The 72,089-nt window shown below is 39.4% G+C and overlaps 3 protein-coding genes across 4 annotated transcripts in view; 2 read left to right on the top strand and 1 right to left on the bottom strand.

Annotated features, from left to right (window-relative positions):
• The first annotated feature begins 18,864 nt into the window (after positions 1-18,864).
• TMEM143 (transmembrane protein 143) lies at positions 18,865-29,323 on the top strand. Of its 2 annotated transcripts, XM_053452061.1 has the most exons (9): positions 18,903-18,948; positions 19,219-19,313; positions 20,582-20,802; positions 24,697-24,804; positions 24,935-25,129; positions 25,500-25,636; positions 27,374-27,653; positions 27,816-28,005; positions 28,692-29,323. In XM_053452061.1, the coding sequence occupies exons 1-9, from the start codon at positions 18,911-18,913 to the stop codon at positions 28,874-28,876; spliced, it is 1,449 nt and encodes a 482-aa protein (XP_053308036.1). In that variant the 5' UTR covers positions 18,903-18,910; the 3' UTR covers positions 28,877-29,323. The 2 variants fall into 2 exon arrangements, with proteins under 2 accessions (XP_053308037.1, XP_053308036.1); XM_053452062.1 differs by lacking the exon at positions 19,219-19,313 and having other exon boundaries at positions 18,865-18,948.
• Positions 29,324-35,108: 5,785 nt separating this feature from the next.
• On the bottom strand, positions 35,109-56,076 carry EMP3 (epithelial membrane protein 3). Its single transcript, XM_053451624.1, has 5 exons — positions 55,919-56,076; positions 40,571-40,656; positions 39,411-39,513; positions 36,184-36,324; positions 35,109-35,640 (listed from the first exon to the last, which is right to left on the bottom strand). The coding sequence occupies exons 2-5, from the start codon at positions 40,646-40,648 to the stop codon at positions 35,471-35,473; spliced, it is 492 nt and encodes a 163-aa protein (XP_053307599.1). The 5' UTR covers positions 40,649-40,656; positions 55,919-56,076; the 3' UTR covers positions 35,109-35,470.
• Positions 56,077-71,615: 15,539 nt separating this feature from the next.
• ODAD1 (outer dynein arm docking complex subunit 1) overlaps positions 71,616-72,089 on the top strand; it is a 21,089-nt gene continuing 20,615 nt past the window's right edge. The window contains exon 1 of the mRNA XM_053452475.1: positions 71,616-71,726. The gene's annotated coding sequence lies outside the window, so the exon portion shown is untranslated. The remainder of the gene's footprint in view (positions 71,727-72,089) is intronic.

The following is a 72,089-nucleotide window of genomic DNA, read 5'->3' as shown; positions in this document are numbered from 1 at the left end:
TAGTTCAGGTGTAGATCAAATAAACAACACAAGGAAACACAGCTGTAATACAATCCTGTATTTGCAGGTTCAGAGTAAATAACACATAACAGTGCAGGTATAGAGCAATTGAATAACACCTAGCCTTACATGTATAGATCAACTAAAAAATCACATGCAAACATGTAAACCCAAGGCATACAGGCATAGGTCATAACTTTCTACCCCTTTATCTCTCTTCTCTCTCTCCCTTTTATTCCTACCTCTCCGTTCTCTTTATCTTGCCCCTTCTCATTATCTCTCCTTTATTCTCCCTATTCTTTTCACAAACATACACACTTACACTAACACACATACACATGCTTACACTAACATACATTTAAAAAAAGAAATGTGCCCACTACAGCTGAAGAAATGTTAAACGAAACGCGTTCTGTGTGGGTTCTCCTTTTTTTTGGCGCCTACTCAGTGGTGAGTGTTCATTTTATTTTATCGTATATTTATTTTTTGATTGTTTAGGTTTGTTTTATTTGATATATGTAACCATTATTTATTTATATCATTTCTGGTATCCCTTAACCCATTGTGGGATGGGAAGTCATTATTGTGTCTTTGCTGAGATATAGTATATTCATCTCTTATTTTTTGTGAATTTTATATTTTTTTTATATATGTTTTATGTATTTATTAAAGATTTGTATATTTTTGATATAATTATAAATTAAATTATTTGTTACTAACATACATTTACTAACACGCCCTCTCACACTACTTACACATACACATTCATGGCCACACAATTACACATTCATGCCAACGCATAGACATCCGTGTTAACACAAACAAATCCTTGCTAACAAACTTACACATGCACATCCTTGCAAACACACAAACACAAATACACATTTATGCTAGCACAAACGCTTACACATTCATGTTCACATACACATTCCTGATAACATACACATTCACGTTAACACACACTTATACATTATCATTCTAACACACATAAACACATTGATATATACATAATTCCACCTATACCCTCACTGACAGCCTTCTCTCCGGATACTTGAACGCTGTGTGAGCGGTACCGCTTTTAACAAGGGGTAACGTAACCTTGTGTCATGTGACCCCACTGCGTATTTAACCCCCCCGCCATTCCAAAATTGTTCACAAAGGGCCAGTCTGACCCACTGTCCAGCCTGCTCCTGGAAGGCGCCCGTGCGGTTGCACACCCCTAAGGCCGGCCCTGGTGTTTCAGCTCCTTTGCTTCACTATACCTTGAAAAAACAAGACTAGTGAGTTTCTTCGGCAAGAAGAGTTTAGCTGGTCTTGTATAGTGAAATTGCTTTAAAGTCTCCTAACCCATTGAATTATGTAACGTACATCCCTTCTTGCTGGAGAAACCTAGCCCTTCGTAAGGTATAATGAAGTGAGAGAGTTAAAACCACAACTCTGTTGCAAACTCTTCTGTTAACTGTCCCTTTAGTGAATAAACCTCAATTATAATAACAAAATAACCAGAGAATATTTATACAGACGGAAACAATACCGTAACAAACTTTCACTTTCAAATAAATATCAATTTCATTAAACTCATCCTGTACCAACATCAGTAGGAGATCCCCTACAAAGGAAGAAAACGCCAGAAACCAACTTCAGTTAAGTGCGCAAATGGCAGGGAAACTCTTCACGTATGGAGACGGTTAATCAGAGGATTATGGAACAGCACTTAATAATTTGCAGGCCCCTAACATATTTTCTGCTGTAAACATTTTTCTATTTCATAGATTCTGCTTTGAACATGCATGATTTCTGTATTTCATTGTTAGCTTAACAGATCTTTCTTTGTGTGGTAAATTTATATACTAGCTAATGTTAAAAATTGCATTATTAGAGGTGCCACACGTTAATGAGATTGAAATATATATATATTATAATTCACAATGCTATCTATGTAAACCACTCTAATAATACAAGGGAATGTGTCACTTATGAAAAAAGCATTTCCTCATTTATTTAATTTCAACTTTTTGCTGTAAACTGTTTTTATATTTCATATTTAACCCTGATAACTATATATTTTAAAGGTTCTGCTTTGAACATTCATGATTTCTCATAGTCTGTATCCCAGTAAACCATTGTTAGTTTTACAGATTTTCCTTTGTGAGACAAAAATGATGCACACCTTTCAATATTTGCCCAATAACTACTAAAATAAATGAAAATCCTAGGCATGGGGGTTGCAACTACAGCTGGGCCCACCACTCTAGGGGGTTCGGCTACCCCTGCAACTTCTTCCACTCAGGCCTGTAGCTTACTTCTTGTACCGCTCAGTGGAAGCAGGAACCCAGCGAATTTATGGAACACTGCATCATTCCTGCTTCCCCTGGGCAATAAAAGAAGTTGCTCGCACAGTGTGTGGGAAACACAAAGGGAGGTTGTTTGGGGCAAAGATAGCACAAGCAGAATGTTTTGGGGGCAAATATGGAGGGGGGTGGCACTCATAGGCCGCCTAAACACCTAAAGTCGACCCTGATCATTACTCACATGTCAATTTTATAGTTACATAAGGTTGAAAAAAGACCTAAGTCCATCAAGTTCAACCCTTCTACCTAACCTTCCTATTCATGATCCAAAAGAAAACCCCTAATTAAGCTACTTCGAGTTCTGGCACCAGGGGGAAAGATTCCTTCTTGACTAAAAAGGCAGTCAGATTTCTCCTTGGATCAAGAAGCTCTAAAATATAAATTCTCTTTATAGCCCTGTATGTTATGCGTTTCCAAAAAATATTCAGACCCCTTTTGAAGGCATCTAATGTATTTGATAACACCACCTCCCTGGGAAGTGAATTATATACCTTTATTGTCCTTACTGTTAAGAATCCCTTCCTTTGCCGTCTATGAAATCTCCGCTCTACCAGTCGCAGAGGGTGACCTCTTGTTCTTTGTACATTTCTGTTAAAGAACAGGTCACCGAAGAGCTCTTTATATTGGCCTTGCATATATTTATATAATGTTATCATATCCCTCTAAAAAACAGTTTTTCTAGCGTATATAATTTTAACTTTTTTAGTCTCTCTTCATAACTAATATCTTCCAATCCCCTTATTAATTTTGTAGCCCTCCTTTGCACTTTTTCTAGTTCCATAATGTCCTTTTTAAGGACCGGTGCCCAGAATTATTTTTTTTGATGTTGGGGTAGAGGGCCTGATTGCATGCTAGGGAGCGTGAGGGTCCAATCAATATAAAAGATGGCCCTGGCCCCCTTTAGAACCGGGCAATGAGGGTGCCACCACTGCTCTCTGTCAAACTGAGAGGCGTTGGCTGGGGAGATCTTGATCCCCCCTCCTTCACCAGCCCTCTCGCCCAACCATCAGGTAGCGCGAGAGCCTGTTGCGTTCTATCCGCACTTAGGTAGTAATCAGCGAGGAAGGGGTCACATTATGTCATGTGACCTCCCTGATGCGGTGGTAGTGCAGCAACACAAAACCTCTGAGATCCAGAGTGGACTGGTAGGAGGCATCACCGCATCAGGAGGAATTTATCATTGACACCCCCCCCATTTTGACTGTGGTATCTTATGTGCCCCCCTATATAGTGTTCTCACTGATTAAAAGTAAGCCTTACACTGTTCCACATGCCTGCCTCCAAGAATTTCCATAGCCGGCAAAGCATTTCCATAGCTGGCACACCTGGCACTTTCGACCCATGTACATGTCCACCTGGCACTTGCCATTGTTTTTGCAGGTGTACTTTACATTATCGATAACGCTCCTCCGGAAGAAGCCTTTACTGCCCTTGCAGCTTAGCACATTGTAGTGGAATCCAGAGGCCTTGTCGGCGCATACGCTGCAGACTTCATTCCCCAGCATCTTCGGTGCATGGCCCTTCTTTCTTTTCCATTCAGGGTCCTCTGCTGTCAAAAATAAGAAAGTCATTATTATTATTTATTTTTTTATATAGCGCCATAAAATTCAGTAGCGCTGTACAATGGGATAAGTTGGATCTGAAGCAGACTCACCTTACAGATGTCTTTACTGCGGCCAATCTGATCGCTTAGACTTAGTATAAAGCATTTGCTTCACCACCGTAAGACTTAGGAATACATTCGACATCTGCCAACCACCCAACAGAGCCCCACTTCCAGCAACAAACACGTTTACCAACACCCTTACTTTTTATTGTTCAGAAAACCCAAAATATAATTTGTGTGGGTGCACTACGTGAAAAATAGGGAAGAGGGAAATTACGGTTGAACAAAGACAATGTTGAAAATACTATTGTCCACAAGTGTAAAAATGCCTTTGTCACTAAGGGGGTTAAAATGGTTCTAATCATCCTTCATTTAACCTCTGTGTAGCTTACCTTTTTTAGGATGTTGCTCATAACACCTGCACAGGTGGGGGTGGATCCAGAGCCTGGCCTCGCGACCGGCCCTCATACTTACACAACCAGACACACACAAGTACAGACACTCAGACTAACACTCTCAATGCTATCACATACATACAAACACTAACACAACTAGATATTCAACACTAACACAGTTACATGTGCACACCAAGACACTAACATCATACACACACATCCACACTAACACAACTACTCAACACTAACATGTGTACACAGACTAGCACACACTAATACACACACACACACTTACAACATGCCCACTTACACAACTAGACATTCAACAAAAACACACACTAATGCATGCACACACACTCACACACACAGACGCTAACAAAACTAGACACAACAATTAGGCACAATAACACACACACGGACATAGACACTCAAACTAACATTAAACTAATACAACCACCCAGACTAACATACACTCATACAAACATACACAGAAACAAAAACACACTTACCCAGATGTACAAATACAAATACCAATATTCCCAGGCACACACACTAACATATCCAGACACACATACACACAAGCTAACTAAATCTGGCCATCCTGTCCCCATGTCCTATTTCGTCCATCTTTGAAGCCAGCCAATTCAAGTCACTACATCATACTAGGCACCCCAGGGTATTTCGAATGCCAGTAATTTCACTTTTTCAATGCACTAATTTTGCAACCAGCCATTGTCAGAATTTGTGGTGGTAGTATTTTTTTGTGCGCACACACAGTGTACTTTAGGTGTGCATTTACAGCTCCTGGTATATGTCACTACCAAACATGTGTCACGTTCTGCCCAGGCTGCAGAGCTGCATATCTGTCTTGCTTTAGTTTCTCTGTTTTGCTTCGATCCATTCCTGGATTTCCTTTTGCTTTGTTCTGATCTTCCATTCCTTGCTTCTGCTTCAGCTCTTTGCTTCAGCTCTGTTTCCTTTATAAGGTGAACTGAAAGACTCTCTACCTCAAATACCTTGCCAGTGCCATTTCTGTCCCCAAACAGTGGGGAGTTATGGATAAGGAGCAAAAATAAAGCCCTCTGTCTTTTTATATGTGTCATTTATACAAACAGTTTACTTTTTAATTGTGTTTTAAAAATTCAAGTTCCCTATTCTTAAATAATAATGGTGCAATGCTATGGGCCTGGCATAATGATGATTTAACGTACAGTGTAAACTTATCATTAAACTAGGCCCTGGTATTGACGCCACAGCACACACAAAACACCAAAAAGCCCTGAGAGCTCCTGGCCTGGTCAACATTGTCACCAATATAAGCGGTATGAGGGGATGAAATTTAGAACTGCATTTTTATTTCTATGGGAAATCTGGTTGTAGGGGCAAGTCCTGTCCTGTGGTTAAAGTTTGGGTTCTCATGATCTTTAGAGTTACCATATTTCTTTAAGATGCCGTCTTTATATAAAAACAGGTTCCCAGTTGTATCTACAAGACATAAATGCTAACACGTCAAACCTGGAATAATCTAGATGTAAAAACTGTATTGAAATGTCATAATCTGCCATGCTTTGGTTTTTGTCCATAAAGAATAGACAAATATAATCATTTACTCTAGATAATTTACTCTAAAAGCCATAAACGACATATCCTATCATCGGTGTAATGGCCCTGAAATCACCATTGCACATAAGTGTTATTATAAGTAAAAGTATGGGGTTAATAGACTAAATATGTGTATAGTGGTAAAATGCAACATTCACCAACATAGGGATTTTGTTAATTGCCCCTATTTTGCCAATATTTCAGCAATTCACAGCTAATTGAATAAACTCTTGTTTCTACTGTTTGGTTTGCAGAAAGCTAACGCTTTATAAAATGCTTGTTGGTGCAATTTGGGTGCAGGGGCAACTCCTGTCTGAGCAATAAGGGTGCAGGGACAAGATCTGTTAGAGCAAAGTGGGTGCGAATGTTATTCAGTTAAGTGTCCTATAAGAACAACATGCATTTTTTTTTAATTTAGATTGAATGGATCCCAAAAAGGACATCCATTCATTTTTCAATGTTAAGGCCCAGAAGGCTGATGCTGCAAAAGAGCAGCAACAAGGAAAAAAAGTCAGCCTGGTCAGTGTTCTTCCTTTGAGGAGGGTGAAGAGTTTGAGAAGGATGACGTTGAATATGAAGATGACGCTGCTGAAATAATATCAGATGATGATGAACATTCATTTCATATTGAAGAAGCAAATACCTGCTCACAAAGCATTATCCAACACAGTGCTTCTGAAGAGGATTTCACTGAAGCTGAACAGAGTGCACAAACATCTTCTACCACTGAAAAACCAAAGTTACAAGGTCCAGATGACATCAGCCAGTGCACTTCAGAAGGTCCAAGACAGCCTATATTGAAAAAATATCCGCAGACAAAAATGGGAGCACGCTTCAGGTCATTCCGATCACAGTGGTTTAAATCATTTGGCTGGAGTATTCGATTTCTCAGGATGCAGCATATTGTTTCCCTTACTGTTTTTTTTCAACCTCAAAATATCTACATGGCCATGTTAAAAAAAGTACAATTTATCAACGTAGGTTACAAAAACTGGAAAAATGCACTTGAAACTGGTAAAGGAATACTACCGCACGAGAAGTCTGCTTCACACAAGGATTCCTATGTCAGATGGGAGGATTTCAAAAAGAATGTAAGCCAGGATGCATCAGTCATGAAGATGACTAAAGCGCATACAAGCGCCACAACGAAAATTGCCCGGCGACAGCACCGGTGCAACACAGATGATATCAATCACGGAAATGTACGTGAAATCTTGTATTTAATTGCTGAAAAAGACAGCATTGTAAGAGAAAAAAATAAGAGTACCAAGAAATGCAAGATATCTACATCCATCTATACAAAACAAACTTTTGTCAATTATGGCTGCTCTTGTTAGAGAAGATATTGCACAGAGCATTAAAGGAAGTCCATTTTCCATTATTGCTGATGAAACAAAAGATCTAAGTAAAATGGAACAACTGTCTGTAGTAGTACGATTCTTTCATGATCAGAAAGTCCATGAACGGTTCTTAAAATTCTACCGAGCAGATAGCCTTGATGCTGAATCCTTAACAGATATATATTCCATGTCCTAGCATCTATAGGCATTAATAACAACGATTGTGTCAGGCAAGGCTATGATGGCGCCTCTGTAATGAGTGGCCGGCTTAATGGCGTGCAAGCACACATTAAAAAAGAGGTGCCTTGTGCACTTTACATTCATTGTATGAGTCACCGCCTCAAACTGTTCATTTTTGGACACGGTCAAGAATGTACAGGCAGCATCTGAATTTTTTGTAAAACTAGAAAAGCTGTATGTGTTTTGCAGTACTTCTGTAGTGCATTCAGTGTTTTGTAATGTGCAACAAGAAATGTCAAGCAAACCAGCTATCCAGCCATTCCAGCTTAAGCCACTAAGTGGCACAAGGTGGACATGCCAACATGCGGCCTGCAATGCTGTACTTAAAACACTTGACCCTCTGTTGGAAACGCTCAATATTTTAGCAGAAGGAAACCATACTGAGAGAGCAGTTGAGGCAAAATCCATTCAGCAGTTCATTGACTTTGGCTTCATTTTGAGAACATACTTAAAAGGACCAGAACTCTCTCTAACCTGCTACAAGACAAAGATCTTGACTTGGCACCAGCTGCCCTCATTGTGCACACTGTCATACAAGAGCTTGAAGAAGTGCGCCATCCAGAAAGTGAACCTGAAGCTTTTCCTCATTCTGCAACAGTAGAAATTGTCTGGGCAGAAACAATTCAGCTGAGCATGAAGTGTGGGATACCAGCACCAGATGATGATTCTACCGAACTGCCTTCCAAGAAGCGAGATCGCCGGCCTCCTTTACTCTTAAGAAATAGCGTAATTTTGGAAACTGTAGGCCATAGACAACAACTGCTGAAAAAAGATGATGATTTCATTAAAATGTTCATGTATGTTCTTGACAGAATAATTTCAGAGCTCAAATCTCGTGTCTCCAAAGATTCTCTGGAGATCATGGAAGGAGTAGAGTCCCTGGACCCCCAATCTGGTACATTTCTTAATATTAAGAAATTGCTACCAATGGCCAGATTCTACACATGCAACATGGAACATTTGGAGATTGAGCTGAAGCAGGCATTGCTAACCCTACAAAGAAAAAAGTCATCGGATGCTATTAAGGTGGACACAATGCTAGAGTTCACCAACTTTCTGGAGCCTTACTCTATTCAATTCCTTGAGCTTTACCGGCTATGTAAAATAGCTTGTGTCTTGCCAGTCAGCAGTGCATCATGTGAAAGAAGTTTTTCTGCGCTAAAATTAATAAAATAATTCCTACGCACAATGAATTGAGGAAAGACTTTCAGATCTTGCCACATGGCAATTGAGTGCAGGCTTGCATCACAAATAGATACGGAGCTTGTAGTTAGCAGGTTTGCATTAATCCATGTAAACTTCCGCTTAAAACTATTAGTGTGAATGGCTAAATTTAAGTACAAATTTGATTGCCGTTCACATTAAAAGGAAAACACTGTATTCTTGTGGTTTGTTATTATGTTGCACTTTATTTTGTAATCTGTACCTGGTTCCTGATTAAATAATTGTGTTATGCTATAATCTGTTTAACCAGGAATACTTGAAAGTTAAATATTTATAGTTAGAAATATTGCACTGGAAGGTGAAACAGCTGAACTTATTTCAAATGAGCTGTTAGAAATTTTAAGAAAATTCCACCCGGAAAATAAAGTTGTGGCCTTCTCTGCCAACAATACAAACACAAACTTGGTGGACTACAGAGGCAAGGGAGAGAAAACGTGCACACTAAAGTTAGAGAAGCCCTCCAATGTCCAGCTCATATAGCCCACAATTGTGTCCGCACTGCCCTAGATATTCAAGAAATTTGAGGAAAGACACTATCCAAAAGAGATACTTGCGAACAACTTTGAACATATAAAAAAGAGTCAAAAACTAAAACAGGGATTTGATTTCTCCTTTCTAACAAAATATAATGATAAAGCATTTGAAATAAAAAAAGAGATCAATAAATGTTGGCCTATCCTAAAACCAGATTCCATGTTATGTATCTATCTTACTGATAAATCAAAAATTATCTACAGGTAATCTGAAAGCCTAAAATTAAATTTAGCTCCAAGCGTCCTACCAGATTTAGACAAAACTAGTGATCACTTTTTATCCAAAAACCCCAGGTTTCCATAGGGGTGGAAAATGTAAAATGTGCAAAGTATGTAGTTTACAACAGAATAAAACCACAGTCTTTAAATGTACAATAACTGGTAAAGTTACAAAATAAAACACTTTATCCACTGCAAACCACATAATGTAATCTACCTGTTAGAATGCAAATGTGGGTTTCAGTACATTGGCCGTACCTCCAGAGAACTTAAAGTGAGGGGTATACGAAATAAGAGCACCAAACACAGTGTTCCTAAAACACTGTAACCACTGTAATGTTTTTTCAGAATTTAAAATTATATGTTTCATACATATAGTAAAAGCGGCCTTAATACTGAACTAGGTATCTTGGCATTCATGGGTTAATGTGATCCATCAATTTTGCACATCAGACTTCTAAGGGAATTTTTAAAAGATATATATATTATACTGTGCTCTCTCTCCAAAATTATTTTTTCCCTAAATTAATTATATATTTGTATTATTATATTTGTATTGTGTGTGTTTTTAATTAATGAACTCTGTAATAGGTGAGAAATTGTATATTGTTCATATTTATATATTTAACAGTTTTATGTATTTATTAATATTGGATTGACATTCATATTTATTTATATTTAACAGTTTCATGTAACATATAACATATATATTGAGTAACATATTAGACTGATACATTAACTATTAATTCAGTTGATTTACATCTAACGTATTAAACAAATGCAGGGTTAATTTTATTCATTTTTATTTATTTATTTAGTTGTTCGCGATATTTGTGTGTTACACTGGATGTATTTATGCTGTGGGCTATTGTGAAAGATGGAATCCATGGATTTGTATTTGCGATGTTTGCATATGGCACTTTGCATAGGGCGGCGCTTCAGCCTTCTCCCCTGTGACGCTGCTTGGATGCGATGCACTGAAGCTGTACGTCATTCAGCTTCAATTTATGGGATCACGTCACACGCAGGGAAGGGGGCGCAAGGCCCGGTGGTTTATAGTTACAGCCCTGTCTGGTGTATCTCTGTACTAGCCTTTTGATGCTGCATCCATCAGAAGGCTTGGAGTCGCCATGGGAAAGTGCTCCTTTCCTAGCCGCACCCACAGGGCTGTCTTGTGGCGTGGACCGAGTGCGCACATCTGTCTGCCGTCTTGTGTTGCATGGGAGACGTGGCACAAATCTGGTTGGAGGTCGCAGCCCGCCCCGAGTATTCGCGCATTTGCATGTTGAGGTGGCCATGGTTCAGAGGTGCCGACGGAGCAGCAAGGGAGCCAAGGTAAGTTGTGACAAAATCAGTAACCATTCACTTCGTTAACGCTGCAAAGTCGCTTATCCCCTTACACTGGAAATCACGTGCTGTACCATTGTGAGTTGGATGCAGAAGGTGGAATTTATTAGGAAAATGGAAGATTGTGTGTGGTCTGCTAGGGGAAGGGGACACAAGATTGGGCTTAAGTAGTTCCACTGGATAGACTTTTTGGTGTCTTAACTATACGCTGTCAATGACTAATATTTAGGCATGCATCATGGGTGGTCAAAGGAGGTTTGGGAGAGGTAGATATTACCATTGACAGCTTATCCTTGTGCTATTAGGTTAGAGATCTTAGATGTCCAATTGCAGATAAAGGATGACTCACTTATGATATGTACTTTCCAGTTCATACATTTTTTATTATTTGTACCGTTGTACCTTGGGTGATTTTTATTGTTTCGCTCCTTTTTATTCTTTTTTGATTCTTTATTCAACTGTACCATTACTATACTTTATTCAACTATACCAACTGTACCAGAACATACAGTTGTAGGGTGGTAGCATATCAGATACAATATCATCTTTGTAAGGTGCATCATATACTTATTTCTTCTGTTTTACTTTGGCAATAGATGTTTGTAACACTTGCAATATAGTTTGTATCTGTACCACAATAAAATAAAATCTGAATGTGAAAGAAAATAGAAGCATAATTTTCTGGACTTAATGGGGATATCCGCACATGTTTCCCCGCAGGGGAACTATTGATGGAAAGTTTTCAAGGTTTCCTCTCTCCTCAACAGTTGAGAATTGTTGCTTGCCAACTGGCCTAGTTTTGGGCATAGAAGGTTGTGACATTAGTAAGTTTTGTACTGTTGAGATTATTCTCCTTTATGTTATAATTAGGCTGTAGTTAATGCTTGTGGGCATCATGGTGGTGCTCATGACTTGTGTTTCATTGGTGTTGGAGTGCTGGATGAGTGCCTGTGGGCAAAAGCAACATACATGTACTTACTCTCCTAGCCAAATGTCATCCTTAAAGAACCCGAGGGAAAATATGCAACTTAATCATTTAACTGCATGTTTAATGTATCAAAATGACTGTACATTTTCCCATTGAATGCTAAGGGGTTTAACCCCTACAAGAAGGATTTGATGCATTAGAAGACTCATTTCTTCAAATTAACAGCCTGCAGGTGCTACCCACTTTATTATACTGATTTGTATTAACTATTACTTTAGTAAATGTATATGCTCCAACTACTTCACAGATTGCATTTTTGCTAACGTTTTAGAAAAGACATACTCTGTTAGACACGTGATGATTTGTGAAGAGTTTAACACGCCTCTTGATTACATGTTGGATACTTAAGCCATACATCGTAGATCACATAAGAGAAAATTAGTTAGCAGGGCCTTAAGCTCTAGTACCTTTTGATGTTTGAAAGAACTGAACTCTGGAAATAAGGAATATACTGTTTGTTTCCAGGCACATAACTCACATTCCAAAATAGACCTTATTCTTATAGACAAGCATGTTGTACACATATCTACTAAGTTATAACCAGTTTCTAGCATTTGATCTAATTTCAGCTGTAGGTTTTTCCTTCTCTTTTTCTCAGTTGATGCAAAACATTTTAGAAGACATGCTTATTTTCCATCCAGTCTTATAGTGTTCTCCGCCTTTCATCCAAGATACTGTCCTACACTAGGAGTAAAACATACAGTGTGGCTAGCTTTTTATTTCTGCACAAGGGTATGGAGCTTTAGTAGCAATAATTTTTTTCAGTTCTAAATAATTAGTAAGGATAACCCAAGCCATTTGTTATTCTTTGCATGAATTATTTAAAAATTTTAGCATCCTAAAGAACTTGTTAAGATTGTGAAATCTTTATGCGTACGTTAGGTAAATTATGAAGAAGTTGAAATAATTCAATGGACCAAGCTAATATGCATTTTTCAGATTGTAGAAAACAGCAATTGCCTCAACACAGAGGCAATGCAAGCATAAAATAAGATATATTTCAGCCCTTTCGATGGTAGAATCTTTTAAAAAGAATTGGTTCTTGGCTTCAGTTGAGTTATGACATTTGGAAAGCTGCATTTATGAGAAGCAGTAAGCCCCAGGACTGCAGATGTTAATATAACATATTCTCTTTTCTCTTCCAGATACGTTTTATGTGAAGTGTATTTTTGTACTTGTTCACTTTATGCTCTTGTTGCCTTTTGTTTACTTGAAAGTAGGGCTGCAACTAACGATTATTTTAATAATCGATTAGTTGGCCGATTATTTTTTCGATTAATCGATTAATCGGATAAAAAAAATGAATGTAAATTTTTCATTTATTTAAAATAATTTACTAAACAAATGATGTTAAATACAAACAGCAGAATAAAAAAACTTTGATAATACATTTCTTGTCTTTATTTCCCAACCAGCCCCCCAATATATGCACATTTGAGCCCAGGCTTGCTACGCTGCCTCCCAGACATGTCATGCTGCCCCCCCACATATGCCACGCTGCCTACCACAGCACTCCACGCTGCCTCCCACATCTGCCACTCCACGCTGCCTCCCACATATGCCACTCCACGCTGCCTCCCACATCTGCCACTCCACGCTGCCTCCCACATCTGCCACTGTGCCTGATACGCCTTATATCCCCACTCCATCCTCCCCAGACATGCCACCCTGCCTCCCAGACATGCCACTTCTCTACCCCCAGATATGCCACTCTACCCCCAGATATGCCTTATACACCCTGATACACCACTCCGTCCTCCCCAGACATGCCACACTGCCCTCCCCACATATGCCTTATATACTGTATATGCCTTATACCCCCAGATATGTCACTTCACTGCCCCCAGGATTTAGATTCCCCTAAATTAACCCTAAACTCCCCATTAACCATAACTGCCCCTAAATTAACCCTTAACACCCCCTTAACCACAGCATCCCCTAAATTAACCCTAAAGACCCCATCAACCACAGCATCCCCTAAATTAACCCTAAACACACCATTAACCACAACTGCCTCAAATTAACCCCAAACACCCCATTAACCACAGCTGCTCCTAAATTAACCCTAAACACCCTATTAACATAACTGCCCCTAAATTAACCCTAAACACCCAATTAACCATAACTGCCCCTAAATTAACCCCCACCTCCCCTAACTTTCAGTAGCCCAAATATATATATATATATTACATACATATATATATATACACACACACACACATACACATTATATATATATATATATATATATATATATACCGTACATATATACATATACTTACAGTTAGATGAGTGTCACAGCCATGTGGTTCTGGCCTGGAGAAGGAAGGGGCGGGGCCAGTTGTCACAGTGATTACAGGGAGGGGGAGTAAGTAGGAGCTGCTGCTGTGAGACGGTGAGTCAGACTAAACGGATTATATAATGAGGGGGATTTTTCAGAAAAAACCCTCATTTTATAGTCGATAATAATCGATTCAACTAATCGATAATGAAATTCGTTGCCAACGAATTTCATTATCGATTATTATCGATTTTATCGATTAGTTGTTGCAGCCCTACTTGAAAGTGGCTTTTGAACATTTCAAAAATCATCTATATGTATACAGTACAGAGCTAGATTTGTCACCCAGCTACAACCAGCTCAAACTTGAGAAGCCATATAAAGAGCATCAAATTAAGAAAGAAGATCACTTTCTCACTCAAAACCAGGATTATATGGTTGTTAAACCTGCCGTGCATGTAAATCAACTAAAATACATATCCTAAAATATATACATTTGGTAATAAGCTCCATGGCACTGATAATTGTTATATTCTTGTTTTATTTTGATTAACCATTCACTTTAACGAGTAATACCTGTGTTTTGTTCTACTATATTGGTGAAACTGATTTTTAGTTGCCATAACTGAAAGTGTTTGTAAAATACATATTTGTCTTTGGCACCCTAACTGGTTCATTTAATACAAGTATTCATCATAGGGCAAAACAATATAAAAAAACACTGAAGTACTTGCAAAAGAGAGTATATTTATATTATGTGGCTTTATGACACGGTAAAAACACATGTAATTATACTCTTATTGTAGTTCTTCTCTGTGCATTTTAATCTTTTGGGGTTAGTGATTATTATTGGTTCATTCACTTATCATTTCCTGTCTTGACTACTGCAACACTCTTCTGGTTGGTATTCCACTGTCTCGACTCTCTCCTCTACAGTCTGTCCTTAATACTGCTGCATCCCCACTCTGTGAAACCCTCCAGTGGCTCCCAATTACCTTTAGAATTAAATTTAAAATCCTGGTACTAACATATAAGGCCCTCCATAACAATGCTCCTCCGTACATTTATGCCCTCATAAGCAAATACTCTCCTACTCGATCCTTACATTCTTCCCATGGGCTAAGCCTCTCCTCCTCACTTATCACCTCTTGCTTTTCCCATCTACAAGATTTCACTCGGGCTGCCCCTTATCTCTGGAATCTACTTCCATCGAAGCATTCACCCTCCCTCCCAACATTCAAGAAACATCTCAAAACTCACTTTTTCAGAGAAGCATACCATCTTAGCTGCTAGAACCCCATTCCCTTAAGATTGTAAGCTTGCGAGCAGGGCTCTCTCCACCTAATGTATCGGTTTGTCTTAGTCTGTCAATTCTCGTCTTGCCTTTGAATATATGTATTGTATTAAGTGCTGCGTAAACTGTTGGCGCTATTCAAATAAAAGATACTTTCTTTCTTTTGATACCATAGTTGGATGATTAGATGAAAAATTCGAATGAGAAATTTAGTAAAAACTAGTGAAAATTAGAAAAAAAAACCCTATTTTTTTTTAAATTTCCTCTCTGAATCCTCACAAAATTGGGTAGTGATGGAAAATCCCCTCCAAGTTTATCTATTCAGGGTTTTTTTTGTACACTGTCAGAGAGAGAACTCTGATCTCTGACAACAGGGGAAGGTCTGCGCGATGGACGCAGACAACCCCCGCTGCTAGCCACACCTCCTTCTGGCTGCAGCGAATCGCGGGGGGGGCAGGAGGATCCAGGTCCCCTGCAGCTGCGTGGGATCTGGATCTCAGTCGTCTCATAGTCAGACCTATTTGAGGTATGATTATAAGACGACCCCGATTATAAGACGAGGGGTATTTTTCTGAAGAAAAACCTCGTCTTATAATCGAGCAAATAATTGTATGCAAAGAGTCAATATTTTTCTTTTTCTGGCCATGGACCCAAAATTGTTTTGTATGCAAAGAGTCAATATTTTTCTTTTTCTGGCCATGGACCCAAAATTGTTTTGTTCCCTAAGCCACTTAGTTATCACTAATGACAAGGTGCTCCATCATGTTGGAAAAGGCATTGTTTGCCAAACTGTTCTTGGATGGTTGGGAAAAGTGGCTCTTGAAGGATGTGTTGGTACAATTCTTTATTCATGGCTAGGAGCAACCCCACACATGAATGGTCTCAGGATGCTTTACTGTTGGCATGACATAGGATTGATGTCAATGCTCACCTTGTTCCCACCGGGTAAGCTTTTTTCCGGATGCCCCAATCGGAAAGGGAACACATCAGAGAAAATGACTTTACCCCAGTCCTCAGCAGTCTAATCCCTGTACCTTTTGCAGAATATCAGTCTGTCCCTGATATTTTTCCGTGAGGGAAGTGGCTTATTTGCTGGCCTTCTTGACACCAGGCCATCCTACAAAAGTCTTCGCCTAATTGTGCGTGCAGATGCACTCGCACCGGTCTGCTGCCATTCCTGAGCAAGCTCTGCACTAGTGGCACCCTGATCCCGCAGCTGATTCAACTTTAGGAGACGCTCCAGGCGCTTGCTGGACTTTCTTGGGCACCCTGACACATTCTTCTCAACAATTTAACCTCTCTCCTTGAAGTTCTTGATGATCTGATAAATGGTTGATTTAGTTGCAATCTTACTAGCAGCAATATCCTTGCCTGTGAAGCCCTTTTTGTGCAAAGCAATGATAACAGCACGTGTTTCCTTGAAGGTAACCATGGTTAACAGAGGAAGAACAATGATTTCAAGCACCAATCTCCTTTTAACCCCTTAACGTCCATTGCCACGTCATTTCATTAACACAAGCATAACGGTGTTGCTGTAATGCCTCGATGTCAAGGCATTCAGCAACGCCGAGATCATCAGGGACCATGTCTGGCCCCTCCCCAGGGCATCCACATCCGCCATACACTGTATGGCGACGGACGCCCGTTTTAAAAGAGTTTAGGAGGCGAGATTTTAGGTGTCGCTGAAATACCTCGATCACAAGGCATTCAGTGACACCGAACACTCACCCCAGGACGCGCTGTGACTGCTCCGGAGAGCGGTCACAACCTCCACTGCGAGTGATTTTTGCAAAATTACTCGCAAGATGGTGCCACATCCTGTAAAAAAAAAAAAAAAAAGTTGGAAAAGTTTGCCAGAGGGTCTCCAGACCCTCTAGAGAACTCTGGCTCCACTTGCCTTTTAACCCACAAGCGCCAAGCCCATGCATGGGTGGTATCACTGTACTCGGGAGATGTTGCTGAACACACATGGGGGGGTGATAAATTTATACCCTAAGTACAATTTGTGTAAAAAAATACAAAAAAAAATTACTACACAAACTTTGGCAAAGGCTGGTGGTAGAATCTCATGTATGGAAAGGGTTAAAATACTAGCATTTAAAATACCTTGGGGTGTCTAGTTTTCAAAAATATATGGTTTGGTGGGGTAAATTGAATTAGCTGGCTGCAAAGATGGCCCTATAAGGATATGGGGGGCAGTAGGACCAGATGTAAAAGTTCCAAGTTAAAAAAATGCGCACTTCCCAAATGTGTTTTACCTCCCAAACAATCCGACAAACCCATACATGGGGGGTATCACTGTACCCGGGAGATGTTGCTGAACACATATTGGGGTGTTGACTGATTGTGATGTATACCAGGAGCTGTAAATCCTTACCTGAAGCACAATTTTAGTGATAAAAAAAACACAAAATAAATTACTACCACAAAGTTTGACAAAGGGTGGTAGTAGAATTAGTGCATGGAAAGGGTTAAAATATCAGCATCTGAAATACCTTGAGGTGTCTAGTTTTTAAAAATATATGGTTTGATGGGGTAAATTGCATTGGCCGGCTTCAAAGATACCCAAAATAGCACATAGGACAGAATGACCAGCTTTGGGGAAAAAAATGGTTTTGAAATAGCAAAACCCTACTTCTACTTATTGCTCCATAGCGTGCAGAAAAAAGCAAAAAAACATAAAAACATTGGGTATTTCTAAACTCAGGACAAACAGTAGAATCTATTTAGTAGGTTTTTTCATTAGCTTTTTTGGATGAGTAAAATATTTTTTGGGTAAAAGTCAGAAAATTTGTGGGGTTTTTTTTAAATTTTTCATCTTATTTTATTATATTTTATGGGAAATTAGATAATATCATCCAAACTATGGTATCCGAAGAAAGCCCTTCTTGTCCTGAAAAAAGCAATATATAAATTTGTGTGGGTTCACTAAATGAGTGAGGAAATGACATCTAAACACGAGCGTCGCAAGTGTTAAAACAGCCTCGGTCCCAATGGTACAAAAGGTAAAACACAGCCTGGTCCTTAAGGGGGCTGTATGGTGTTCATTTTTTTTTATTAGAGGGGGTTTCCTTCTTCAACGAAATGCAGCACTGTAGATTTTTTTTAAATTCTTTAGTTTTTTTTTTTCTATAAAAGTCTTTTTATATGCTGTTGCATTCGTTAAGTTAGCTTGGGACCATACATGTTGGTCCCATCAAGCAAAAATGCCTATGTTTAAAGCTTCCTGTCTTGTTAAAGGCTTAATTCCTTTACTTCTACGTATTTAGCATTTACACAAAATTTGTTAAAACGGTTTATTTTGTCGCCACGGAAGCGCTCCCCAATTTATGCCTACCGGAAACTTTGCAATAACAGACACGTCATCACAGAGAAAGAGAGGCGGGAAGGCTCACGCATGCGCGCACAGTCATCTGAAGCCACCGTTCTTCGCTTCCAACTCGTGACGTAATACTGATGCGACAGTAGTTTCGGCTGACGCACAAAGCGCATGCTCGGGATCTCAATGTCAGCTCTGATCTTCCAGAGGTTAGCGCTTTACTTTGTGTTTATGTTCTGCTTGACGTAGAATTTACGCGGCTGGTTGGCGGCTGTATGCGGATAGGGACCTAGGAATATGTGCATGATAATGCTGTATCCGGGTGGCAAGGTTTGCGTGGAGAATGGCACAGTGCTCTTATTACACGCACACGGGTGATTTCAGCTTATAAACCAGACTTGGACGTAAAACGTGATAAATCAGAGTTGGTTGGAGAGCCAACAGTTCATAAGTCAGGTGATCTTATCTCTGTCACGTAGAACGGGCCCACCGAGGACATTCCTGTGGCCCAGATGTTACACCCTGGAGTTCATGACATTCAGAGATGGTAATTCTTGGCAGATCGCCCAGCAAGGTGCCTATCCAAAGACATCAATAAAATCATATTTTTCCCCATCAAGTGGGTTTGATACAGAACCGAACAAAGCTGTCACTAAACATTTTGTCCCATTTTCCTATTAAAAAAATGACATCTAAACAATTTGTTAATGTTTGTTGCTTTATATATCGCCATCATGTTGTGTATAGTACATGAAAGAGTGATTTGGTCTCATTGGTGGGATTATTAAAGTTTTTTCTGATAAAGTAAAATTATAGCGGCCGTTTTAATTATTTTCTGTATAATTGATGTCACGGCCAGAGGTTTGGGAGCGTGCAAGCATCTGGGTTGTTGACTAACCGCCCTTCCCTGTAATTACGCCACATGATGATTACAAGTGACCGCTTAGCATTTAAATAGCATGAAGAGGCGTACATTTTGTTTGCTTGGGGAGTTTGGTGAGAGCTGTGACATGTTTTTGTCACATACCTCCCAACGTCCCCAGTTTATGCGAGACAGTCCTGATTTTTGGGCACTGTTCATGGTCAACTGTTCAACACAGCAGGAAGAACACATGCTTTATTGGGACTCGGCATGGTTTATGAAGCCATTCTGCCAGGGGTGTGGGGGGTTTGGGTTTGACATACAATAAATAACACAATGGCAAGGGACACAGATAGCAGCCACCAGACAAACACAGGCAATACACATAAAAGTGAAAACACAAATTAACCCCTGCAAGTCAATGTAAAATTGTGGTGCTAATAATCCTCCTTAAATGGGTGCTCAGAAAACATTATATATATATATATATATATATATATATTATTTTTTTTTATACAAAATAAGGAAATTGGGACCAAGTGACTTGCTGTCCCCAAACATTGGAAGGTATATGCCGCCGCTGCGAGTATAGTACACTACATGTAAGCTCTACATTGCAACACAATTTTTTTCCTTTACCATTTGTGTTTAATTATTAAGATTACAAATTATAGAGCCAGAAGCCATTAGTATAATATTTATCTTCCTGTACTGTGTTCGGACTTTCGTCGAGACAAACAGGAAGATAAATATTATACTAATGGCTTCTGGCTCTATAATTTGATTGTATGCAGGTAGGTTGTAGCATTGTATCCATTTCTGAAACTACTTGTCATTATTTAGTATTTATGTATCACTTCTTGTATTTAATAATATGCTGACATCACAATTGGAATGGTCTATTTTATGTATGGTGTAATGTATCTTTTTTTTTTTTTTTTTTTTTTTTGCATTTCTCATCAAATCCTACTGTTTCTTAGGGACATTCGTGGCCTTCATCATGCTGTGTGCAGCCTGGCGATCCCTTCATGTAGGGATGGGATTTGGGAAATCATGTACCCGTACCATGGGGTCACTGGCTACTAAATTAGCAGAGTACAGAAACATGTGGAGACCGAGTAAACCAAAGGACTGGGCTGCACAGTACCAGGAGAGATGTATCCCCTTCTCCAAGGGCCAGCTGGTGGAACATTTGGTTCAGGTGAATGTGACTAGGTCATCATGTTATTCCCATGTATATCAGTAAGTCTTATTCATTAGTTGTATTATTATGTTATACATATGAAGAGTTAACCTTCAGACTTTTTCTCTTTGCAGTGGTGTTTTGCAAACCAGCTCCAGCCATCATACTGTATATATATTTTAATGCATATGACCATAGCGGAGGAAGTCCCCTTACATTTTCATGGTGTTCCCCTTCCAAATGAATAGAGGAATTCTGCAAATTGTGTACATTATGTATCCCCCGCTATTTTCTATGCATAGGGATGTGTTTGGTCGAGCGCATCTCCTTAAGTGTGATATACTTAGGGCCAGTCAGCTCCAGCGCTGGTTCTGAGAACATAGCGGGGGGCCGATGAGAATTCACTTTCTTCGCCCCTGACCCTTTAGTAGTGTGTGTATGCTTACACTGTACAACACTCTCATTTTGTGGCCCCTACCCACTTGCTCCCATTTCCTTGTGGAATATAAACCTCCTCCTTTTTTTTTCTTGCAAACAACTTTCAGTAAATAGGTTTTCCCAGTTATTTTTTTGGTAAATTAAATTTTATTGTATGTTTTCACAGACAACAACAGTACCAAATAGTAACGGAATATGGGGAGAGAGAAAAAAAGCATACAGATACATTATGTGCCTAATCATGTGAAAGTTATCACATGAAAAGAGGGACTTGTTTATTTTTTCTATTTAGATAACTGACTGCTTATTGCACTTTCTCTCAGGGAAAACCCATTAGAATGGGGCACTGGAAATACTTGAAGCAATTGTGATATATCACATCCAGATATTATCTGTCACTCCTGGACACATCCATTGCCTGGGAATACTCCCCTGGAGTAGCTGCTGACTCTTTTAAGGTTAAGCATTCAATATGTTATCCATGATGTGTACAGACACTGGCGGCAAAATATATCACGTGCACGGAGATTTGTTCAGCGGAATGCATCTCCTGCTCAGACAATAGCTGGGGGAGGCAAGAAAATGGATTTAGAAAGGGGACACCATGAAAAGTATTAAAGTACATATAATTGTTAGCGTTTCCCTTTAAATGTTATGGTACAAGGAACTAAATAAAGATCATCAGGGATTCAAGATATTGGCCCCTGAAAGAAAATAAAGGATTTATTGAAAACACATTTCACATCCGACTAATCATTGACTTTTTTTTTTAATAAATCTGTTGTTATTTTGTGGGCTATTGAGTACATTCCAAGTTTTTTTTATGAATGGTCTTTGTGGTTGTGTCTTTTCTAACCATTCCTACCAGGCAATGATTAGATTAGGGCAACCTTGGCTATGGGTGCTACCAAACTTAATCAAAGTTAGGACCCCTAGGCAAAGACTTTTTGACTGTTCAGTGATCTGTGTGGTGATATTATTGCCAAAGAGACATTGTCAAAGTAAACAAAATGCTTAAATTAGGGATGCACCAATATATCTTTGGCCGAAAAGGGCATTATAGGCAAAATGCCGAAATAAAATAAAAACGCCGAAAATAATCGTCCGCGGAAGCACTGCTGCTTACCTGTGCGTTGCTTGCGCACACTGTGTGAGCAGCGTCTCTTGTACCACCCAGGGGAAGCAGGAACCCAGCAGAGTCACGTGAATGCATGTCACATGACTCTGCTCTGTTCCTGCTTGCCCTGGGTGGGACAAGAGAAGTACAGAGGGAAGCAGCAGGGCCCATGCGGAAGTCTGCAGTTCAGGTAAGGGGGTGGGGGGGGTGTATGAACGAGTATGTGTGATTGAGGGAATGAATGAGTATCTGTGAATGATTAGTATCTATGAATGAGTGTCTGAATAATTAGTATCTGTGAATGAATGAGTATATGATTGAGTGTGTGTGGGATAGCATGGAGGGGGAGCATGGCATAGGGAGGCTGTACGTGATGTGCAGACCCCATGCTGCTGGCAGCATCAATACACAAGGGGGGCAGCTAGCCAGGTTTCAGCATGTATTGGCTGCTTGTGCATGATAGGCGTGTCATTGTTATATTAAATATATATGATTACTAACAGCAATCCCACTCCTATCATGCCCAGGCATAGCAAGATTCCAGCATGTACTGGCTGACTTGGTGTGATTGCTGTTAACCCCTTCAATCCCCTATAGACGTACCGGGACGTCCAAAAAACGCCCACAAAGAAACCCCTATGGACGTCCCGGTACGTCCAGCCCTTCGTGCAGCGTCAGGGACAGATCCCTGCCGCTGCACGGGAGACCAGGCTGTCGTTTGACAGCCTGGACTCCCCACTGACAGCAGAAGCCGGCTTTGCCAGCTTTCTGCTGTCCGATCGCCCGTAACAGCTTCCGGCATGAAAGCCGGTAAGCTGTTACCGGTAAACTGCCCGATCGCGCAGTTGTAAACGCGCGATCGGGCATTCCCTTCCGGGTTACGTCACTGCTGACGTAACCCGGAAGGTCATCGGAGGACAGGATATCACCTGCGGGGATATCCTGCCTTCCGATGAGGCACAGAGACGCTGCGATCTCTATGCAGGTCTGTGAGGACCTGCATAGAGATCACAGTGTGATCGGTGCAGGGGATCGCGGGGAGGGGGAGTGAGAGACCATCTCTCTCACTCCCCCTCCCGTCCTGTAACAGAAAAGCAGAAAAAAAAAAAACGTTAGGCATTTAAAAAATAATATTAAATAAATCATTAAAATAATAATATAAATAATACTAAAAAATTATAATGTGAGCTGTGATGTCACTGTGACATCACTGGTATGTTCAGGAGGTCCCTAGGAGGACCTCTAACCATTAATGTGTAAAAAAAAAAAATATAAAAAATATAAAAAATACAAAAAATGTAAAAAAAATTAAAATAAAAAAGATATTTAAAAAAAAATATATAAAAAAAGATAATAAAAAATTCTTAAAAAAACCTTACATCCCATTGCCCTAGCATAACATCTAGCCAGTATAACCCTCCTGCCCCCGTTCACAACCCCCAAACCCGTTAAGCCATAGGCATAAAAATTATACAAAATTGTACACCTTATAGTATGCTCCCTGGTGCTGGGAAAGTCTGGAAAATCTATATAAATTAGGTATTTCTGAAATCAGGACACCTGAATTGATAAACTTGGAGGGGATTTTCCATCACTTTACCTAATTTTGTGAGGATTCAGAGGGAAAATGTAAAAAAAAATTAGTTTATTTTTCTAATCTTCGCTAGTTTTTACTAAATTTCTCATTCTAAATTTTCAGCTAATCATCCAACTATGGTATCAAACGAAAGCTCTATCTCTCCTTGAAAAAACAATATATAGTTTACATGGGTACACTATTCCCAGGAACAGAGAATAATCGCTAAACCGACATACCCCAAAAATGGCAAAATTGCTCTGGGCTTTGAGGTACCAAAAACCCCTGGGATTGAAGGGGTTAATCATATATATTAATAGTTATTGATTTTTTTTTTGTCCAATTTTAGTGTGTTAACCTTAATAAAAGTAAGTAACACACCAAAATTGAACAGAAAAATTAAATAACAATATTAATAAATATACATGATTGTTAACAGCAATCACACTCCTATCATGTCCAGGCAACCAGTATGTTATTGAATTGTTTTGTCCAATTATGTTTTTTTTGTTGTTTTTTTTTTTTCTTTATAGGTGGGGGGTGTTATTTTCGGCTTCAGCCAAGTGAATGCTGAATTTTCGGTTTCTGTCCAGATATTTCATTTCGGTGCATTCCTAGCTTGAATGCAATAATGTAATGTATGCTCTCCTCCTTGCCCCTTTTCCATTTGGTACATCTGCTGTCTTTTTAACATTGGTGGCATCTTATTGGAATCAATGTTATAAACGTATTCTTAAAAAAGGAAAATATGTTGATGCAGAATATATTGTTACATTTTTAGGAGTTTCATTCTTCCACTGAATCTGAGAAGAAATTGTTTATGTCCTTTGTGGATCAGCTGGGGATCTCACTCCTCCAGCATTATCATTCTATCTTGGAGGAGCTTCAGGTAAGATGTTTTTCGGCCTTCATATTTAGTGCAAATTTAGAAATCAGGAAATCAGGCAGATAAGCATCGCCAGAAACATCAACAAAGACTTCCACAGTGTGCTGAATTTTACTTGATTTATCTCTTCAAGGCCCTTTATGATCCCATTAACCCTGACCGTGATGCTTTGTTGGAGTCCAGCCTCACAGACGCAGAGAAACTATTGAGGGAGGAAGAGGTCCTGGAGCAACTGCAGCCTGTGCTGAATCAGGCCAATTTCAACAGTTTGTCTGAGGATACTTTGGCTTATGCCCTTATGGTGCATCACCCACAGGATGGAGTACAGGTACTAGATTTAGGCCTAAAATGCAGGAGGAGGTGTCTCTGATTTTCTTAAAAATAACTTCCTCCTATAAAATAAGCAGATACATCTACTTTTGGTTTCGGGATACTCTGATATGATAACCATTGAACAAGGCTATGGTTTTTAGTCATGGTTATTCTATGTGTGTGTGTGTGTGTGTGTGTGTGTGTGTGTGTATATAAATATATTTATATATTAAAATAGGCCCAAGGACGCCCTTACCTTTATTCGTGGTCTGTCTCTAACTTGTACATCAATAAATATATTGTAGTGTTATTTCTGGGTACTAGTTGAGTATTTCTATGATCAAACATTCCAAAATTTACCTGAACATATATATTTTCTTTCTCAGGTACAAGTGAATCTTGATAAGTATGAATACATCCGATACTGGGCACTTGGACAGAGATTAGGACCCTTGTCCACACAGATGAGTTCCAACCCTCAGAATTCTTTCTTTTCCCGGTCTTCTCGCACCCCTCCAGAAAGGCAAGAGTTATATCTGGGTGCTCTCCGTGTCCAATGTAAATATAGGTTGCAACCATAATTGACATAACATGTACAATTTATGGTCATGAAAGACCTGCAGGTTAACACCCTTTCAACTAGATTTTATGGGCTGTTCAAGAATTCCATAAATTACTAATAAATTACTGGTTTTCAAATTAAGTGTACAGCACCAGTGAGGCGAGCCTGCTTTTGTACATTTATATTAGGAAATGTTGGCTACTGTTGACTGGACGTGTGTTTAAAGGAATTTAAGGATAGATACAGGGGGTGGATTTTAATGACAGTGGGTGCTGAAAGGAGCACCAGAGTTAAGCTGAAAAATGCATCCTAGCACGCAAAGGGTTAAAGGGCACAAAGGAAAATACCTGCCCAGGTTGATTTTACATTGAGCTTGGCAGAGTCCTGTAAATATTGGTGAATACCACATCATCATCGTCATCTTTTTTTTTGTCTTGCTCCCCTGCCCCAGTATACTTACCTCTGTTATAACCAGTAAAGCCAGCAAAACTGAGTTGGCATGGAGTCAGTGTTCCCATCCCTTCATCTCCAGTCCAAAGTGATGTTTTATTTCATTAAACAATATGATGTACCAAGAGTATGGAGAGCTTTTCCACACCTTTCAAATGTATTGGGTGGTGAGGACAATTAAAGGTCAATGGAAATGACTACTGAAAAATAACTGAAGGGTTACACACCCTTCCCCTTTTATTAGAAGATCTGAGGGCACACCCTTACTGTTTTGTCCTTTGAAAATAGGAAACCTTTCCGAAATGGAACCATAGATAATTATTTTCCATCAAAATATAGCCTTTTTTAATATATATTTCTTTTAATGCTAGATCACGAGCATTTGGCTGATTGAGCCAAAGGGAAACGTTTGTGATAAAGGGGAACTCCAGCTACACTATGTGGACAAAAGTATTGGGACACCTGACCATTACAGCAACAGATAATTTGATGACATTGCATTCTAAATACAGAGACGTAAAGATGAAGTTGATCTGTCATATTAATGTCATATTAAGGTCCCTGTTGGTGTAATGGCCAGGTGTCCCAAATACCTTTGTCCATATAGTGTATCATTTGCACTTTGAAATGCAAGTTAAGGCTAAATGTCACATTTAACACATACCCCCAATAAATCTGGACACCAGGGTTGGGAGCATCACACAGGGCATAAAGAGCTAGGGCCAGTCCCAGAAGTGGGAGGGAGCCAAATCCTCCCACCCACCCTACTCAAACAACCACCTTGCGGCAATAGTGTCAGGAGGGGTCATGTAGCAACTGCTAAAGAGGTCTGTGCTGTACGGCGTTTGCATTTTCCCATCCCTAGGCTGGTCAAGTAAGAGCAGAGGATCTCCCCAACCAGCCCATGCTTCCCATTATCCTCAAAAGTGTGACAGTAAGGTAGCTACCTAGGACAGTAACCAAAAATCAGAACTGTCCGATGAGAAACCTTATTTATTGGGGGGGGTTCAACTAACAGATTTTTTTGGGGTACAAATACAAGGAGAGACTAATCAGAATCTCCTCTGTGCTTTTCCACTAATTTCCAGCTCCTTGGCTTGCTGGAGATGCATTATAGCTTCAATATGAATTTCAAAAATTCCAGACCACACTGTCAAGTACCTAATGTGGGTTAGTAGATTACAGATCATTGTCATGTTCTTCCACATCACAAGACATTGCAGTTGAGTTTTTTTCTCCTCTGCCTAGGCACTACTTTAAAAGAGTTTTAGTGGCAGCTCGCCCTAGGAATTCACATATGGTCTTAAAGTGCTTCAAGGACATAGCCCTGGAAGGTTTGGAGCAGCTACTACCTGTACTGAAAGTCCGAACATCCAGCTTTGACCGCACCATGCTCAACACCATGCTTTTGGTCAGTGGATGCATCGTTTTTGTAAATGTCGGAATGGTGGTTCTCACTGACTTGAAGATAGGAACGTCTTTCCTCCTGTTCTTTTTTGCTGGATTTATGGCTTTCCGAACTTGGAAGGTGAGTGCTGTGTTTCCAACTTTGTGGGAACAGTTTGGGGGAAAACCCTTTTCTATTCCAGCATGACTGTGCCCCATTTGTCTGGTGTTACAATTATTTGTCTGGCTCTGAAATACTTCATAGATTTGTCCAACATCGGATGCTTTGTTTTGTTCATACCAGGTTTTTTCCCAGCGGCGGAAAGTACATTCGCTTGAACTTGCCCACATGCTGTATTATAAAAGCACTTCTAACAATTCAGAGCTGCTTGGAGCCCTTACTTTGAGGGCCCAAGAAGAGCATGCAAAGGAGGTGATCCTCGCTCAAAGCTTCTTGAAGCATCTCAACATAACAGACAACGGGGATGGATTAGGTATGTTTAAGTACATATGCAAAGGGCCGCTGTAGCTTGTTTCTAGGAATTTTGGGCCACTTAAGCCCTATAATGTTTTACTTGCATTCCATATGCTAGGAAATCTTAGGACTTGAAGGTCCATTTATGTATTTTTTAATGTATGTATTCCCTTTTGATAACTATATAGGACAGGGTTTAACAGCCCACATTGGGCTTGTACTCTGGAAAGTATGTTTTGGTCCACTAAATCACTAGCTCATTGCCTGTGCTTGCCCCAAGCCTAAATGATACCAGCACCCCATGTACAATGGGTGTTATTTCTGTTTTCACCTCTGTCCTTCATATTTGCACTAGGTTGTGCTTTAGTTCTCTTGCTGTCAATAAACTACCCATTATCAGGTTGGGGGTCATTGGAGTATTTTCAAACACTAGCTTGAGAGCTACTGTACATCATGGCTGTTGTAAACTAAACATACGCTGCATCACATAGATGGTTTTAAGGTCTTCTTCATCGAAGATTCATTGTGATGCAGCATAAGATCATATAGTATAGAAAAAAAGATTTCTAGATCAATAGGAACAGGAAGCACTTTTTGTTGACTCGTGGAAATACTACCAGGACTGTAAGCTTTGCCTGTAAGACAAATTAATTTTCCATTATTTGTTTTCTTTTCATATTCCTTTTCATGGCTTTATCCGTGAAGATGATCAAACGGTGAATCAAATCAAAACAAGTGTGGAAACCTGGCTGCAAACAAAATCAGGCCTGGAGATTACCTTCTCCGCTGAACGAGCTCTCCAAAATTTGAAGACTTTCAATAGGTCATGGATGAAGGAAACAATACCAAAAAGTCATACGGAAGCGCACATGGAAAAGGGTATACTTTAAGGGTTAATGGCACAGGCTTTTACAGTCTTAGGTTCTCCAATATTTATGCCATGAATAGCCGTTGTGTATTGGTGTATTCGCTGGGTGTGCACTTAATTCTTGCGTTGTTATGTTCCCCAAAGCCTATTGCACTCCTTTTTGTATGAGAAACTCATACTACTGTTGTATCCTCTGTATCCCATTAAAGATTGGGAGATGGCTCATGGGTCATATGGTTGGCATATGGGTCATCCTGTCCCTGAGAAGTAGGATGCTGATAATAAATGTATATATGCTGCTATTTGTGAATATGTGAGTAATGCTGCTTGTGCTGTTTTCCGCCACAATGGCTGTGTGGCATTATTTATTTATTTTTGATTGATGACTTGTAAAACCATAATAAAAAGAGAAGCTTGGTATGCATCTGACCGTGATAACAGATGCATATCCAAACAGAATTGGACCTCAGCCTTGGCTTTGTGAGTTCTGCATGGGTCAGACACACCAGAAAGGGGAGAAAAGATGTTGCAAGCATCCAAAACCCTGTAGACAAGAGGGGGGTTGAGTTGACCCTGGCTTCTCTTTCCACCAGCTGGAGTCGAGCGAGGCCAAAGGGTTTTATTCACTATAGGGAATAAATGTTTGAGCTCCTTGACTTCACTACACTTCTGCAGCAGTAGGAGTTTGGCTTGCTGTATGTAATCTATAATTACATCAGTGAGATTTCTTGAAGGTCCGCTCACTTGTAGAATTATACATTATGCAGGGCCAGCTCAGCTCTTCTTGGTGCTCCCATTGTTGGTCTTTTATACCCACAGCTCTCTTGCAAACTAAAACTAAAGGGTCAGCAGCTTAGATGTAATGTAAGGAAGGTTTACTTTACTGAGAGGGAATTTAAACATGTATGGGATAGACATACGACTAACCTGAATCTATGACAATACCAACAACCGATAATGTTTGAGTCTGTACAGGAAAAACGGACAGACTAGATAGGCTGAATGGTTCTTACATGCCTTCAAATTCTAGCTCTAAACTTTCCTTTTACCCAATAAGCCTTTTCCCCCCCCCAAAAAAATTGATGGTTTGAGCTCAAAGTTTGTATTCATAGCACACGCATTATTTTAGAAAAGGCAATAGACGTTTCTGCATCATAATAAATGTGTTGGAAGGTATTTTTGAATAGTAATCTGCCTCCTAGAGCAGTACAGAACTTCTATACAAAATCCATTTCGGCAGTGAACTAGAGATATGACACCTAGAATATGGATTCATTTTCGAATTCGTTTTATTTATGCCAGAAACATTCTAGATCTTTATAAATAATCCAATCTATAAACGCTCCATCTGCCAGAGATTTCATGGCCCAATAACTGTAACTAAACGCTGCCCCAGAAATCCTTCACTGGGTCTACTCTTCTCTTTCAAGCTTTGCAGAACAAATTTCCGACCTGTAATGCCAAAGTGAAAAAAATATTTATTTATTTTTTTTGAAAAGATGAATTTATCAGCCTGTTCAAAGGCAAATTCGCGATGGTGAGTGAGCACTGCAACCAAAAGATTGTAAATCCGGAAGTGTTTTTCATCTCCAGGTTCTGAGGAGCGTGTAAGTAACTTCCAAGAAACCACGTGGATTTATTTACTTGAAATGCCTCGATATCTCGGATTTATAACGTACACCAACGCATTACTATGTAATACAGAAAACTGAAATATTATGTTTATAATGAATCCCAATTCTGGGTATCTCAAGGGGGCATTTAAGTCCCATTAGTTAAATTGGAAGACTATTTTTTGTTTCTCTAATGCATCGACTAGCCTTGCTTTTATTGCGTGCGTCTGTTCCAGTCCTCTGAATTTATTACCAGGCATAATTTTGAGTCGGGAAGACAGTAGTCCATGGTTTTAATGTCCACTTCAAGGCCACGGAAGCATAAATTATAACGTGGACCCAAGACATTACATTTAACATTCTACTATGTAATACAGTGTTCCCTTTGCTTTAGGTACCTAATAACTGCCTACAAACAAAATGATCTTTGATAGATCCAATGAATGCTGTGCTTTAAGTAATTTATATAGCATGCAACCGTATGTAACTACACTATGGATATCTAAATTGTCGTCCATACCCAAATAAAATAAACGGGGTACACATGTCTAAAGCTTTTATTATACATGATGCGTTACCTGTGTTAACTTATACTGATATATGAGAGCTTTATTATCAAACCTGTATTGCACAAAAACAAAAGGTGCGTTAAAAGGACTATGTGACATTGCCGCTGCAGAATAAGCACAAATCACTTATACTTTGTTTTATTATGCAATACTCAACTTGGTTCTTTGGTTCTTGTTCTCTGCAGTGCACATTGCAAAAGAAATATATTTTGCTACGTATCTATATATGAATTAAACATGGATATGGTTTTTGTAGTGTGCTCAGCTGTTATTTCAATAAAATACAATAACCACTATTTGTGCGGTTTAATGTCTTTTATATGAGTTGTTTTTAGCAATTGGTTCAATATATATATGTGTGTGTGTGTGTGCAGCTTTTATAGTCATGTCCAATCCTACCTGTTTTTGAGTGTTTCCATGCCTATTTTCCCCTCCTGCTGTCTCTGCGGTGGAAGGTCCTCTCCTCGTACCTGTGTGTGGTGCTGTGATGTCAGTATTATGGCCTCTGACAGGTGAAGAACACTGATAATCTTATTATCATGGTGTCGGAAATGGGATATTTTTGGGGAAAAAGGGGATTCCAGGTGCCGACACACCTTCGTCTAGGGGTTAATAACTTAAATCCCGGTAGCTCGAATAATCGCAAGAAAATACTTCTTTGATAGGAAAATGGAGGGTTTAATGCTGTAATGAAGCCTATGAAAGGTTAACACACACAGGGTTACATTGGGAATGAAGTTGTGACTGCAACAATGATGGCAAGATTGTAACTAACTGGAGCAAGGATGGAAAGATTGTGACAAAACTAAGGACATACAGGGAGTTCTTATAGGGTGGGATCAAAGGTAAATTTCATTAACATTCCTATTGGTTAACAATATCAAAAGACAATACTATCACACAACATACAATTTACAATCCTATGGATAAACTAATCTCAAAAGACAATACACACAATTTACAATCCTATAGATACAACCCTAGGGATACAACATCAAAAGACAATACTAACACTATCACACATTTACAAACAGACCGTACAGACAATGTAACACATGAATTACAGCTGCCCTTTGATGTGGGCTTCGGGGGGCTACAGTTGCACTTAAATAATTCTCCTGTCCTTTCTGTGAGGATGTAAATTCAACTAGCCAAATGTTGTTTAGTTATGTCAGGTCACTTTAACTCCTTTTATACCCATAATGACTGGAATTTATATTTTTAATATAATTATGTTATAATGCTCCTATGGTGTCTGACATAGTCTGCATGCTACCTCCACACATGGCACCTGTCAAAGGGTGGGATATATTAGGGAGCAAGTGCACATTTCCTCCTCCTCCGTTTCCTCCTAAGGATCTGAGTGACTTTCACAAGGGTCAAATAGTGTTGGCTAGACGACTGGGTCAGAGCATCTCCAAAACTGTAGCTCTTGTGGGCCTGCAGTGGTCAGTACCTTTCAAAAGTGGTCCAAGGAAGGAAAAGCAGTAAGCTGGTGACAAGGATATGGGCAGCCTCATTGATGCACGAAGGCTGGCCTGTGTGGTCAAATCTAACAGATGTGTAACTGTAGCTCAAATTGCTGAAAAAAGTTGATGCTGGTCCTGATATAAAGGTGTCAGGACACACAGTGAATCGCTGTTTGTTGTGTATGGGGCTGCGTAGCTGCAGACCAGTCAGGATGCCCATGATGACCCCTGTCCACTGCTAAAAGCGCCTACAATGGGCACGTCAGCATTAGAACTGGACCACCGAGCAATGGAGGAAGGTGGCCCCGTCTGATGACCATTTTCTTTTACATCATGTGGATGGCAAGGTACACACGCATCGCTTAGCTCGCAACTTACATGACTTAAAGGATCTGCTGCTAACGTCTTGGTGCCAGATACCACAGCACACCGTCAGAGGTCTATTGGAGTCTTGCCTCCACAGGTCAGGGCTGTTTTGTTGGCAAAAGTGGGACCTACATAATGTTATGGCTAATAGGTGTACTTTTGTCACACATATATATATATATATATATATATATATATATATATATATATATATATATATATATATATATTAGTATTGATTGGTATGAGTATAAATAACAGTTCTACAACCTTAAAAAGTAAGAATAATGATTACATAAAGATCAATGGGTTAATAAATTGTGTAAAATACATTATTCAAATTCTAAAAGCCTTACCCAATTACATAAATAGTTATTAGTAGCTCGCAAAGCCATAAATGTCTTGGTTAACCCTCTGAGAAAAACATATGAGAGCTATAAGTGCCATCAGCTTAGCCAGGCCAGTGCCACTAACTCCCCACTCGGCTCTAGGCATAAATGACCTATGGAGGCCGTCCTGACATGGGACACGGGAGATCCGTAATATCCAAGAGGGTGATCAGTCTGCCTAGCATGCAGCACCAGTCAAAAATTAACTAGGGAGGCTGTCCCGACACGATGCAGTCCTTCATAGAGTCATAAGCTGGTAGGGAAGATCAATAATCTCCAAGAGGACGATCAGCCTCCCTGTTATGCGGCAACCTCCCCCCTGGACCTACCATCCTAGGCCTACAACTAGTTTGCCCAGGCCAGAATATATCACTGTCTACAGCCCCAACGGAGAACTCAAGACCATGCCTGGCGACATTATGTGCATTGATTGAACGGCACTTTGTATTTGAGAAACCCTGCTTAAGTCTTTTTAATAACATGTATGAGATTCATTCCATTAATGAAAACACCACATTTTCATTTATCATTATAATCCTTACAAAATATATAGTTTCATTTCAAAGCTCTAGGAGGAAGGCAATACCGTCCCTACCAAGATATAAAAGGCCAATGTATTTTTTGTCCCCTTAAAAACGATATATTTTCTTGTAGGCGTAATAGCTGTTTAACATTTCAAAAAGATCAATTTACCGGCAGCTGGGTTGGGATTTTAAAAAGCTACTCTCTGTCCTCGAAAGTGAATCTACCTTAAAGGCGATATTTTAAGAATGGAGAAGAAGAGGAATGCGATTAAATCCGTTCTTCAGATTTTTATACTTTATAAGGCAGCTTCTTCTTGAGTAACCGTACAGCCAAGCGCAAATGTGATCCTACTTCCAAAAAGTGAAACAAAGCTTTTGTTCATGTAGCCGTAAGGCTTTTTTTAAAAAAATCTTTGATTTGTGCCATAAAATGCAAAAGGATGGGAATAATCTTCTTTTGTGTATTTTATAAGAATAATGTGTATTTTAAAAGAATAATAGGTAACTGTATCATTTCTATACTCCAGTTAAACAGTCATTTTTAAATATTACGGATCTTCCTCCAATATTATGTAGAGGTTCCAACAAGTGCTTTGATAATAAGGCACACTGGAATCGTAGACTGGACTGCTGCTGGTTGGAGCCACCTTATATTCATGAAAATATATTCATTCCGATTGCTTCTTGGTTTATAGCAATTAAAGGGACACTCATTGGCATTAAGCAGAGTCCCCCAAATGCATTTGCCCCCTTTGCCACCCCTCCGGAAAATACAATGAGAGCTCTTTCCTGACACTGACCGTTCTGTGGCAACAAATGACAGAGAACGAAGACGGGGAAGGGCAGCTGCCGCAGCAGGGTTCCAGCTTTTAGGTTTCTAATTTTGGAAGAATGCATATTAAAATACATTTGCATTTTTCTTCAGAAGGGGTGTCAGGGACATTAGTCTTTCCCTTTAACACAGTCCAGGTAAGGATGAGCTGATTAAAATTTAAGTCCATTTAACTGCTGAGACAAAGGTCCAACCCTAGTAAGGCATACCTGCAGAATAGCTTGCATGGCACTGTATAATGAATAATTAAATGAGTGAGATTTCTCCAGTCACCTTACAGAGTTAAGGCAGAAGGTGCTGCTGCAGGTACATTGACCAATCCTCTACTGGTTTTATTGGTTAATCAACCTGATCAACACAACGCAGTTTCCTTGAAATCTGGTCGCTTTGAGACACATGAACCTCATCACTGCTTATCCTTCTTCCAGCACTAGGAATAAACCTGCAACTTTTTAATAAATGAGGAGGTGCAATAATTACTTCACAACGGGAACCTGTAAAAGGGCATTTATTTCTGTTTTTTTAAAGTACAATACGACTCAACATAGACATTGAGAGTGAATCATAAGGAATGTGAATGGTCAAGATTGAAAATGTGTACAAAGGAACACATGAACGCCAATAAAGCATAACATTGTTTTGAGAGTAAGCTGCTTCTTAATACATTTGCTTTTGTTTAAACCAAAGAAAAATGTTTGTCTGATGGACAGAAAGGTAGACGTTTTTTTTTAAAATTCATGTAAACACTTTACAATTAAATATAAAATTCATGTTCACTGTATTAATCTTTGCACTGATGAACACAATGATTTTATTTACTTCTGTAAGTCCCTGACATGTCGACGGGAAAATGCTTACTCCCTTTTTCGCAGATGGATATACATGATACCGCTCACCATGCTAAGAGGAAATGCCACCCAAGCCAACACAAAGCAGTGGCCAAAATATCCTGTTTTATCTCTGTCTGGATGAAACTCTGTCACGTGACTTGCGTAGATCACTGCTCCGGAAAACACAGCAAGGCCTACAGAGTAATGAAATCCCTTTACTACACATGACTGTCAATCTGTACTGCAAATATTATCGGGGCACTCCATGGATTGTACCCGAGTAGAGGTCTGTGCAGCTACCAGGACACCCTCCTCTAACGCTTCATTCGTGGTCTGCGTGCCCTTGCTGTTGCGTACTGGGATATGACATCATATCCTGGATCTCTCCAACAACAGGTAGTGCGCAGGACTAAGGTTAGTAGAGGTCTGTGTAGGTAGCTGCACAGGCTTCATCAGACTATTGTGGCTGCTGAGGGGCTCAAGAGACAGCTGCCCTGGGCCCATAATGCAAGTCTGCACCCAGGGCAGTTGCCTCTTTTGCCCCACATTAAGGACAAACTAATATTATTAGCAGCATTAGCAAAATTATTATTTTTACACGTTAATGTGGATACTGTCGGTTGTTCTTAGGACTGGGTATCTATGGTACATTCTTGTTATTAAGATATTACTTATCATAAAGAATTGCAAAACATTATAGCCACTCATTGGTTAACTTCTAATATATCTCAACTTACTTGCGACAATTTGTAAGACACCAGTTGCATAGAAAAGTCCTCCTCGTTCCATCAAGTACAGCTGGCACATAAAAAGCATGAAGGAGAAGCTGGAGAATAGGACTGCTAGTACCATGAGTGCCTGGACAGCATGGAACCACTCTGAAAACAAAATGGCAGATATAAGGCAAAAGCAGCTGTTGCTCATTCCAATGTTTTTGTATTCAATTAAGGAAAAACATCTCACATTATGAGTTCTAGTCATGATCTGTATTTATACATTTGCCATGAATCCCTGATCATGCCAGTGGTCATGCTGTGGCTTACTTTTGAGCAACATCATGCATTGGATGGAATACAAAGACTCTTCCAAATAGTTGGATTTCGATTAGGAATAGTATCGTGCTAAAAATACCTTATTCTATTTAAAGAGCAGATGTAGCCTGAAAAAAAACCTACATAAATGTTGTATCTGTTATGTTATCACGAAAATGGCTTTTTCCCCCCAATATATTTTTATAGTGGCTTTTCATTCATCTGAATTGTTAATGGAAAGGTTGGAGATGGAGATGTCAGCTCTAACCTATTGCGGCACGTCACGCTTTTCTGCATCCCCTGCCTAATAGTTTTTTCTACTGCATTATCATTTAAATAGAATCGCCCCCCCCTCTTCCCCAACTATGCTTCTACAATGAATGGACACTACAGGTTGAACAGTACATGTTTTTATTTCCATGTTATGCGTTATTGATTTTGTTATGCATTATTAAATGGGGATCTACAAGAAAATTTATGTAGCTTGCTATGCGCTTAAGGTCCAATTCAAGATACTTTAGTCACTTAAATTACTTTACAGTAACAGAGAAACAACCAATCCATTTATTGATTTTCCTTACAAAGCTCAAATGAGGCCCTCTTTTCCATATTACGCCCCTACATTTCAATTACTCTTAGGAGCACCAAAGCTGAGGTAACATGGAGTCATGTGTCCTTGTATTTGTTCTGAATGCATAATTGCATGTATTGCTTTGTGGTTCAACATAAGTTTAACATATGTTGTTGCAGTCATATTATAGAGCTATTACAACATACGTGATATGGACAAAGTAGTGGGACACCTGACCTTTACACCAACAGGTACTTTTATGGCACTGCATTCTAAATACATAGACATTAATATGTAGTTGGTCCCCTCTTTGCAGCTATAGCAGCTTCCACTCTTCTAGGAAGGATTTCCACAAGAGTTTGGAGAGTTTCTGTGGGATTTTTGCCCATTTATCCAGAATTTGTGAAGTCAGGCACTGATGTTGGACGAGAACGCCTGGCTGGCCATCTCCATTCCAGATCATCCCAAATGTGTTCGATGGGTTTGCAGTCAGGGCTCTGTTAAGGCCAGTAAAGTTCTTCCACACCAAACTCATCCAACCATGTTTTGATTGAAGCTATTATAGCTGCAAGGGGGGGGGAGGCAACTTAATTTTAATGTCTATGTATTTAGAATGGGGTGTCATCAAAGTCCCTGGTGGTGTAATGGTCAGGTGTGCCAATATTTTTGTGCATATAGTGTAAGTGCAAATTTCTCACAGAAATAAGATATCATAACATGCCTTTTCCACTTGTAATAAGTAATTACAATATACATTAGCAACAGATGTAATTAGCATCGGCATCAATGGGTCCACTCATGCATCAAGAAGCTTTAAGGAGCCCCTTGGACCTCCTCTCTACACTTCCGAGGCTACAGGGGCCTAAGTTATCTCCCTGCAGTCCAATGCAGAGGCACAAACTAGAAATATTTTAATACATTTAGACTGCAGACAGCCATAATTTGCACCTAGAACATCAATCTGTAAAATATTTAAAAAAAAATATTTAAAAAGTATGAAAAACCTTTATATGCATGTTCCAGACACGTTATACTTTCCAAATGCATTCTGTTCTTTAATATATGGTTAGAAATTTGAATTGGAGCCATAATTTAATCTGATATCAAAAAAGTAAAATACTTTAATTTCCTTTATTATAAAATCATATGAACAGGGCCCTCCTCACCTGTTGTTTCTGTAAGTCAAATTGTTATGTTATATACTATTTGTTATGTCCTGTTTTCCCATTGTACAGCACTGTGGGATATGATAGCGCTATATAAAACAACATATAATAAATTCAAATAATTTTGCGTTCTTAAGTTTTGGGGACGTTTTGGAGATGGCAACTAAAATGTGGCAAAAAGAAATCCAAAATGTCCCTTTTCTTTTTATTTCTATTTTCTTCTTTGAAGATTGGAGACTGTTTCTCTCTCTGATCCCCGCTCTAGCTCATCACACAATGATCAGTAAGCAGGGGTCTGCAGCCACACATTTCTCATTACTATGTGAACAGCCAGCACAGGGGTCATCAGAGACCCTGTGGGGTTTCTACATCTTTTCTAAATGTTTCTGTCAGCATTCATACTGCCAGATGGAAATGCCAGAATGATAATTTGGGCATTCAAGTAGCATAAGTGTAACCAGTGCTCTCACTGAGCACCATTGCATTGGTCTCTCAGCATAGAGGGAAATGTTCCTGGTGGTGAAAAATCATTAGAGTGTACTATTTCCCTAGTAGTCCTCTGGGCCACATATTTTAGAACATAATTGTATGCTCTAATGTTGTTAAGGGGGGGTTGTATTTTAAACTGTGGATCTTTTTGGGCTGGGTACACTTACAGTCTTTTCCTGATAATAGGATTAAGAAACAGGTGGTTGTACTATTTCTGCTTTAAGTATTTTGCTCTTTCCGTCCTAAATTCTCTGTTCATCAAGCCACCTGTTTTTCTGTAGACTGAGATTATAGCATGAACGTAGCTGTGAGAGCTTTTTTATTCCCTTTTTTCGTAGCTGCTCACACGGTGCTGCTGAGACCCTGGTGGCTTTAATGGGCACTCACATCTATATCTAAATGAGAGATAAATGCACCATGACCGTTTTCAGTCAGGTTCTTTCAGGTTCACATAATTAGCTGCTGCCAATGGGATTTTCACTGAACTTTAAAGGGTCCTATGTGCTATGTTCTGATCCAAAACAGTTTATTTTTGTTTAAAAAAGTTTAATTTACATGTTTTATTTCATGTTTTATTATTTCTTAATGCTATGTTGGTTGTTTGTGCAGTTGACTATAGATGACATTCAAAGGGATAATAATTAGGAAGCATCACCCCAACTACGTCTTGGGATAATTAATTTGTTTCAGAACTCAGGAGAACTCACCGTTAGTCGACACTGTAGAACACAGCCATACATTGGTGTTGTTGTCAAGAAGGCAGTCGTACCATAAGTTTACAGTCTCATCTTCAGCGAATACCCACCAGGACTGGAGAGACATAGAATAAGGTACTATATGTTAGCAAACTGGATGCAATACATGTATTCAGTCAAAATTAGTTGATATATTTTTATCTTCTATAATAATTTTTTTGAGGAAAAGGCATGTTGAGTCTAAACGTTTGTCATGTTATTTATGTATATGCAGATTATTTTTAAATAAGAAGAAAGTAAACCAGAATTGATCACGCTGTCTTTAATAAATATATTTAAAATTGAAACCTAAAAACACAAAATGTTTACACCAGGTAAGGACCAGTTGGCCTATCTAGTCCGCTCATTTTTCCAATGTAGAGACACAGACCTTCATCAGTCCTTGGTCTAGTCTAAGGTTCATAATAGCCCTATGCCTGTCCCATGCGCGTTTAAACTCCCTTCTGGCTGAAGAGAGAAGGAAGAGGTTGCATAGCTCTTTGGTGAGTGGGACTGGTTTTTGTTTTCACATCAAAGCACTGACCTTGGGGCTTCAAAATAAAAAAAAGTGAATTTCTCTTATATGAATAGCTTGTAATCCTCGTCCGTCTCATAGAAGTCTTACGTAAAAGGACCTTAAGGACCTCTTCTGCATTTGAAGCTCAATGTAACTATTGACTTAGTCAGGTTACAGCCTCTTGACTTCTCATTACATATATTCACCCAGCTAAGTCGCGCGTTTAGGACTGTGTTTTTTTTTTATTCACTCATTTTGCATACCTTGTATGCCCCATAAAAGGACAGAAAAAAAAGATCCAATAAAGACCTAAACGCCTCCTAAATTACTTGCCGCTTTAAAAGGCCTGGCGGCTGCATGACATAAGTGAAACCCACAAAAAACATTAGGTAGGGGTATAAATAACCAGTTATTAAACAACATTGCCATTTGCTAATAAATAACACTACAGTACATATGCTTATATAAGCTATAAAAGCTATAAAAGGCATTTATTGGACAATGTATAATTCAATGCACTTCCTCTGAGATCTTCTGTAATAACAAGGGTTATAAATTAATTCAACTGGAATGTCTATATTTCTAGTAAAATGAACATCATACATTACATACTTACTTTATCAAGGGTGGCAACAAAGAGGATAATCAAGATGAGGATATGAAAGGCTGTAATACCAAAGAGTAGAAGCCTCATCTTTAGGTCTGTTGGGAAAATAGAGAGATGGGTTAGACTGACATTCTGCGTAGTTATATAGGTTGGTGCTCTGCACCTCCCATGATCCTTTGCCAGCCGGCAATTGGCTTAATACTGTAGTGCAACCACAAATCGACAACTGGTGTGCACTGGACTTAACATGATTTTATAAATTATAGGTCTTGTCAGACTGACTTTGTATATATTTTTCTGAACTGTAAGCCATAATGTGGACCAGGGAGATGTGGTGCACTTTGCAAATCATTTATAAAACAAGCCACAACATATTTTACAAAGGTAAAGCAGGACTAGGGGAAGTAGTTTTACTCAAATATATAATTAGTTGAAAGGCAGAAAATGGAGGGTTGATATCTTATATATTATATGCCATCAATCCATTTTTTTTAACTTTATTTATAAATTATATGGTGCATTTAGATATTTGTGCCATCTCCCCTCTGGCGTAACTACAGGGGCTCGGTGCAACCCATTGTTTCTGTCTCCTCACACAGATCCAGGTCGGAAGGGGCCTTTCTAAACTATTTTGAACTGGCACGGGGAGACAGGAACATATCTATGTCATGTGACGTCATGTGACCCCGTGGTGAACCCGAGGCTGCTCGCACAGTGAGCAAGCTCGCAGGAGCGATGAGAGGTAAGCGGGGGCAGGAGGTAATGAATGTATATGTGTTTGTCTTTATAAATGTATTGTATTGTATTGTATGAATTGTGTGTGTGAGCATGAATGTGTAATTGTGTGTCTGTGTGAGCATGAATGTGTAATGGTGTATGAGCATGGATTTGTGAGAATGTATGCGTTAGTGGGGTGAGATGGAGTATGTGTACGTGTGTGTTAATGAATATGAGTTTATTTTCGCACCAGGGCCCTGTGGTTTCTAGATATGCCCCTGGATGTCCCTGTAGAGGGACTTAGACACTGTGCACGGTGAAGCCAAACAGGCTGATCACCCCCCACTCCAGACTTACTGCACTAGTTGGCATACACCAGAATATGCCACTGAACAGCATATGGTTTTTTTTACAGGTTTTCCGATGCTTACAATGCTGCAACTAGTATGTGAGTACATCAAGTGGTGCTTGCACAGCGTACATCTTAAAAAACGTATTTTTGATGTTTTCATTGGGCTCAAGGCAATTAACAGTGTCCAAGAACACCATATATTCTTTATCCCATGATAGCAGAAAACCAAACATGGAAATCCCCAGTCGTTTGAAGGTGACACGAAGGAGACCACTGAAAGGACAAGGGGGACCGTCACGCAAAATCAGTTTTTGTTCCCACAAAGTTGAATAAGTTAACATTGGCTAACTGAAAAATATCTGCTTCTTTTCTTCTACTAAGATGATATACATAAATAAACTATAATACACAGATATGTAGCTTCTTTAGAGGCCTTCACAGATGTGTTCACCCAGAGACATCCCCACATTTTGATATGGCGGCACAAGGACCTGTGGCACCTGGAAACAGCATGTTATACTAGACAAAGTCCTCCATATTGTTAATGGACCTTCTGTGGAGAGCTTGGATGTCCCTTGTAACTGGCCCATAAAGCAGTGGCATAACATGTAGCCTGATAGGCCAATAGGACAATCTTGTTTTTGGCTAAAATACACCACTTGTCCTTACACCATATAGGATTTTTTTCTAGGGATATATATTATTATTCAGAGTATTGTAGGATATTCCGTTTACACTGTTGATTCACTGGTGTTAAACGCTGATTCCCTTATTTTAGGCCAGCTAGGTCACTGTTCCAAAATCAGAATATCTATCCTACCATCTGACAGTTTATATACACATACACATATATAAAGGCACTTGGGGGCCTTCAGCTTAGCTACGGGTGTTTATTTAATCTTGAACCGTGTATCAATGTTTCAGTCCATGTAAGGAAAGACTCCCAAGAGAAAAACTATTAAACTGATTAAGGTCAGCTCCAGGACCAAAATATTGTCATGGCTTAACTTAGACAGAAGGGTAAAGAATGCCATTATCTCGTTCCCTGTGCACTGCAAATCATGTTATGTTTGTAGTTCACAATTGACGTGAACAACAATTATATTAACACATTGCACGGGGGCGGCAGGAACATAACACTGCAACTATATCATTAATACATTGTTAACAGCTGATCTCTCCTGAATCAGCGAGTAACAAGATATCATTTCTACTGCAAACCTTTTTATAAAATTAGAGTTTTCCATAAGTACCACATTCTAATGCATATATCTAATGTCTATAAGGTGAAATAGATAATAGGTAAAATAGGTTTGCGGGTAAATAAAATACCATTAAAACAATTAAACTGACTGCAAACTATATCTAGATTTTATAAGTTAATGTGGTTATACTACGAGCTGTGAAGCCAATAGTTCATCTTGAGTGTCTGGGGTTGAGATACACTACCATTCAAAATGTTGGGGCCATTTAGTTGTTTTCATGGAAAACAAGGGTATTTCTAGCTGTAACATAATTGAAAAGGGGTTTTCTAACAATCAATTAGCCTTTTAGACTCAAACCTGGATAAGTGAACACAACGTGACATTGGAACACCGGAGTGTTGCTTTTCTTTAAAAAACAAGGACATTTTTTAAGTGACCCCAAACTTTGAAAGGTGGGGTATATTTGCTCTTTGGGGTTCAGGACAAATTTCATATTTTTTTCTCCACTTGTATTTAGGTAAACAGGTCACACTGGCTTTTTTTAAGACAAGTTAAGCATTTCATAGTAAAGAGGACTGTCTTCAAACTAACTTTTTGTGTAAAACTAAAAAAGATGCTTAATTCTACAATACAACACTATACGTATTCCGAATTAACAATTGTAATGCACTATATATAACCAAAGTACATTTCTCCTTCTTTCGATACGAACACAAAAGTTAACAGATTAAACACAGTAACGTGTCAATATACTGAGAGCAGAATACAGAAATGTGCTAAGCCAGGAGTAGAGTTCAATTAATCACATTCATTTTCATGGGCAGAGTATCTGAAACTTGCTATATCTCTCCTGTAACATAATAGATTTTATTACACGCAATATGTAGTGGTCACAGATCGTACTGAAGCTTGAGTGCTACAGTGTATTATAGTTGGCACAACTTAACGCACCATAAATTACTCATTCTTAGTGTGCCAAGTTGCCGACTGCGGGCACCTTTTACTAAGACCTTGTGTTCCTCTTATGAAATTTTTATTACCTATGATTTAAGGGAGACAAATTTTAGTGCAAGTTCCAGTAAGACGAAAAAAAACAACTATATATGGGCAGGTATTTCTGATCTCAGAACTTGCAACTCCCAGAATGCCCAGGCAGAAAAAAGTCATGGTCTACAACTTAGTTCTACTGGAGTTTCAGAAACTGCTTGTTCCTCAGTCCAATGGCACTAGTTATAGATTAGAGATTTTTGGCTAAGGATCACTAACCTGCCAGCATATAAAATCTGGACACCTGGGTGGGAAGCATGGCCACTTGCCCGCTTTACATGAACAGGTATCTACCGACGTTAGCATTTCATGGAGGCAAAGTAGGAGCTGCACTGGAGGTCTTTGATGCAAAAGCACAGACCTCCATTGATTTTTCTTCTTACTTCCCCGGGCCTGTCAGGGGACATCAGGGGATCTCCCCAACCAGCCCTAGCTCCCTGCAGGAGAGTAGACAGCTAGCCAAGACAGAGCCTGAAAATGCAACTGTCCCGTGAAAACCAGGGCTGTTGGGAGGTGTGGGATCAGTTTCTTACTGACTGTGAGACTTGCAGAAATAAATATTTCTCAGAAACAAAGGAAAAGAGATAAAGTTAACGGTGGGCTTAAAACAAACGTTAAATTATGTCAAAATATCAAGACATGGAGTATTAACAGAAACGCATCCTGGCCTAGGCCACAAAACTGGGGAGCAGAACACCATCTTGGATGATAAGACCCCACAGTGTGCTAATGTTCTCCAATCTCCCCAACAGACCAATTTACACGATGGAGCGCAGCCTCCGTAGATTGCATTAAAAGGCGCTCATAGCCTTTAAGACACATAGTATTAAAGGTGCACATTTAAGGTCCCTTTTAATGCAGTGAGGATGACAGGCTTGGAAGTAGAGCTGCCCTGGTTTGGGTTTACGGCAGTGCCAAAGGTAAACACATTGTTGAGTATGAGCCAGATGGGGGAGGACAGGTCTTGATCACTACATTCCGACAGTCCCAGGGCAATCAGTATTCAAGTAAAACCTCATGCTTCCACTGTAGAGCAAGGAGTTATTTAATAATTGATAACATTACCGCAGCTGTCATTATACAGAAACAAATCAGTATTGCGTACCAGACTTGTTTGTGTTTGCCTGTGTATGTAGGGTCAAAGTATTATGCACAAATGATGCGTATTTGTGTAGTATCCACAAAAGCTGAAATCATATTATGATCTAATGACTCACAGACTTTGGTAACTATAGATTGTAGCTCTAGATACTGTCAATGGACATGCTGCTTCTTTAGATGCCTTCTCCAAGCTACATTTCTAGTGCTTTTTTTTGCCTGCCAAGAGCTGTGAGCCACTTCACAGCCAATTCACAACACAGTCTTTTCCTTGGGTTTATGCCCAAACCTGATCCCTCTCTAAGTACTGCCTGTTCTTTGTTTCTCTACTTTAATAGATTGACTATGACTTTGTTTTGAATTCATCCTTGATCGACCCCCAGTGTTCCTCAAAATCTACTATTTAGGATTCCTTTGCGCCTTCTGGATTCAGCTAGGGTCAGATATCTTACAGGCCGTGTCTTATGTTTTGTAAATCAACTTTTGTAAAAAGTATTTTGATAACAGAAATAGTATGTTAATTTAGGATTAAATTATCATAGAATACATATGTATATGGTGGTACTTCAGTATAAAGGACCAGATTCATCTAAAACGGGGTTGCATTTAAGAATCAAAATTAAACTTTCTTTCTTACCAGAAAGGTTTTTATATGCGTTTATTGTAGGTGAGTTGAAATAAAATATTTTTATAGTTAAATAATACACATGTAGAGCCCTACATTTCTTCTTTTGTATTCAATGAAGAACATCATAGATGCAATCAGAAAGTCAATCAACAGGGTATGCTTTAGACCTTTCGTGGTGCTCCTTGTAACCTAAAGTGGAACCGCTTGTAGAAAAAGTACTTTTCTTCTCTAAGTAGAAACATTAAGATTCCTAAAACTTCTGCCGTTCTTTTCACTAAAGTAAATTATTGATGCTACTTATGCTTATCATAAAAAAAGAAATCAATTCAGCGACCTGCGTACAATAATTTTTTATATATACACTATTAAGGCCATATTATATTAAGTACAGCATGTATGGTTCTGTCATGTGGTCAAGAACCTTTATAATCATAGGGCGGTCAAATAAATGACTATTTTTTGTTCATTTTAAAGCGAGTAGCGTCCCTCAAGGGCTAAGCTTTGCTCAAGGCTACTTTCTAACGATCTTTGCCAGTTCCAAATTGAGTCATTAAAAAAAAATTATAGACAATGCTTTACCTGCTACAATGATGTGTTCTGTTTTAATATCTAGTTTGATAAGTTCTAATTATGATAAATAGCACACTCTTCAGTTAGCCATCACATTTTACTTAAGTGATATGGTATACAAGGGTCCACCAATGAAAAATGCACATTAAACCTACTTTCTAAGTAATTTTAGTATGTGTTCTTTGACCTGTATTGAAAAAAAATAATGTTTTTAGGGGAAACAGCAATTCCAGAACCGGAGAACACTGCCCACTTAATACTCCCATTTTATTCTCGTTATATGCTGTTCTACAACACAAGGCTAGGTGACTTGTTTTATATGTCTACTATTTGCAATAATCCCACTGATGCAATATTTTGGTTTTTTGGTCCAAATGTAGATTATGCAATAGAGCAATAAGAAGAATGTCATAATTCGTGCTGGGACCACTATTCATGGGTGCTCAAACACCACACTAAGTTGTTTCTTTATAGCAATGGTAATGAAGTGCGATCAAAATTCCTTTTACGTGTCTGCAAACATTAACCGTTAGAATTACCTGTGAGAAAAAATCATAAAAATACTTAAAACCTGGAAGTGGTGCAGCTCCAAAGCTGCAACTCACCAGCCCCTCTGCAATTTCACGTGAGGCATGTGCCTATAGGACCAGCTACATCAGACCCTATGTTAATCCCGCCTAGCGTATATATGTATGTATATATATATATATATATATATATATAGGTGAATCCATCTGATCATCTTTTAAGATTGTACGCTTGTGAGCAGGACCTTTTTTGCCTAATGTATCAGTTTGCCTTATTCTGTCAATTCTAGTTTTGTCCGACCCTTTCAATGTATGGACTGTAAAAAAAAAAACTGGGTAAATTGTCAGTGCTATAAAAATGAAATATAATAATATAATGTAATACATTTTTAAGTTTCACAGTGTATGTTAACGTTGCTGCTCTATGAGCAAACAAGCAGATATGGCAATCCCGAAAGATTTTTGTACGTTTCCAGAATCCCCCTTCCCCCACCCCTCATCCCTGAAATTTCGACTGTGCGGCTGTTGTTGCTAAATGCAGTTTTCTGTCTCGAAACTACCAAGAACGTGAGCAAGGGTCGTCATGTGTATCCAGGGAGGTACTCAAGAATTTGGCACAACAGAGGTGTCTACAGCCAGCTAGTAGCACTAATTTGAGACTTGAAAAACATTAAAGAATTTGAAACATGAACACACACACACGGGGAGATTGAATGAGGCGATTTACTATTTTTTTTTTTTTTTTCAGTTTACACAAAAATGTCCTTGTGTCTTTCCGTAAATTAGAAGCAGATGTGAGTCATCTGACCACATTAGTCTTCCCCTCCCACAGCGTGTTTTTTTTACTCTAGCTCGAGAAAATACGAATTCCTTTCTAATTTCATTTCTTGAATCTCGTTTATGCAAATGTTTTATCTTGTTTTGTAATTTGGTTTGTAAAGGGTCCTATTTTGTGTGTTTATAATCCATTTATTTTCAACAAAAAATGGGCTGAATCTTACAACCCCCTTGCGAAATATATAGTTAACGATATATATACACATATGTTTTGGGGTTTTCCGGGCAAAAACGGTATTTAACCCCTTAATGACAAAGCCCGTACATGCACGGGCTCAAAATGCATTGTTCTCAATAGGCAAAATGAAATATCTTATGAATTTGTAATGAAACCATTTTGGGTTGGAGTAGATCAGTTTGAAATAAACTGACTGCACGTTCAGAGAATTAAGTGAGTATTGTAACTAGTATCAAAACTAGTCAAAATTAAAAACCTGTAATGTTTTATAGTCCCTGGTCGAGCCCCCAAGGCAGGTTGGGTGCAGATGTGTAGGCTACCTTGTGGATAGTCTGCCTATATAAATACAGTTTCATTCGCGTTTCCTGTGCCAGAAACTAGTGGATGGATTGAAATCATACATGTTTTATTCATTGAAAGTCACAATAATGAGGGTATAAGACTAAAATGCCATTGGGGTTTAATATTTATTTAACGTGGAGTGTGAGGTTAGTTTGCAGGACAGTTGCAGTTTTAGCACACTGATTTCAGCATTATATTAAGGACCAACTCCAGTGAGCTTCTTCTACAAGAAGATCTATATCATCATACATGGGGACTTCCTGGCTCCGGCTGTTTGGAGACCTCCGTCTTAGGGGAAAGTGACTTTGTGAAGGGCAGGGCTAGCCGTAGGGCAGAGCTGGCAGTATACGTTGACAGAGCCCCAAACAATTTCAGTTTGTATGGGGATGGGAATAAGGCAGTGAGTGGGCATGCCTAAATGGTGCTCCTTCGACCCAGAGATTGACCACTGTGATCCGGAGAACTGGTGAGATCCCAGGTAAATATATATAATGCATGGGTAATAAGTGGATGTTTCTTGAGCATCAGCTCATTGATTAAATTATATAGGGCTAGCTTGGCCCCTCTTGCACAAGGAACTGGAAATGAGCTTCTCCCTTAAAGCATCCATTGGCAAGACCTGTGTGGCCACCATTGATAACAGACATATTCTGAGACTAAAACCAGGGTCAGATAATGCAGATAGAAAAGGGCAGCTAGGTACATTATATACAATAAAAACATATAAGGATCTAAAAACGAGAAAATTAAAAAGAAAAAAAATAAATGTTTCTATTAAGTCAGCCATTACTTTTTATTAATGTTCATGAAAGAAAAATATATACACCAATCAGAAATTTGCAAACTATATAAAAATGATTACTCTATAAATCAAAAATATTTTTATGGATTATCACATCATGTATTAGTTCCATCCTAGTATAGCAGTTCTAGGAGGTCTTCAAAGATGTATATCTTCCTTTTAAAGAAAACATTAAAAATATATAAATATTGGTTGTATAACCTTTTTAATAATATGTCTGACATTACTGAAGTCAGTTATTAAGTTATTTTAATTATTTCATTAACAGCAAGTAACCAATGGCATAAATAACCTAACCTTCAAAAGACATACGTTATAACACGACCCTAACCTACTGATCAGCTTCATTAAACAAACATTTCTGATCTGCTTCAAAAGACCCCCAAGATCATCCAAACATACAAATCAAAGTGTGGAGACCTTGTCCTTGGCTTTCCTGAAAGGCTCGTGCAAGACAGCTATATATAAATCTTTTTCATGTCCTTCATATGTATAAAACAACTTTTCCATCTCAAATTATCAAACTCAAGCCTATGTAATAATAATCAGAATCTAAGTCATTGCATTATATCTGCGAAATAGCTCAAATGCTTAGTGGATTTTTTTTATTCTTATTATTTCTTCGTGGTTAAAAAAAAAGCACAAATGACTGTAGAAAATTGCAAATTTTGAAAAATAGTGGTTAAAAAAGACAACCCCCCCCCCCAAACCATTGGACAATTATTAAGTGTATCATATTAGTATTAACTCAATTCTCAGGTATAATAGACAGATAATGACTTGCGGAAAGCAACACCTACTATTGAATTCCCCAGGCCAATGTTGTCAAGGATGGATGACATGACTACACACTGTGATATAGATTATGCCGCGCATGACCATTTTTTTTCAAGCAACTCCGCAATCAATAACAAATCAATTTAATGCCACATTAGCCAGTGAAGCATTGAAGGTCAGGGTTGACTTGATGCATTTCTCAATTTCTCTGCTTGCATTTGCTTCAAAATATTAAGTGATTTCTAAGCCAGGCGGCAGTTCGAGTGCATTAACTAGGCTTGATTCGTTTCATATGGAAATATGGCATACTGCTTAATCTGTTTAATTATTACAATTAAGTGGTTTACTCTGAACACTTGCTATATCTACATATTCACATTTTCATGAAACGTGAAATATTGATGTAGGAACCAGGCAAAAAAAATACAATTTTAAAATAAATTTCTGTTGTGGTTTTGTTGGTATATTTATTTTGTAAGTAGAGTACCTAGTAATGTGTTGCAAAACAGATACATATTCAAGTTTTGCATTAAAATGCTTTACCCCATGTGAATAACATGCTGTAAATCCCATGTTTGCTACAGTTGAGCAATGTCTTTCCATGCTTGGATTTGGACTTCAATGGCCACTGCTAGCCCAAGCTGACATTAGATGCTCCATACTTGAAGTCACATTTTGTCAAAAATGAAGCTGTATTTTACAACCTTTTCAATGATATGTAGCTTGCGTGAAAATGCCGTCCCACTTTCCACGGAATTACACGCCACTCTAGGTTGCGTGTCACGTAGTCAATGCAGTGTTCAGATCTCCAGGAGCCTTCTAGCTCACAATGACTGGCTTCCAGGTGGTAATGATACGATTTATAGAAGTTTATCCAAAAATATGAACTCTTTATTACTTACACATTGTTTATTGAAAACATATATTAAATATGGCGGCAGTTCCCCTTTAAGGTTTTATATCAAAAACAGGGCGTCTCAGTATTCCACAGATTTGTATGAGCAAAACACTCCTCCCCCCAAAAAAACCCAATAAAATACATGTAAAATGTAATCTATTCTCACACAACATGCATATTGTATGACCCAGGAAATAAATGATACAAAGAGGCACAGAAAGTCCTGCCACTCAGACAAAATATGTTTTGGTGGCATCACTGCTTGATCTTCTGTGCACTTCCCAGTTAGTGGCTGATAAACCACTACTAAAGGTTTGCTTGGGACCTCCAAAGAGCATCAGACACTTTGTTACAGGCAGTGCTGGATTAAAACTCATTGGGGCCCCTAGGTACATGTGCACAGCACACACATACATATTTATACATACATGTACATACAGATCTCGTTATCTTTTCTGCTTCAATGCATTATCTCTATTATGTGACCCTGCTTAGCATATGCATCCCAGCTACCATAGCATGAGAAGTGAAGGTTCTGCTGTCTGTTTGGCCAGTGCGTCCACAGCATTATCTATTAGATCACTAGGGTACCCCAAATGTTTGGGGCTCCTAGGCACATACCTAATGTTTCTATGGATAATCTAGCACTGGTCGCATTATATAATATATAATAAGTGACCTTCCACCAGTATGTTTGGAAAATAACCACTACTGACCTTTAGATTTTCCTGTGACAGTAATTCTGAATGTGAATAAAGGAAAGTGGCCGAACTAATCATCACATCTATGTACCTGGACACCTATGAGTTTAGTGAGTGGTATTCTTTTAATTGGAAGGTCTGTACATAAGATGACACAGAGACCAGTACCTAAAGCATAATGGAATGGTAAATTAGGGGTTCATGTTAGAAAGTCGGGCTCCATGAATTGGGAAAAGATTCACAGAAAACAAATAATTCCTCTTACAACTTCTCGGTTCTATGTCGATAGTTTTACCTGCCCCTGAATGATTTCTCTGTTGTGGCATTGTTGTTTAAAAGCTTCTTTTCAAGTTAGGATAGACGGTCACACTTTAAAATGATAGATCTTCCATCTGCAGACACACAAAGCATCTTCTCGATATATAGCTCCCTTGCAGCATAATCTCTTATAACATTGAGCATTTTTGAAGCAAGATGTTCCAAAAGTCAAAATCCAATTACTTTTTCCTTTGATCTGTCATTTTTGTTTGCTTTAAATGTCTTCTATTTTATTTCACAACACCATTGTCATTGTAAGTTATAAATCCATATTTTGTCAACACTCAAACCTGCTTTTCTGTCATAGGGCCAGAATGCCAAATTCGTTGACATTCTTGTGATTTTCTATAATTTGTTACGTCTTTCTTTTGTTCAGTCTAAAATATAAACTATAAAATAAGTCATAACTGAATCATACAAATGTATGTATGTAAAATCATCTCTGTAAAACAAATAATTGTAATGGCTTTCTTTGGGGGCGGCCTGGCGATGACAGAGCGGCCCTGGTACTTTAAGGCCAGCAGCCACCTGATGACATAGGTGAAGCTGACGTAGCGATTGAAAGCAATCAATATTGGTAAATATATGAAGGCAGCAGGGCCATCTTTAATACTAATGAGACTGTGGCTAAACCTCTGTTTTTTTGGCACTCGTAAATACTGTTTATTTTATGAATTTGGGTGGACAATGCGCTTGTGATCACCTAATGCCCTCTTTTTCCATAGAAAAATTCATCATAACTCATTCAGTTTTTGTAAAATTTTATTTTCATGTTAAAGAGATATATGCATTACATGTATGTATATTTTGATTTATTTCTATAGTATATTTATGTGCGTTTTTTCTAATCATACATGTTTTTTCGTTTAGAAATAATATATGGCACAGAAATGCTTCCTCAAACACATCGTTTTGATTGTACGTAGCGAGAATGACCATACAGGAAGTGTCTATGGGACAAACCACTTGAAATGGGGGAGATGGAACCCATTTGCCTCAGTTTTACCTTAATTTCACTGCAGCTTATTTACCTCTAATGTGGGCAAAGTATGCGGCCCCTAAAGACTTTAGACCATGTACAGATGCCCTATCTGCAGGGCAAAGACAAAATGCCGCCTGGGGCGAATTTTAAAATGCCGCCCCCCCCTTATCTACCCTTCCTCTCCCTCCGTCCCTGCCGCCCCCCCCATTATCTACCCTTCCTCCCTCCCTATTATCTACCCTTACCCCCCCTACTTGTACCTACCTTTCAGCAGTCCTGCGGCGAGTCTCCCTGTTCAGTCTCGGTGCCGGCTTGTAATGCTGAGCACCGGAAATGAGGTAATCTTCCGGCGCTCAACATTACAAGCTGGCACCGAGACCGAACAGGGAGACTTGCCGCAGAGGAGAGAGGGGCACTGAGCGGGTACTGACAGCTTAGTAAGCGAAAACCACTCGGCGCCCCTTTCTCTCTCTTTCGCTTTAAAAAAAAAGGGGGCTTGGGGCAAAGTGCCGCCCCTTCAAAAGTGCCGCCTGGAGCGGTTGCCCCACTCGACACCATTGTCGGGCCGGCCCTGCCTATCTGCACTGTGGTATAAACGGACTTACAGATATGAGTACAAGGGGTGACATACTTCCACCTACTGTCTACTTACCATAGAGGGGGATCAGCATATCTACAAAATGTAGTTAAAATAGCGTCACTTAGAATGCCATTTGTTCCATTAACAACTAAGGGAAGTAAAATTTAAAATGGACATTTTGTGTCCCCCAGAAAGCATTCAATGTAGAAAAGATGAGGCATCCTGGAGTCATCTATCTTCTGTGGGTTTTTAACTTGTAAAGCCTAGGCCCCATTTCTATTAACCGAAATCTGTTAGGGATGACCCATGGCCCACTGAATAGTGATGTATTTTTTATGTCTTCGTTCAGTTCCCCACGTATAATAAGGCCATAGTGTGTAGCAGGTAATTAGACTGTTGTGGGCATTATTCTGCTCATAGTTTGGGGCTAAAAACCATTAAACTGATAATGTAATATAATTACATTAAAAGTATCTGAGCTTTTAGACACAATCAGGATGCAGAGAACTCTATCATGTAGCCCTCCAGTTTGATATCTGTGCTTTAAAGTAATATTACTGTTCCCATTACATACTGTGTGACTTCATTGCTGTTTTGTATTGTGTTTATGAGGTAATATGCAATGACAACAATGCTCCTCCCCGCTTCTGTAGATGTCACTAAAGCCATTGAAAATATGTTCAGTTTATGGATGCTCATGCCCACATGGATATCTTGGCACTTCTTAGTATTGCATTTTCCTCCCAACCACTTTCAAAATGTTTAGATAATTATTCACCCAGTTGCCTCCCAAAGGAATGTAAACTTAGTGAAAAATATTTACGCACTCTGTCCTACACCATCACAAGTAACAACCGCAGCACTGATCAGCGACACACACTACAACCTGATGGTGGCTAGACTCTCCCCCAAATACAACTTTACTTCTGTACTTTGTGTTCTACCCCATGGTTTTCCAGATGCTGATGTGCCTGCAACATTTACAATCCATCCTTGTAAGCATATACTCCACGTATGCCCCTTTAGGAGGCAGCTACCTTCTTTAGAACCCTAAATACTGACTGCTTTCTAGCTCTAAAATGTCTATATGATTTGTGAATATAAAGTACTTTTTATCTTCCAAAGGGTTTAGAAACAGCTTTCAATAGGTCACAAACTCATGCAAAAAGTCTTACGCCCTAGAAGGGTGCCCATGTTTTGGCCATTAAAAATATAGGAAGGTGTAGCAAAAAGTACATAGGTGGTAGAGGCAGACAGGGGTACATCTTACCCCACATTATGTATTTAAACTGAACACAGGGATATAACGCAAGGTAGTAATGTGGGAGCCGCAATTAAGATCTGTTCTGAAGCAATCAAGTTCAGTGGAAGGTCCACTGATATCCCAAACTAAATCTGGCCATGGAGAGAGACTGAGAAAATGGCTTGACAGAAGAGAAGAGGAACTAATGTGAGTCACAAGGAAAAGAAAAGGAGGGGAAAGAGGAAAATGATTGGGCAAGGAGGAACTGTAAATAGAGGAAGGAAAGGGAAGAAAAATATTCTTGTACCTGCACCACCCATTACCCTGACAGTGAAAAGTGAGAGGGAAGCAGGACCAACAAAGTGGGAAATGACTATAGCATCAAGAAAGGGGAAGTACTAGGGCACCTATTCCTGGAAAGGAACTCTGGGTATAGGTCCGGGCAATCATTTGTCAAATCTGAGTCTAGAGCAGATCTAAGGAGTTTTCAGGTATGTGGGTGTAACATAGAGTATGGTGTCACCAGCCTGGATCATGGGGTCAATGAACCAACTCATGTCCTATTGACATGGCCACAGTGTCCTCACGCATCTCTGGAAGGACATTTTGAAGATTCACTTGAAGTCCTCACACAACTGTAAACCAGGAATTAGTCACAACTTGACAGTGGCCCGACAGTTATAGTCTTGTGATGTCATATGTTATAGCACATAATTAATTAATAACCTTTTCTACAGTGGCAAATTGCAAAAACAAAAAGGAGCAGATATGATAATTACATTTACCAGAGTTTATGAATATACATTATAATCTACCAATTCTGCATCCATGGAATGCAAGTACGCATTTGTTTAATTTTTCCAGGGCTAGATTAAAACACCACTGGAACAAGCACTAGGAAGAGTACCAGAAATCTCGGGAGCCATAGACAACCCACACAATCATGTAATCCCTGCTTTGCCCCAGGCAAAGCCAAGTACCATAGGCAGTAGCCTAGGCTGCATTTTGGATATCAGCCTGCAATATTACAAAAACACATTTTTTAGCAGAATAAACACTTTTGATTACCAGCTATTTTAAATATCATTCTGGGAGGAAACAAGTATGTTGCTGGCTTTTACTAAAATAGCTTTTTGGGAAATTGTATATTTTCTCAGTGGGATGAGTGGAAAGAATGTGTCTGTGATGATCTGCAGTACACGTGAATGATTTATATTGTTGAAAAACAGAGAATTTTTTATACTTTAAGCCAAGAATGCATTACGATACATACTTACAAAATTACCATATCCCCGATACTTAAAAAAAAAAAAAACTACTTTATATACACCATGAAAAAATACAACCATGACTAATAAGTAAAATTAGCATTAAGGTAGCAGAACTCAAACCAGGACTGGGGTTTCAGGTCTTTGGAAAAATTTAATAAGTATACGTTTTTTCAGACCCTTAAAACCAACAGGACCTTTCTGAGTTGACACGATTAGCAAGGAGACACGTGGGTTTTTAACGTTCAAACTCAAGCCATGAGAAAAACAAAAAAAAATGACCTTACCTTTAAAACCAGTGAAAGTTTTGTTTTTCGGGCGTTTCGTCTCTTCCCGTCTGTAGCTCCTTGTTCACGCAGAAGTGATGCCTTGAGTGCTAGCATGCATAGAGCTGTTTGCACTGGGCACACCTCCCCTCTTCCAAACTAGAAGAGAGACCCTATCCACCCACCCCACACCCATTTGAACCACATGTCAAAGAGAACTTTGCTGAACATATTACTCACATGCCTCCGAAGCTCCTTCCCCTTTCTTGAACTGGGCAGCTGCCCAGCACACATTCTGCATCTGTTTCTCTGCCTCCGTTGACAGATGTTTTTAATTACGTTGGGAGAGTATGCAGTTAAGTTAAACTAGGCGGCAGAATTTAAACGCAAAATCGATCACGATCTCGTAGGCTTTGTGGTTTTGTAAACCTCGTAATACTTCATAGATAATTAAACATATCCTGCGTATGTGACAATTCACACTATTTACTATCTGCAGACACCCAAAAAGTTTATGAAGTGGGTGGTTGTTGTAAAACATTCCAAATTGTAAAATTTTATGTTAACTTAACTATTCATAACCGTATTTATCGGCGTATAACACGCACTTTTTTAACTAAAATTTGAAGCTGAAATCCTACCTGCGTGTTATACGCCGATAAATCCTAGAGCCAGTGGCGGAACTACCGGGGTCGCAACTGCGACCGGGCCCTGGAGTTCTGCCAGTCAGGGGGGGCCCAAGGGGTGCCGAGCGGTTGCTGAAGACGACCGCTCGGCAACTCTCGGGCCCCCCTGACTGACAGAAATCCAGGACTCCTCTGCTGGCGGCCGCTGCCGCCTGCCTCAGCCTCAGCCGCCGCCGCCTGCCGCCTGCCGCCAGCCTCCGCCGCCAGCCTCCGCCGCCTGCCGCCAGCCTCCGCCGCCTGCCTCCGCCGCCTGCCGCCAGCCTCCGCCGCCAGCCTCCAGCCTCTGCCGCCTGCCTCAGCGCTTCAACTCTTGTGTTGGAAGCGTGAGGCGTTTGTCTCGGGTGCCGGCGCTCAGCAGTGAGCGCCGGCACCCGAGACAAACGCCTCACGCCTCCAACACAGGAGTTGAAGGTAAGTGACCGGGGTGGGGTTAGGGAGAGAGAGGGGAGATCCTGAGAAGGGGGGTTAGGGTGTGTGTGTCTGAGTGTGTGTCTTAGTGTCTGAGTGTGTGTGTCTGAGTGTGTGTGTGTCTTACTGTGTGTGTCTTACTGTGTGTGTGTGGTTTCCCAGATAGCAGTGATTCTGATGGAGTTTTTTTTGTTCAGTTTTTTTGTTCAAAAATGGGGGTGCGTGTTATACACCAGTGCGTGTTATACGCCGATAAATACGGTATTTTATAGATTTTTATTTAACCAATGAGGTGGAAGAAATAGTTTGAAAGACCCCAACAGATTGTAAGCTTTCAATAAGACCCTAATGCATCAGTTTGTATTTGTTAGTTCTAGTGTTGTCGGTATGGACTGAAAGAAGCGCTATGGAAATTGCTGGCTCTATATGAATAAAAGATAATAATAAAAATAATTATTATTATCAATAACAAGTTTATTTTCTACCAGGTAGAATATTAGTTTCATTATTAAAAGTAAATCTACTAAAAACAAAATGGTGAAATGAAACCAGCTACGTATTATACTGTATTTATCTGTAATTATCTGTTTTATGTTTTTACTAAAAGAAACATTCCAGAGTGGATAACAAAGTGAAACAATCCTATCTGTACAACTGGAAGTAAAGATGTTTTTTTTTTTGCTAGTTCTGCCAAACCACAGCATCTCCGGTACATTGGCGTTTTGCCCGGAGTAACGGATGACAGTAAAAAGCTAATTTCAGTTTTTCTGACGGAAATATTCTGTAGTTTTTTTTTTTTTGATAAAGCGAAAAGATTGTTGGTTAATTTTAGTATGTTTGCGTTAATTAGTTTTAGGTGACTACCATATAAGCAGATTACACTTTACATACGAAAACCCACACAAAATTATATATATATATATATATATATATATATATATATATATATATATATATATATATATATATATGGACAAATCAAGCACCCATAGATACCCAGTTTATGGCAAACCGAGCATCTAATTACATGATAGAATAAAATGGTAAATATCCCCATATATGCCAAAATAGTAAAGACAATGTACCATTCATATACATAGATGGAGCTCTTCCTCTTTTGCCTGACCGGGTCCTGGCCGTATTCCTCTGGAGCGGTTTCTCAGCTAGGACCCGAGCAATCATCCGCGGGCTTTAACCCCTCATAACCCAGACACCATTGACCACACCAGAGCGCTCCTTTGTGGAGTTAGCTCACAGGTGGTGGAACACAGACCAGGGGTGGTTCGGAGAGGGAGCCTCCTACGGATCCCGAGTCGCTGTGACTTCCAGGAGAGCGGGGGTCAGCCGGCGCGGTTACGGAACACACACCCGGCTATATTGCAGCCCGTCCCCGGGAAACTTTAAAATGCTACCGCTTTATGTCCCTTTCATTGTTGAACTGTATATAAGGCCGTGTATCTTCCCAATAAACCGTTGTTATTTCCCTGGATATTAGTCTCGTCTAATGCTGCAGGGGCTCACTATATCACTCATTGTCCTTTTCAGGACAATTACGGCACCGTATTTGGCTATGTCTCAACGGGCTACGGTTCTATTACATTGAGGACACCGAGCCAGCTCCTGATCCCTTCCTCGCAGTATCATCTGGCACTGGAAGCCGTTAACCCTTGCAGTTCCGGGAAGAAGCAACGTACAACTGGTGGGTGTACCCAGTCGGGTACAGGGCGGCCTGTCACAGGTAACCATGCATAGGGCAAGGCTAGAGACACAGGGAAACAGCACTTCACCCTAACCCTTCAGGTCAAAAGTGGAGAGAACATGGGTATCCCCATAAATGTAACCGGAAAAGAAAAGTTTTACTTCTAAATCACACATTACATGTGAAGACATTTCTTGTTTGTGTCATCATATCTGGGTTGATCTGATCACCTAACCCCTTATGTTTCTAGAGCCATTAATACTTATTAAGCCTTTTATACTTCGTAGTATGATACAATATAAATGAGGAATACCACTTAAACAATAAACGCTTTGCTGCTTCTGTGAGTTTTCTATGGGAGAGATGGAGAGAGATTGATTTGTTGGCATATCATTTTAATTATATGCCAATACACTTGTCTTGTATATAGGATTTCAAATTTTAAAACTTTTGGATAGTTTAGAAAATTGTTTTGAAAACAGTTTGATCAAAGTTCAACCCCCTAGTAGTTAAAAATCACTCCCTCAAAGTCATGAGACATGTCTATAATTCAATTTATCCTGTACTAAATGATTCTCTTTCAGGCATGCATTAATTAATTTAGTTTTGAAAGGTTTGTCTTTGACCATTTTTTCCATCAAATTACTTACATCAATCAGTATTGACTTTAATTAAAATGCACCTATAGCTTACTGGTATCTTGTGCGTTACAGCCAATCACCTGACAGCGCGAAAACGGGATTGTCTCTTCTTCTTTTTAAAAAAAACTAGTACATTTACATTTACAAAAAGCTTTGTGGACAATGTTATGCTTCCAACTTTGTGGGAACAGTTTGGGGGAGGCCCTTTTCTATTCCAGCATGACATTGCCCCAGTGCACAAAGTAAGGGCCATAAAGACATGGTTGGATGAGTTTGGTGTGGAAGAACTTGACTGGACTGGAGTCCTGACCTCAACCCCATCGAACACCTTTGGGATGAATTGGAACGGAGATTGTGAGCCAAGCCTTCTTGTCCAACATCACTGCCTGACCTCACAAATGCTCCACTGGATGAACGGGCAAAAATGCCCACAGAAACACTCCAAAATGTTGTGGAACACTTTCCCATAAGAGTGGAAGCTGTCATAGCTGCAAATGGGGGACCAACTTATATATATAAGATATACCATATATATATATAATCATTTTCAACTGTATTTGCATATACCTAACCAGAATCCTTTTCAGTTGTAGTAGCACTGATGTGTGTAGATTATTGTTTAATAATGCCTCTGCTACCCCATTATATTATATATAGGGTGGGAGAAGCATTATTAAACACTCATCTACAGACACCAGACAAGCCAGAAGGCCTGTTTTTTCCCTCAGAAATCTCATAGTGCTGCCACAACCACAAGGAATTCTGGGTAATTGATTATTTGTATGCGTATTCAAGATGTATAGAAATCCGTGTCAAAAGGTGAAGAGTCCAAAAAGAACAATTTTTGTGAACAGGCGATTAAGCACTATTTAATACAGTTAATGTGTCTGTAATCAATACCAACAATGTAAAGAAGAAAAGGCTTCCATGGCAATAAGAAAAAGTTATTGTATAGGTAGCATAAACGTCATCGCCATAGTGAAGTGTCAACGGTATATAGGCAAGTCCTGATTTGTTCATGTGCTAAGTGTAGAGAATAGTGATTGTGTGTACATATTGTGACACTCAATCTTTGGTGATATGTTAGTTAATGGGTTTTTCAGTAGACTAACGGGTCGTTGTATTTAATTAATATTTATCTGTGATGGAGTCTACGTTAAGTGTGTGCACAAATCAGTACACCAAAGGGAAGTATTAATGCTCGCTAGATACTGAATCAGTGTAGTGGTTCCCATTGACAGGCAATCACTGTGGTCTCAAGAGATTATTTTTGTTGCAGTGAAGACTTGTTATAGGAACCTTTTTTGTATATCATTGTCATGCAAGAAATATGCTAGTATAGTGTGGTTAAAAGGAACACTAAAGCCATGGATTTGATAGCTGTGTGGTCTCTTTAAATTTGCATTTTATTCCCCTTCAGTTGAATCACCCATATGCATTGGCCCTTTTCCCGACTACCCAGCTAGATGCTGTTCACGTGATATAATGACTTCCGGCTCCAACACTGACCCCGGTGCGCAAATCCCTACTATTGATGTAAGTGTAAGAATTGTCAGACAACGGGAAAAGAGGACAGCTTCTACCTCAAGTATTTATTTATTTGTTTTGAAAAATCATTTTTTTGGTAGGGACGTCAGGGACCGTAAACCGACACATTAATGGTGCAAACAATTTCATGATATATTGTATATTATCTGTGATGATTATTTAAACCTAGTAGCAAAGTTTTGGGGATTCAAAAGAAGTTCTACCTGTGCCACTAATGGTGAAGGGTCTCACTAGTATGGATGTCTTAAAACAATAATTGCACCGCAATTATGTTTGTTGAACATCCAACATGTTGACACAGAATAATAATTTATGAGGTATCCTGTTTTCAGAATACATGCCTGCTTCTGCCACCAGAGAAAATTCAAACGTTTCTGAATCCCCCATATGGTGTCCTGATAACACCAAAGTCATCTTGTACCAACAGGGACTATTTGTATTTGTGACTAACCCTAAGCGTCAGCCTGTTTTACATTTCTACAAAATTAGGAGCCACAGACATTATATAAAGAAAATTTCAATGTGGGTTGGCTTTAACACCATATTTACTATTAAACAGGACACACCATTGAGAGATAATGTAAAACCATAATTGAATGTTAAAAAAAATGGACTTTATACAATACATACCACCAGTAGCGCGGCACACAACTTAAGTTTAAGTGAGAAATGTGGAAAAGAGAGAGCAGAAACCAAAATGAGATTCACCCGTTTCCGTCTTTGGCAAATCAAGGCAAAATAGGTGCTGCATATACTACAGTATAGGTGGGAGGACTGGACTGGCCATCCAACACACCAAATGCCTGGTGGGCCACTGGCTGATAGCGCCGTATACCCATACCTGGCAACTCTCCGGGTTTGACCCGGAGATTGCTGGGAGAGCGCTGCTCCTCTGGTTCAAGACCCGAATACTCCAGGTCACGGGAGCGGGGTCTTGACACGCCCCGCTCCCCGCCCATTTTTTCCTTTATATGGGGGTGTTTCCCACCGACGTCAGTGAGAACTCCCCTGACGTCAGCGGTACCGCCCGCCCGCCCGCTGACGTCAGTGTGCAGTCCCGGCCGCGTCCCGCAAGGGAAGGCTCCGGGTAGCCGGAGCCAAGAAGTTCCCAGGTATGCGTATACCTGCTCCAGTGCCAGATCAGGTCATGCATGCTTGCAGTGTGCAGCCGCTGGATGGCACTCTACAAGAATATAAAAACATTAAGGTGGTTGAGCGTATGTAGTGTGCAGACACACATATGTCATTTTGCGGCTGCTGGCCTTAAGGTGCCAGGGTCCCTAACACATTCCCAGTCCGGCCAGGGTTGATGGTATGTATTGTATAATGGTGTATTGTTTTGCATCATCTTTTAGTGGTGTACTGTATTTTATAGTTTATATATTGTTGTTTGTCTTGCTGTTGGGAAGAGAACAGTTTAATTTGTACACCCACTGAATTAATTTATGCATCTTTATTTTATAATGATTATTGGATCTTTAACACAGTTCCCTTTTGTTTATTGCAGAAAATGTCCTCGTGAACTATGGTATACAAAACAAATATTGTATTTTATCAGAATTTAGTTTAACCCAACATAAAAGCCCAAAAAACTGCAGTAAAGGATTGCCAGGCAGCAAACATAGAAAACAAATGGAACAAAAATTCTCTTGGTGATCTTGGGAGTTCAAATGCATGCACCATTTATTAAAATCACTGAAGAAGAATGCTTTTTTATAATGTTTTTCTTGGCTATAAAATGTTTTCTCTGTTGTATTTCTGTTTTTATTTTTCATATTATATCCAGTGTCAAGGTTATAGGTTTATTTGCGAAATCAATGGGCTGTATATGAAATGATAGGTATATGTCACATGAGACAAACCTGTAGAGCACTGTAACTGCACAGCAATCATCTATGACCACCGTCCTATAACATTACTAGGAAATTGTACAATTTGCCTATTGTACACTCTACTCTAATATACGAGTCTTCGCAGTGGCGAGAGTGCTGTGCAGTCTGGCAGCCGATGCAATAAAACAATCATCCATTATTTCAAAATGACTGAATTGGTCTATTACGACACCTCAGATAAACACATCCAGCATAATAAATCATCATTGTTGCCCTATACTTACGCATGTAGGCGATCGTTTTTAAAAATAGTGCTTTTTAATGGCTACATTAAGTGCATATAACTCCAAATGACAAATAAATTGCAATATATATTCTGCAAGACACATGTAAAAGAGTGTTGCAAGTAGTGTCCTTGCCTGTTTGGTGATCTACATTCCTAGGCCTGGTTGTAATCAGCTTGTGCCATGAATATGTTAGCTTAAAAAAAATTATTATTTTACCCAAACCTTATTTTATTAAGTTGTTTTTTTCTTCTTTTTTTCATTGCATTAAAAAGTCATAAAGATACATTCATAAGCAAAAATCATCAATCTGAATCGGTGATAAAAGCACAAGCCGTACATATTAATCTGGCAAAGCTGGCTTAATAATGCTAACCATGGGTTTCACCAATAGGATCACCTATTAAAATAGAGGTGCACAAATCCAGACATCAAGGGCCGCCAATGGGCCAGGAATTCTGTGTATGCTTACCCACTTAACGAAATTAATTTTAAATTGTGATGCCTGTGCTGAATACTAAAAAAGTGTGGCCTGTGTGCGGTCCTAGAGGACTGGACTTGTGCTCTGCTCCGTTAGAATAAACATAAGTGACTTCAAATGTTAAGAAAAAGACCTTGCATCAGTTACTAAAATTAGCAAAAAAATCACGCTTTATATGAGGTGTGGCGGACTTTTCACCCTTCCATTAAAAACTATACATGTCATTCTAAATCTCACAATAGCTATTCCCGAAATGATTTCTTCCTAGGGAACTCCAGCTTGTTAAACTTAGTTAATAAAATAGATATTCAAGATGTCACAGCGCCTTGATCTTAGATTTGAAAAGCTTTATAAATCAATCTAATAAACCCTGCTGCAGACTAAACAATACGCTAATGCAAAAAGACAAAAAAATATAATAAGGGGTAATAAAAAAATATTTTAAAGAAAACAAAATGAAATCAGTTCCCACACCAGAAGTATGGTGTGCATTTAACCCCTTCAGGACCGGCGTTTGCATACTGCGTCTTCCCTTGAAGACCGCAGTTTTTTTTAAATATTTTAATTCCGTGCTTGTGATTCGCTTCAAAGCGATCACGTGCACGGAATTGAGGGGGAGTGGCTGCTACGGATCGCTGGGGACACCCAGCGGTCAGTAGCAGCCGCCCCTCGCGATCCCAGCGTTCATAGCAACGCTGGATCGCGCATCATCAATGACGTACCTGGTATGTCCCGGTCCGGCGGTAACCTTTGACCAGGAAGTACCAGGTACGTCCCGTCTTGAAGGGGTTAAGGTGGTGGTCATTTGATTAGGATAGGCTCCCATCATAAAAGAGAAAAAAATGCCTTACCCCCTGGAAAACTTTATAGAAACTTTATTAAACAGATTTTAAGACCAAGCTGAACCCTAATACCTCTCTGGGACAAGAAATTGATATTTTAAAATCTAAAAAGGTCCTTATGGAAAAGACACAGAGAGATCTTTGTTACTTAAAATCGATAAGAGTAATCGTGTGGATAGACTCCTCACAAATAAGGTTAAAGTAAAAAAAAAATTACATATGCATAAAATTAAAACCAAAGATGGTATTCAACTGTCCCCGAACAAAATAGGTGAGGCCTTTGCACAATACTATTAAGAACTATATTACCTTCAGAGGAGCCTGACCCAAAAGAATATTTCCTGAACAAATGTGGCAGAAAATTGAAACAATCTCTCTCTCGGAGAAGGGAAGATTTAATGAGTCTATTCGCAATAGACACACTGAAAGACTCTTGCGCACCTGGTCCGGATGGATTCACAAACATCTTCTATACAATTTTTAAAGACGATCTGGCAGTCCATCTTACTGACACCTACGAAAGTGTTATAAATAACAAGATTCCCACTGAAATGTTAAAAAAGCTAATCTGATTCACATTTTGAAACCTGGGAAACCAGAGGACTTGGTGTCATCATACCGCCCTATTAAACACAGATATAAAGATTTACAAAGACATTTTAGTTAATCGATTACAGGGAATTTTGACATGTTTGATCTACCCGGACCAGGTGGGCTTTGTTACGGGGAGAAGCCTAACCAATATCACAAGAAGAATAGTGAATATGCGGGAGAGGGTATGGGATTCAGAAGTCCCATTCCTGGCCATGTAGCTGGATGCCAAAAAAGGCATTCGACAGGGTCAAGTGGGACTTTCTGACCTCAGCTCTGGAACATTTTGGCTTTGAGGTTGAATCCTTAGGGCCGTTAAGCTTCTATATAAAGACCCAGAAGCAACAGTAATAGATAACAATATAACATCAAACTGGTTCTCCATAAATTATGGTACAAGGCGGGGGTGCCCCCTGTCTCCTCCTTTATATGTTCTCTACATGGAACCCTTGGCCGATGCGATCAGGGGAGACCCCGATATTAAAATCTTCAGAAAGTGGTTCCTCCCAATATAAATATAAATATATCTATAAATGCTGATGATATTTTAAACACACTGGAAGGTCCTGCCCCTTTGGTCACAAAAGTGATGAACGTTATCCAGAGATATACAGAAAAATCTTTAATCCTGACTAATACTGTCACCAAAGCTTCCAAACATATAAGTAAAAAGTTTAATTTTACCTGGGTTAAATCACTAAGAACATAAATCATTTGGCTGAATACAATGTACTGACTTTACTTAAAGATACAAATAAGGTAATAAATAGGCTTACATTTTCAGAAATATCTTGGCTGGGCAGACCCAATGTACTCAGAGCCTATATATATTACCAAATTGGCTGTACTTGTTTCGCCTCCTACCTATCAATATTTCTGCCCCTTGGCTTTCTATGATCCAGTCCTCTTTTAGAAACTTTGTCTGGAATAACAAACATCCACGCCTAAGCCAAAAGATCTTATCTCTCAGATTTAGAAGGGGAGGAATAGGAATGCCAGACATAAACAAAATCTATGAGTCCAGCACCTAATTAATACTGTAACAGGGAACAAATCAGAATACATGGTATCAAAGTAAATAATTGTGACATATCTAATATTTAGGATTAATCTTCTAATCTCTAAATTTCTGGAACATAAAAAGGCCATTACCCAAGCATATATCCTTACTCTATGAAGCGTCCATACTATCCCATTTGTATCAGACATGGGTATATAAAAGAAAGCTTAACCTAATTCCTAAGAACCTAAATTGTCCTAACTTCCTTTCCAAAAATAATTTTTAAATGTTGATAATCTAAAATTAACTTTATCGAAAAAACAGCTTGGAATTTCTTTCATATCAAACATGCTTGTGAAGAATAAATTCAAACCCTTTGAAGACCTGGTTAGAGAATTCCATCTTCCTGCCTCAGAGCTGTTCTCATATATTAGGATTCAACATTTCCTTTCAAAATCATTAATAAACTCTAAATGTAAGCCGGTAAAGCTCTTGGGAAACATGATCAATAATAAAAGTAACAAGAATTTATTGTTGAAATGCTCTATTTGGATAGAATCATTTGTAGAAAAACCTGTAGACCTCAGAGGTCACTGGTTGGGTGGAGGTAACCGGAAAATTCCCAATATTTTATACGGTTTTAATTTTCACTTGTTTACATTATGCTAATCATAGGATCGATTATGCTAAATAGATCCTGGCGCTTCTTTTCCATATATATATATATATATATATATATATATATATATATATATATATAATTGGTGTTTTTATTCACATTATGTGCTTACTGCGCACTGAGCCTGCAACTCCGAAAAAGTAACTGTGCAGCAAAAGATGAATAATAAAAGGGTTCCACAGACACTTACTAGGACTGTTCTCCGCTGCTATTATAAATATGATATATTCTTTTTATTATCATCTTGTTTGTACTGTGTGTGTTGACAGCCATGACACAAGCAATTATTTACTTTAACTCCTGGGATGCTAGATGGTTTAGAGTTACATCTGGCAGAAACGGAATGAAACAGCAGCCTCAGCCACATTTCTTTCATTTTCCCGTCATCATAACTGTGATTAATTTAGAGTAGAAAACAACCTTTATCATCAACTCGGAATATCCCACCTAAAAATGAAATGGATTATTAGTGTTCACAAAGAAAACACTTAATGCAAGGTTTCTTGATAATATCGGAGGCTTCGTCCCTTGTCTAACAGGTAGATTTATGAAGACAATACAATGTGTCCTCTTAAACTCCATTACGCCTTCCTCTAGCCTTTTTGCAAATCCGATTATATATATATATACACACATACATACACGGTATATAAAGCTACTATTGAGCTGTTAAATACTTTGGATCTTAAAAAAAAAGTTAGCTCTAATGTTTATTTGCATAATCATGCTAGAAAGTAGACTTTAGGCGAACACGAAAACGAACACGAAGAGTACGTCTTCGTGTTCGTTCCGAAGACATGAAGAAGAGAAGATAGCGGCGGTAAAACGTAGACGAAGACACACAACATGAAGAATCTTCGTGATCGTCTTCGTCTACTAATCTCCCTGGTCCCTTCCCCATCTAGCCTACCTTATCTTCGCGGCATGGCCGGAGTTGACGGAAGCGGAAATCCGTAGGTGCGCGGTCAACGAGTGAGCCTATTGGTCGCCTGCAGGGACCTCCTCTGGCATCAACCAATTGGCCTTTTCCTGCTAGCGAACCTACGGAAATCCGTAGGTTAAAGGGCAGTGCAAGCGACCAATAGGCTCACTCGTACGGCCCCTTAACTCCTTAAGGTGCAACCTCACCACTGATCCCCTGCTGCAACGAACGACCAATAAAGTCGCATCTATGGACATTTAACCGATAGAGCAGGGAGACCAGTGGTCTCTGTCGGTCAAGTTACGGCACTAGGATTTTAAAAGTCTGTACGAGCGACTCTATCGGTTGCTCATACGGACCTTTAAACTCCTGGCACCAGAGCTGCTGCGGTACGCCTTAACCCCGTATTAACCCCTTATACAAAACCGGAAAAAACGAACACGAAGAATGTCCACCGTTATTCGCCGAAGAGAAGACAGAAACGGGCGAATATTCGTGGAATACGAAGATTTTTTTTTTTTTTGCCGAAGACGAGCACGAAGACAAACACGAAGACCTCCCTGGTGCCCAAGTCTACTAGAAAGTTCAATTAGTGCTTTGTCTATGCAACAGCAACTTTAACTCACAAAAATGTACAGTGTAGTACATTTATTGTGATGTTTATTGGTATTTATAGCCAGAGTATAGAATATAATCCATCACCAAGATTACATCAGTCTAAATCATTAAAGTCCATTACATTAACTAAATGATCCTAATTAATAGAAAAGTTGAAGTAATTTTTTTCTTGTTTAGTTCACAGAATTGTCAGGCTGTTCTGTCGACAAAGGGGAATATTATAAATAGAATTGTTAATTAGCAACACTATTTGTGATGCATGTAGGGAACTGTCAGGTTCATGCACACCTACAGATCTGTCCCTGTGTATTGAGTTCAAAGAGAAATTTGCACTTCCCATCACCCTTCAGTCTAATTAGATACCAAGACTGCAGGAGGTGCTTTGGGTCTCTGAATATTAAATTCACTGTTTACTTGGGAAGATGTCACTCTTGAAAATTAAAAGACAACAATACCTGATTGTAATTATTATTTTTTTTTGCACTATTCCCAAGACATTACTCCTAACCAAGATGCCTTTATGGCATGGTTGGAGTCAAAATTCTCCAGCTCAGTGGAGTCATTTATTTCTAAGATGATGGACAATATGCCTCATGGGCAGCATCCTACACCAATTGTGCCTACTAATATTTCCTCAGAGTCTGAGGCTTCTAGCTCTAAGTGGCCTTGGAAAGGCAACAGCGCTTCTGCCCTCTATCACCCTCCTACCCTCTGGGTGCTACCTGGCCTGTGATGATGGACCTTTTCAGAATCCACTATCCATCGCGGATGAATGGCAGGCAGACTGCTCTAACAAGTCAGAGGCATCGCTTAACCTGGCCTCGTATAGAAATATGGACTCACGCTTTATGAGTGTCTGGTGGATAAACCCCACCTAGCCGATCCTCAACATTCTACGGGTGCATCTATTACACCCCACTTGACTTCCACTTCTACGGACCTCCCGGTCCTTGACCCGACGGGTTCCATGCTGTTTGACCCTGTCACTATGCGCGACCCCAGGGCCACGGAGTGGGCACCTCCTGAGCACATTGCCCTCTATTTGCATAAGTGGCTGCGCAGACCCCTTCCTAAAAAGGTTGGCAATAAACTTCGGGTGGAATGCCCCCGTTCCTATATCCCGGACAAAGTGGCAGTTACCTCAGACTTTGACCTCAATGTGGTCGCTCAACTTTCCCTGAATAAAAGGGACCCCAGAAATGGGCTAGAACAAGCACTTAACGACAAACTCCTGGATTTGGTGGGACCCAAGTTGGTGGTCAACCAAGTTTTATCCCTGGCAGACAGGGCTTTCCTTCAGGCTACGCTCCTTGAGCGGGATTGGGCCCTCCGGGTGGTTTGCCTCCTGGGGAAAGCGAATGTAGCCATAGCTACAGATCATCATAAGGCGGCTCTGCTCCGCATGGGCCCTGGTGTCGTGGAGCTGGGCTCCAAAGACCTGGGTGCAACCGCTAATGGCTTATTCTTCGGTGACGCCTTAAAGAGCTGTACCGACACGTCTCTCTGATGACCTCTTGGAACAAGGCTAAACTCTCCATGAGGAAAGTGTTCCAGACTGGCCCTTGTTTTTCTGGCAGGGCTGGAGGACTAAGGGGCCCAGTCTCCAGCTGCTCATCATTTCCCACAGACTCAGAGATACTACCGGGCTCCATTCCAGCAATGGACCTTCACCCCGAGAGGAGGGAGTAGAGGCAGATGGGCTTCTGGTTTCCCCAGAGGCCTCTCTGGAATCGGTAGGGGCATGGTATCTCTGGGTGAGTATGATGTGAAATGTTTTGGACTTATCCTGTCCATTGATTGTTTGAATTTTTCCTTATGCACAATGGTTTATTATTATTGTTGTTTTTCTTCGTCTCTGACGTTTGTTGCTGGGATGCGGTCCTATTATGTTTTCTCCTTCTTTTCCAGCTTGAGTCCGCTTCCTTGCTGTGGTAATTCTGGTTTGAAGTTAAGGTTCTCAGCCGCCCTGGTTGAGGTGGATTCTGGTTCTGGTTCCAGTTGAGTTTACAGTTCCAGTTCCACGTTTGCAGACGTTTGAGGACGATCTTCGGCTCTGGTTCTCAGTGGTCGAAAGAGGAAGAGGAGGAATGTCTAAGGGTTTATATACCACTGGTTTCTTGTTTTTTATTGGTTGTTTCTACACTCTACATTAAATTTTTTTTGTTAATTGCCTCCTGTCTTTATTAAAATTATAATTATTCGGGCACCAAGGCTAGAATAATTTCCAATTATGCATTGGCCAATTCATATAACCAAAACCTCTCGTTTATATTATGTTTATATATTTGTTGCCAACTTTTATTAGGGTGTGAAGCGCAGTTTTTATTTTTTGTATACACTGTACAGCCAATACACTATATTTGCATCATGCCCACACCTGTTTGGTAGGCCTCATTTTACACATTTCTATTCTGTGAGCCTGGAACTACTTAGCACACCGAGATTTTTATTTTCCCCGTTTGCATCGTAATTTTTAGGAATTTATATAACTTAACATAATTGTATCAGAATCATGCACAGCAGATAATCCAAAACACCTAACAGTAACATAGTGGTTTCTCTCTACATGAGCCAACGAAGCTTTGGGTTGATGCCACCTGGATATAGCATAAAGTGAGCCAGGCATCTGCTTAGACAAACATTTTACTTGTACTTCCTGGTAAGAAAATACTTAGGCACTCTCACATGAGCAATCTAAGTTTTCCTTGAGAAAGACTTACTTTGACGTTAAATAGATTTAAACAAGACATGGGGATGCTTTGGTCTCTCACACCACTCAAATGCCCCACTGGCAGGTGTGGATATGTTTGTGAATCTCATGTGGCTCCATTGTTTAGTGTCCATATACCCATTCGGTTATAGTAGTTATGTGGTCTATGGTACAGCATCCCCAAACACTGGGATTTTTGCAATGAGAATCTGCAGCATATAAGCTTTTTCTTTAACGGTATACTTTCTAGAACTTTGTAAATCTGTGATGGATTTGGGGAAAAAAAGAAAATGGCTTTTTCAATGGAAAGCGATTGCTAGTCTGGTACAATTAAGGACAATTGTGTTAGAGGTCATATACTGAATGCTATCATTTTAGTTTGCTTAAATGACCAAACCTGTTCATCAAACCATATGGACCATATGTAATGAATAAAACATTATTGTATTATGTATTTTATGAGCATTGTTCTATTTATGATTATCATTTATAATTTATAGTACTATACTATATAGAACTAATAGCATGCAGCCACCCCTTCTGAATGAAGTATATTATAGTTTAATATCGCTAGATTTGGCACAAGATTGTTAAAAAAAAGAAAGCAGAACCGTGGCAGCCGCTGACTGCGCCTCTAACCACAACAGCACGTCTTCCCTCGCTACTTTCCGGTGTGTACTGTTTGTATGGTAACCGGCGGCCCCGCCCCGCCCCACATTGAGTTGATAGGAGCCGGAAGCTCTCACTCACACAGCACTTCCTGGATACAGTTACTAAGCAAACTACAACAACTCAGCTGAGGAAGGAGGGGCGCGTGGTGTTCTGCAGAGAACACGAAAGCTGCTAGCTGAGAAATTTCACTGCTTGACATCATCGACTGAGGAAGTGGTAGGAATTGGGTATAACTTCTATGAAAACGGGTTCATAATTTTGATCAGTCCATATGACTGGGGCACCCTGGGGTTATTGATAAAAGGGAATTGTGATTCCAAGTTGTAAACGTGATCTTATCGCCATGGCAACTAATGTTCCTGCTGATTGGATCACTCCATTGGTTGCTATGGTGATAAGAATAATACAAAAAAAAAACTTGCATCACATGTACTACCTCTGTATAATCCTCTATGTATCTTTATATAGTTATCAATCTGCCTCTATCTATTATAAAAAGCAGTCCAGTGAATTAATGATTACTCTTAGTCATCTATATGACTAACTTTTAGTCATCTAAAAGTTAATAAACATTTATTT

Source organism: Spea bombifrons, chromosome 12, assembly GCF_027358695.1.
Source record: "Spea bombifrons isolate aSpeBom1 chromosome 12, aSpeBom1.2.pri, whole genome shotgun sequence".
NCBI classification, from domain to species: domain Eukaryota; kingdom Metazoa; phylum Chordata; class Amphibia; order Anura; family Pelobatidae; genus Spea; species Spea bombifrons.
This window is presented reverse-complemented; position numbering and strand designations above follow the sequence as displayed.

Bases quoted from the DNA above. Each gene is read 5' to 3' on its own strand.
- EMP3 (XM_053451624.1), bottom strand. From the start codon at position 40,648: ATGAGGCTTCTACTCTTTGGTATTACAGCCTTTCATATCCTCATCTTG. The intron at 39,514-40,570 runs GTAAGTATGTAA...ATGTCTCTCCAG, and splicing joins TTGTTGCCACCCTTGATAAA to TCCTGGTGGGTATTCGCTGA. The intron at 36,325-39,410 runs GTGAGTTCTCCT...TTTTGTTTTCAG, and splicing joins TTCTACAGTGTCGACTAACG to AGTGGTTCCATGCTGTCCAG.
- TMEM143 (XM_053452061.1), top strand. From the start codon at position 18,911: ATGCTCGGGATCTCAATGTCAGCTCTGATCTTCCAGAG. The intron at 18,949-19,218 runs GTTAGCGCTTTA...TCTGTCACGTAG, and splicing joins TCAGCTCTGATCTTCCAGAG to AACGGGCCCACCGAGGACAT. The intron at 20,803-24,696 runs GTGAATGTGACT...TTACATTTTTAG, and splicing joins TGGTGGAACATTTGGTTCAG to GAGTTTCATTCTTCCACTGA.